Source organism: Cornus florida, unplaced genomic scaffold (genome assembly GCF_030987335.1).
Source record: "Cornus florida cultivar Cherokee Brave unplaced genomic scaffold, ASM3098733v1 CherokeeBrave_3.0.0_Hap2_Chr08, whole genome shotgun sequence".
NCBI lineage: Eukaryota > Viridiplantae > Streptophyta > Magnoliopsida > Cornales > Cornaceae > Cornus > Cornus florida.
Window position 1 is genome coordinate 19,801,037 of NW_026775578.1, and position 72,089 is coordinate 19,873,125.

The 72,089-nt window shown below is 35.6% G+C and overlaps 3 protein-coding genes across 3 annotated transcripts; 2 read left to right on the top strand and 1 right to left on the bottom strand.

Annotated features, from left to right (window-relative positions):
* Window positions 1-7,634: 7,634 nt before the first annotated feature.
* On the top strand, window positions 7,635-14,567 carry LOC132270651 (protein ORANGE-GREEN, chloroplastic-like). Its single transcript, XM_059771831.1, has 8 exons — window positions 7,635-8,020; window positions 8,963-9,077; window positions 9,970-10,086; window positions 10,269-10,355; window positions 10,981-11,057; window positions 12,664-12,791; window positions 13,454-13,590; window positions 14,301-14,567. Exons 1-8 carry the CDS (start codon window positions 7,821-7,823, stop codon window positions 14,376-14,378), a joined length of 939 nt encoding a protein of 312 aa, XP_059627814.1. The 5' UTR covers window positions 7,635-7,820; the 3' UTR covers window positions 14,379-14,567.
* Window positions 14,568-32,575: 18,008 nt separating this feature from the next.
* Window positions 32,576-35,445, bottom strand: LOC132268474 (ankyrin repeat-containing protein At5g02620-like). The gene is made up of 2 exons (XM_059769316.1): window positions 34,815-35,445; window positions 32,576-33,861 (listed from the first exon to the last, which is right to left on the bottom strand). Exons 1-2 carry the CDS (start codon window positions 35,394-35,396, stop codon window positions 33,079-33,081), a joined length of 1,365 nt encoding a protein of 454 aa, XP_059625299.1. The 5' UTR covers window positions 35,397-35,445; the 3' UTR covers window positions 32,576-33,078.
* Window positions 35,446-37,780: 2,335 nt separating this feature from the next.
* Window positions 37,781-39,973, top strand: LOC132270652 (ankyrin repeat-containing protein BDA1-like). The gene is made up of 2 exons (XM_059771832.1): window positions 37,781-38,445; window positions 39,113-39,973. The coding sequence occupies exons 1-2, from the start codon at window positions 37,969-37,971 to the stop codon at window positions 39,785-39,787; spliced, it is 1,152 nt and encodes a 383-aa protein (XP_059627815.1). The 5' UTR covers window positions 37,781-37,968; the 3' UTR covers window positions 39,788-39,973.
* Window positions 39,974-72,089: the final 32,116 nt, after the last annotated feature.

Genomic DNA, 72,089 nt, shown 5'->3' on the forward strand with positions numbered 1-72,089 from the left:
GGTATGAGTTGAAATTTTATAAAATAAATCGGATTTTGTGACTCCGGTGCTAATTCGACCTAGAAGGAACACTTGCCGATTTAGGACGTGAAAAGTTGATTACTAGATCCCAAATGGTTGCCGGATTTGGAACTAGAGATAGTTGATCAACCTTGCCTCGATAAAGTCGGTTATTGATTTTTGGTGTGAGTTAGGGTCAGTAGAGACCAAGTTTGGGGACGATTATGCATTGCATTGTAATTTCATGCACATTTATGATATGTTGTATAAATGTCATTGATGAGATTGACATTGTGATGCAAATCTGATAGAACCCTTAATGTATGATCCCAGTTCTCTTTTAACCTTAATGCGTGTTGTGTGGCTCAAGGGAGTTCAAAGTTGGTGCCTTAGACATCTTCTACTGAGCCTCCGTGCTCACCTATTCCCTTAACATTTCAGGTTATTACAAGGACTGGATTGACAACGAACCCTTACAAATATAGTTAGGGTTGACGAGAGCGTCTTTGGATATTTTTGTAATAAATGCATAGTTGATGTAAATTCTTGTAAAGCATTGTAATTTTGGTCTTAAGGACCTCAACCATGTATTTATATTCTTTTGGACCATTTCAAAACCTTTGGAGTATTTTGGGTATGTAAATGATGGTATTTTTAATTATATTCTTTTGGGCATATTATGTATATTTTGGGAATGTAATTAAATTTAATTTTGTTAAATCCCTACACGTGGATATATGTTATGTATTTCACAGCACATGTGAATGGATAAGCCTAAAATTTTATTAACGTGGTTTCGTTTGACTGTACAAGAGGAAGGGATTTATTTGGGGTATTTTAACGTAAGTATACACACACACACACACATGCATCTATAAGAAAATAAAAGTAACTTGGAACAAATTTTCTTAAATTTTTATTTCTAAAAAATAATAAAGGAAAAAAAACCTAAAATGAAAATCACTTTAAGTAAACCTAAACTTTCTTCAATTTATATCAAAGTAATGCCATAATGACGAAAATTTTATTTTATATTAGGGAAAATTTTCATTAATATAATATGATTTAAATTTCATTAAATCTTTAAATCATAAAATTATAGCATCACTTTAATATAAAATTTCATTTTAAATTTAAATCATAGCATCACTTTAATATAAAATGATTTTTATTTTAATTTAATATTAGGGGAAATAACTCAATTTCATTTTAAATGTGCTTTTATTTTCTTATAGATCCATTTAATTTTATCATTTTATTAAATTTGTATTAAGGGGCATTTTAGTCATTATAACACAACTTTGTAACAAATTGTATAGTTAGGAGGTTTTATGCCAACTTTTTTCTTTAAGGAGGTTTTCTTGCAAAAAATTTGAAGTAGATGGGATTTTTTTATTCAATTTGCCCTATATAACATCAATAGGGGCATTATCGTCTAAAAAATATGGGGCATGATTTTCCATCCAATCCCATCCACTCAGTTATCCCCCTAAAAAAGTTGGGGGCGGGGGGGGGGGGGGGGGGGGGGGAGGGGGGGCATTAACCTATCACAATATGAGATTAGAGTCTTTATTATTAGGTTATCCCTTGAGATTTGATAGTTTAAAAATTAAAATGAAATGAATTTGAATTAATTTCTCCAAATTACCATGTTAGTAAAAAGTAAATTAAATTAATAAAGGGATATATATTTATGTTATATAATTAAAATACGATATTATTTATAATATTTTGTGTAATGCTGTTATGTATATTATTTATAATTTATAATTTATTGTGTTTATAACATATATTATACAAATTATATTATTTTCTTATATGTATGATAAGTTATACTTATATTTTTTAATATAATATATTTTGTATATTCTCCAAAATGTTATTTATTTTTAATATAATAGATTATGAAATTTAAATAATAAATTAATTTTATTGCAATAAAGTAAAAAACACTTTATTTAGTATCTATAATTTATATGTAATTATTTTATATAGCATCAATACATATTTATGTAATATTATACCATATCCATATCATATAATATGTACTTAATGTATTATTATTGAATTATAAGTCACATATTAGTCATATGCATGTATCATATAAATGTTTAGATAAAAGTTTTAGGATCTTATGATAAAATAGAATGTTAATTTTTCCTATAAATAGAAGTTATTTTCATCATCCTTACCTTAATTATATTTTGTAATGACCCTATTATTTTCCTTTTTTTCCTTTTTTCTCAAATTTTACGGATGATTTTTTTTTTTTTTTTCGTTGAATTTTCTTTTCTAAGTTCGGTTACTCATCACTTAGTGTCGTCTCAAGTGTTCAGAAATGGTTTCTGAGACTTTTTCTTTTGGATTGACAACTTCCTTTAAGGACCGAGTTGTTTTCACATTTTCACTTTTTGGATACTATTCACTTTTTCGTCTTTTTCCCGTTTGTCACTTTGTTGGCGCAATCTTACTTTTCGTTTTTCAGAGTTGAGTTTTGACTTCACGAGTTTTCATTTCAATTAATTTCCTTGAAATGCATAACTTTACTTTTGGAGAAAAGCTCGCCGGTTGTTCCTTTCTCCCGCAGGGGCGTGGATAAAAGGATTCTTCAGAAACATTGATGCTTATTGGGGTGTTTTTTGTAAATATTTTTTGAAGATATTTATTTCAGGGGTTTTTAGAAAGATATTTTCATTCTGAGCAGTTTTGCAGTTATCCTTTCTTGGAGGGGCCATTGTGCAATTAATGAAAATTATTGCAAAATGCCTCATTTTGAGTCTGGATCCTTGCACGGGATTTATTTTCACATTTCGTCGAGTCGTGAACTCTTAGAATTTCCTTCCGGATGTTTTTCCAGTTTTAGGATTTTCGGCCCCGGTTTGCGCTGAATTTGTTCGGGGCATATCTTCATACACGGGACTCAGTTTTGACTCCGTTTCTTTCGTTATTTATTTTTTCTCGTTTTGGTTCTTTTTCTTTCACGGTGTTTTGCCGTTTGAGTGTGTCTGCGCAAATTTCACTTTTTCAGACCTGGCGAGAGCCGTTCGGGGCACTTTTAGGGTTTTTCTATAAATAGGGGGTGAAATAAGAAAAAGTCAACTTTTTAGCTTCTTCCTCTCTTTCTTGGCTGGCCATCCATGGCAGCTTTAGGCTGCCACCTTGTTTATTCTTTTTTCACCTTCTGCCCTTATGATTTTTGCCGTAGTATCTTAGCGTTTATCGTAGGCTTTGGCGAGGTGATCCTTTCCCTCTTATTAGAAGCCGATTCCAATCATTTTTGAGTTCAGGTGTAGATTTTCATGGTGTCTCAAAGGTTAAAGTTGCTTCCTTCGTAATCCCCGACAAAACCTAGAAGTATCGTCGGATTTGGAGCGGTTTCCTTTCGGTGGGGATTTGAGATTTCATCTCAAAGTGAGGTAGGGGATGTCTTAGGCTTATATAATTGTTGTATTGATTGTTTTATAAGCTTATACAACTTGTATGCATGCCTATGTATTTTATCTAGAATTTAATTTAATTATTTTCTTTGCATAAGATTTAATTCACATGGTTGTATATAACTTGGAATTAAATTATGACATACTATTAAATTAGGCCTTGATATGTTCATTAACATATATTAAATTGGGAGTATTTGAATATGTATTGAAATTTTTATTTAATTATTTTCTTGAATGAAAATTTAATTAAAATGGTTGTAACTAGCATGGAATTAACTTTTAATGTGATATTAAATTAGGTCTTAGTATGTTCCTTAACATATGTGAATTTAAGAATATTTGGAGTTGTTTTAAAATATAGAGAAAATTAATTAAATTGAATTTTTAATTTGATATTATTGATGAGTATGCTATGTTCTTTCATAAATATTAAATTGAGAATATTTGAATAGGTTTTGAAACTTTTATTTAATTATTATCTTGAATGAAAGTTTAATTCTCATTGTTGTATCTTGCATGGAAGTAACTTATAATGTGATGTTAAATTAAGCATTGACATGTTCCTTAATATAGCTTAATTTGAGAGTATTTGGATGAGTTTTAGAATCTAGAAATTAAAATCTATTTAATTGTCCCAATGACCCAATTAAGTTTTTAAGTTGATATATGTAATGATCATGTTATATTGTTTAACATGTGTTAATTACAGATTATTTGGATGAGATTGAAATCTAGGGAAATTAATTAGATTATGTAATTAATTTTCGATTCTATTGCTTTAGCGACTTAATCATGTATTTGACGTTGATTGAATGTTTAAATTATGATTTTAGATGTGTATATTCACAAGATTATGTTTTCGATATTAGAACAATAGTGGTATAGCGTGTAACGAATCGCACATTGAAAATTCGACATTTTAAATGTCATTGTAGACTTGAAACTTTAGGACATGACTTATGTGAATTCATCTCTACTTGTGCGTGGATGGCGGTTTTTATGCATTATTTAATTTTGTATAAGTTTTGAACTTATTTTGGAAACACTTGCGACATCACACAATTTGACATGGCCAGGGCAAGGTCCTAGTACAGGGGATGAGAGTTCCCTCTACAAATATAGTTAGTATGCACTTAGGTTATTCTCGTGGGTTAGTGGCCCGAAATAACTGTTTACGTCTAGTGTGAACTTGGGTTGTTCCCGTGGGTTAGTAACCCGATCAACTGCCACGTCTTGGTTCTATTCTGGGATTTGATGTCCAAGATATTCCGTTATTTGATTTCTCGTTTAATTACAAGTTTGCAACCAATGCTTAATTATGACTTGTGATTTTTGTTTTCAAAGTTCTAAAATTGTTTTAGAGACTTGTGTATTTTAGTATTTCATTTAAACCATTTAAGTAGTTGAGATGATTCCTTAGTTCATTTTGTAACATATATGTTAGGTGGCATGAACCACTTTAGTTGACTTCGTATTTTAGACTTCAAGTTGATGACTTTGAGAATTTATATCTTGTTGCGTTGTATAGTATGCTTTTATATTATTTAATTACATAGGTATTGTGGTTTTATGCTAGAAATGTTTTAAAGTAGCTTAGGATAATCCATAAGTCTCACTTTTGACGTAGACGTTAGGTGGTATGACCTTTTGAATTATTTCATATTAATGTGATAAACTTGTAAAAATTTAGGTCTTTGCATGCTCATTTCCTACGAGTAATATAGTTTACTCACTCCTCGCTGAATGTGACCTATTTCAAGCAAGAAGACGTAGTTTCGGGATGCACAATATCCCATGAATGTTTTTTGTAGACTTGAAGTATTTATTTCATGCAAATGTTAGCATGAAAAGTTATTTTTGATTAAAAATTTCAAAACTTGTATATTTGGTTCTAAATATGTAACGTGTACATAAGTATACATTTTATGATATATTTGACATGTATGAGATGAGGCCATAGGTCACGGACAATTATTTTGTATCCTAAGTACTTTTACTTTCAAGGCTATTTTGTTGAAAAATAGAAAAATGACACGCATTAGCATCACTACATTTGCATAGGTGGTGGGAACTGAATTTTTGCACTTCCACAGGGTCTCTTCAATTATTTTTGAAGTGTGGTCAAGGGTAAAACGGTCTTTTGAACTCATTTTGAAATTTCAAGTTTCATATTTTTTTAAAAGTCCACTTTTAGGCATTTTGAGGTTCGGATAAGTCGTATTTTGCATCGGCCATTTTTGGGAGCCGCGGACCATTCCTGCGCGCTTAAAAACACTAAATACGTTTGCGTACATTATCGTTTTTGCCCAGAAATGCATTTAGGGTCAAATGAGCACTTGGTGCAATTGTATTTTTATTCATTTTTGGCCTAGACTGTTCCATGGGTATTCTGGGCATTTCATAACACATTTTATTTTTTCTTTCGACATAGTCGGGTAAAAAACGTGATTTTAGGGGGGGTTCTTCACAACATTTTTTCAGAAAATGTCGTCTTGGTCTCGAAAACCCGCGTCAAATATGATTTTCTATGTACATATGCATTTTTTGAAAAAGTTTGTTATAAGGGCATTTTAGGGATTTCACGTCAAAAATAAAATTTTCTTTCGATATGGTCAGCTTGGAAAAAATTATTTTAAAGGAGATTTCTTGTTCGTGTTTTTCCAAAAAATGTCGTTTAGTGCCTCAAAACGGCGCACGAATTTCAGCATTTTGCCCAGGTCACTATTTACTGCTGTCAAAACAGTGTTCATTGTTGTTAAAACACTATTCACGACCGTGGTGACGTTAAAACTTTGTTTTGAATTTTCTCTTCCATTCGGACTCCGAATCTAGCAATTTTTGAGTCTAATTTGATTAATTTTTCGTTGTCTTTCCAATGGTGTGCTCGGTAGCACCCAGATCTTGCTAAAAATTATCATTTTGTTCTTGGGGCTAAACTTTTTTTTTAATTCGCTTTCGCTTTGCTTTCTTTCAAGTTCCGTGACTTCATGGGAAGTCACGCTTGTGTTTTAGGGATGATTTACAATTCTAGAGACGTGGTTTCTATGTAAAAATACTATTTTGCCCTTGGGGGCTTGTTCGGTCTTTTTTTGATCTTTCGGTTCCGCATTTGTTCTCGTTGAGATCTATGGCTTCATAGAAAGTCACTTTGGCGTCTTAGAGATGCATTACATCTCCAGAGACTTGTTTTCTGTTTTCGCTTCTGCATTCGGATCCGTTCAAACTTTGGTTCATCACAGGACGCACTGACTTGAAAAATCAGGGCTGTCACATATTTAAATATAGTGTTTGGATGAAAGTGTTGGTTTCTTATGATAAAATTGAATGTTAAATTATTATTCATCTTTTACCTTAATCCCAACTATATGGATAGGTTACAAAAGTTGTCTTACATGACATTTTCACAATTTTAGTAATCTCAGATTCTCGTCCCATGTTATCGTTTGGCCTTTCTCACTTCTATTATCTTCTACTCTGGATTACAATTAATCTTTCTACTATTGGGTCATTAGGTTTTCGATGTAAGTGTCAAAAGTTCAAAACCAAGTCTACTTTTTCTAAATTTCTCACCAATGAATATCACAATGATTTTTTATTTTATTTTTCAGTCATATATAATTTTTCTTTTAACTTATGAGCATCTCCTAAGTTACATAAAACGGGAGCGAGAGCATGATCATAGATAACAAAAACTGATTATTTGAAGTTATTGTTTGATTTTGATTTTAGAAATTGGAATGATTAATGTTCGAATCTTTATTAAATTTACTCTTATAATCGATTATAGTTGGGACTTATTTTTAATACTTTCAATTGTAAAACATTTCTATTTTTATTGCTAAGTTCCCTGTAAAGATATACAAGAGCAGAATATTACTGAAAAACATCATGAACCACAAAATTTCAATTTAAAATTCTTTTATTATTTCATCTAAAATTATTGTCTGCTCTTGTATATCTTTACAGGGAACTTAGCAATAAAAATAGAAATGTTTTAGTTGGTGTCAAGATTCGAACCTATGCACTCCAAGAATGCCAACATGAGGCATCTTACCGGCTAGACTAAAAGCCATTGGCCTAAGACCCATCAGAACAAATTTATTGTATTTTCCGTTGTGCGTTGGCGTCAAAACCAAATTGACCCCACTCAAAATTCCATTACATTAAAATCACCATCACATTTAAAAACACCACCACGCACAACCACCTTCTTCTCCCAACCCTTTTACAGAAAACAACAAAAGTTCGAACTCTCACTGCACCGAAACACGATACCATCTCGTTTTCATATCCTGGCGTTTGTAGTGAGAGAAAGAGCACACCTTTGGTGAGAGGGAGAGCTATGATCTCAGATTAAGAGAGAAGAGAGGGAATTTAGCGATGCTTTGTTCGGGTCGACTTTTGGCAGGTTCGTACCCCGTAACGCCTTTGTTTCGTCACAATTACACACCCTCTAACTCTAGAGTTCTTCAAAAAAAGCTCGAATCGGGCCTGAAATGGCGACCCATGGCGTCGGAGCCCGATGCTTCCTCTTTTGCGTCTTCCATTGATTCTGATTCAACTGATCAAAGTGCTACTGGGTATTCTCTAATCACCAGCTCTATTCATGTATACCCTTTCATATATTAAGCAAAACTCTTAGTGTTTCTTTGCTATTCGTTTCTGTTTTGAATTATCAGCTTGCATATTTTGTGGTTTCTGGTTGTTTGGTTACCACGAATGATCAATTATATTGAATTCATTTCCAAAGACAATCTATGTTTCCTAACTTGTTCGTGGCTAAATTGCGGATTATCAAATTTATAATAGAAGGTTCTTTGTGAATTATGCATTTAATTTTGATCTTTATATACTGAATTTATGACTATAAACATGTAAATCAATCCGGTTATGAGGTATACCTACGTTGATTAAGAAAAATGAGTAATAATTGAATTGGGGGTGCTGAATCTGAATCCTCTGGGATAATGATTTCTCGCAGTTTTGTGCAGTTGGTGAATTTCACTGCTATAATGGTGAAATTTGTGTGTACTAGTGAAATTCACCTTTGAAAGAGGTGAAATTCACCAATCGTGGGGAATTGTTAATGCAGAGGTTTGTGATTCGGCATATCTCATTGAAGGCAGTGCGTAGCATCTTCGTATTTGGATATCATGAATTTAATGAGGAATGTTTGGAACTTTAACTATTTACATTTCTTAATGTGTGTGGTTTTTTTTCCCAGTCAATCTCATGGCTCGTGTGCAATATTTTTAAACCAAAAGTTTGTAATGATTAACTGATTAAGAAGAAAAGGATTAATGGAAATGTTTGCAAGACAATAATGCGGCCAATTTGTATCTGTTACAAACTTGTTTGGGAATCCTGGGAACAAACTAGATTTTTTTGCGCACTTAATGCAAGGTTATAGTGATCCTACTTGTATGATTGTATATGTGATAAACGGCAACTAAACAACCTCACTAATGACTAAAATAAAGAAGATGGTCTAATAAAAGACTGATTCATGCTTTGTGGTGCAGATTCTGTATCATTGAAGGACCTGAAACTGTTCAGGATTTTGCTAAAATGGAACTGCTAGAAATTCAAGATAATGTTCGAAGTCGCCGAAACAAGATCTTTTTGCATATGGAGGAGGTGAGTTTTGAAGGTAATACTTTGTTTAAGATAGTATTTATCCTAGCACCGTTGTCACTTAGATCAAAAACCTTTTATCCTTTATGTGTCTTTGAACAAGTATTAGGTTACTAACCCACAATTTACGAGTAACTGCAAGTACCAATTGAACCAGAGATTATTTGAAAAAAAAAAAAAAAGGTTTCGAACTGACTCTAATGGAAATTCCAAAAGCAAATATAAGACTTGATTGAAAAAAGCTAAACAGTTAATCACCACACATCTACTTTCCATTTATATTTCAGTTGATTCTAGTTGTCCCATGCAGCAAATGATGTTATTGAGGAAATAAGAATATAGCGCAAGGTCAAAAGCAGATTCTCATTCTCATCTATATATATTTTTATCCTCTTTCGCTAAGTCTCATATATCTTTTCCATTAGGAAGTGGAAAGTTTGATGTGGCCATTGAGGCTTGAGCTACCCAAGAAAAAGTCATCGAGAAAAATCAAGATTGCTGTATCCGCATGCCCGCCCTTACCTTCTGGATAACTAGTAAGGAGGGTTAACTGGGAGCTTGACTCCAAATGGAGCTTCATGGTATTTATAGCATCGTTGCTAAAAAGAACTGCTATGGAATGATATAGAATTACATTCCTCAAATTATATGGCTCAAGAACCCTGGGTGCACTTCCCTTGATTTCCCCCCTCTTTCATGATCCTAGATCAAGAAATGCAATTTTTTAGGGCACAGTTTTGATACCTCGGCTTATTAAAATTGTCAATATGACTTATGTAATGTTTAACTCCCACAAGTCATGCTTTCAAATTTCAAAGCAAGTATGAGATGGCATCATTTGCGAATCATTTTACTATATTTGCATCTGATACTTGTATCGTGAAATTTTTTGTAGGTTCGCAGGCTGAGGATACAACAAAGAATCAGAAGTGCTGAACTTGGAATATTGACGGAAGAGCAAGAAAATGAACTTCCTAACTTCCCATCATTTATTCCTTTTTTGCCTCCGCTGGTAAGATTTGTTACAATCTACTAAAATACTCTTACAACAACTTCTTAATCTCATAATCTGTTATTTAATCCAACCATTTTATTTTATTCATCTTTCTCTATAGATTAACTAATCCAGGAATTCTTTTTTCCCCGCTATTGAGAGATTCTATAAGTGGTGACTAAGCAACATGTTTCATGCAGTGTTCTGCTAATCTTAAGCAATATTATGCCACTTGTTTTTCTCTCATTGCTGGGATTATCCTTTTTGGTGGTCTTGTAGCGCCTACTGTAAGTTTTCTTCAACTTGTGAATTGCAATTTGAATCAGGGAAATAGATTTGTGAATAAGTTGAGAACATTTACTTTCTTCTTCTTCTTCTTCTCCTCCATATATTATAGTGTTGATGATCTTTGGTGTTGTAATTGAATGAGACTCACTCGCTACTGCATATAATGAAATATGGTTCTATAGGAAACCCAAAAAGTTGGTGGTGCCTTAGGAAGCATCAGGCCTGAGGTTTGACTCCTCTTGGGTGCAAACAATTCCTTGAAGGGGGGGAATGTATCAACTAGGAAAAAATATGTTTATATAGTATGCTTTATTTGCCAAGTTTAAATTGTTGATTTGCTCATTGATAGTCTTGTTCATGATCAATTTGAAGCAGAATTAGATTGCACCAACTAAAAACTTTCCTGTGATAGCATATAATTTGAATATTTTTATAAACATAGAAAGAAATATTCTATGAACTTCTCATCTGGAAAGAAGTCATGCTGTAAAAGAGAAATTGACTGAGTAGTGCTCTTCATATGTGGCATTCTTTATCTGTTGATCGAATGTATTATTCTTTATGCAGAGACATTAACTTATTTACTTCCTATTACAAATTTTCCCTAATCGTTGTTTATATCAGTTAGAGATTAAGTTGGGACTGGGAGGCACATCGTATGAAGACTTTATCCGTAACATGCATCTGCCATTGCAGTTGATGTATGAACATATGGAGTCTAATTATTTTTTGTACTAAAATTTTAAAGATTTGCTTGTTCTGATCTTGACAATTTCTTGTTCCCATTGATGAATTTGAAATGGCTCTATGGAATCTGCATTGGATTAGACTACCTGGTTGGTTAGGTAACAATTTCTCCAAAAAACTATGAGGAAGATAGTTATCATGTCCTTCGCTGCACTATAAATCATCACATGGTGGTTGTTGTTTTGCTCATTTGGAGCAATATAAAGAGATTCCATAAAAGATCATCTATGACTTATGTCAGTGAAGGCAATGTAATCTAAATTCATCTGTGAATGGGATTCAGATCACAAATTCGCCCTTTAACTAAAAAGTACTTGTGTTTCTAATGCGAATGGAAGTTTATCCATGGTTAGCTTCTTTACCTTATTTAATTTTGAGAAACTTAAGTTTTTTGATGGCATGGTACACTCATATCTTTCTACTTATGTTGAACTGAAGTTCCATCCTTGTTTAACACTATGTTCGGATGGTGGGCGGGAAAGGTGATGAGTAGCAGAGAGGACAAACAGCCTAACCCCTTGCATTGTATTTACACTCTCCTCCCAAAAGTGGGAGTATTTCAGAGGAAGTGATGTGAGAATTAGTGATTAACTGCTTTGCACATTCTTTTATAACAAGTTAATTCCTGCTTTGCCCCTACTGACAAACTAAAACATATCATTTCTACTTTTTCCCCCCTTTCCACTGTTGTCCTAGAACCCTTTCATCCTTACTTATCCAAACACAAAGAAAGGTTCTCTCTCCTTTCCCTCCTACTTATACAAATGCTCAGAGTTATCCTTGTGCATAAATACACACGCACACACACATGTCATTGCAATGATACGCGCATGTCTTCTTTCTAAACAATTTTATTTGAGATATTTTCGTCCCGATGGTTGTGGGAGATAACTTATCTGTGGACGAGCATATCAGACTGCTTGTATGTTGGGGAAAGAAATAGTGATACTTGCTACTTTCTTTGATGAAGATTTAAGAGTTCTCTGTGGAATATATTCTACACGTGTTTCGGTGCCAAATGATATCTTGAAGATGCAGCACCAAAAAACATCGAGTGTTTCCCACTTTACATTTGGTGCGTTTTGACATTTTGTCCAGGGTCTGCCTTGGAATCAAGACTTAATTTCCTGAATGTCCCTTACCTTGTTCTTTTCATTCTCTATGATTTGAGGGACTGGGTAAGGACGTGATAATTATATAGATAAAAAGTCCAGAATCAAAGTTCTATACATTTTGGTTTGTCCTTACGATGATAAACAACAACATGAGTATGGATGAAGTTTTTGGGGCTCAGGAAGTTTCAGACTTATAAACGTGAAATCTCTAATGTAACTTCTATGATATAAATTGTTTATTTCTGTCGGTCCAATGGCTGGGTAACACAATGAGGTGCTAGCTCTGCCACTTATTAGCCATGATCCTTCTAACTTGGATGAAGGCATGATTCAATCGTTGTTTCTAGAGGCTTTACTGTATTGTAGCTAGCATCTTCAATGCAAACCATCTAAATGATGACAAACCTGTTGTTGAATTGCTTGAGTCTTTTATTGAACAATACAGTGAGGTCGATCCTATAGTGGCATCATTTTCTGGAGGAGTGGTTGGGGTGATTTCAGCCTTGATGGTAGTTGAAATAAACAATGTAAAGCTGCAGGAGCATAAAAGATGCAAATATTGTCTTGGGACTGGTATGTATTTTGAAATGCATTCTATTTTCTGATTCCCAGTTTTTCATTTCTCACTGTAGCTTTTAATGCTTCATCTGAAATGGTTGCTTTTGTTTATAATTATTAGTATTGGAAGAAACAAAAAATTTAGATGATTGCTCTGGTTTATTCAATCATTGCGACTACACCAGCTAGATTTCTCAATTCTGTCCCTGCTTGATTGGTCCAGTATCCTTGTAGAAAATTTTGACTATAGCTCCAGTAGAAATCTCTGTTCCACTTTTCCCTGTGAAATTTTTTGAATGGACCTTTATGGTTCATTTCATTGCTGAGAATATGGAGAGGAGATATTTTGTAGTCATAGAATCATTTGGAGTTGGAATGGTTGTTTAAAAGCGTTTCCTACTTTTCTCTCATCTTACTGCCAACTGAATGTTCTCTTAAAATCTACCTTTTGGTTTTCCTGCTGTCCTTTTCTCCTCAAGATAGAGAATGTCCCCCTTTCAAATTTTTCCTGTAATCCAAGTATTAAACATTGCCTAATTATGCTTTTCTGATCATTATGTATTTTTTATTTTATTTTATTTGACCACATATGTAAAAATGATTAATTAATGGTTGACTAGCATAGTTTTGGCCAAGTGGGTTCAGTGGGGTATTTACTTATTAGCTGATTGATGCAGGATATCTTGCTTGTGCTCGCTGTTCAAGCACAGGAGCACTTGTTCTTATTGAACCAGTAGCAACAGTTAATGGTGGAGATCAGCCTCTATCATCACCTAAAACAGAGAGGTGTTCAAACTGCTCCGGATCGGGAAAGGTTAGTAACCAAAAAACTTTGAAATCTATATATAAATTTTGCTTGTCATATCATACTGGAACAATTTTCTACTTCCTGCCATTGACTGCTAGGTATATGTTTCATATATATATGTGGTTAGCCAATGTGGAAGACTTTCTTGGTTAAAAATTATTTGACAAGATGGTGGTTTTGTTAGGAAATTGAACTAATAAAATTGGTTAAGAAGCCCTTGGTGCTGGGTCGGAGTTTGATCAATAAAAGATTCTAATTTGAGGATGTTCTAATTTTGATGGCAAGGAGAGGCCTATTTCTTTTCTTAAGTTCTCTATTATTTCCACTTCTTTTTGTTGGGTTTTTGGTAGAGATTTTAGATCTTTAGAGGAGGATGTTGTTTTCTTAGCCTTTTTGAAGGCTTAAATGCCTGTTTTTGGCCTTGTGTTGTTCTCTTGGGATGCGTTTCCCTTTTGAGTTCTATACATTTCTTACTTATTAAAAAAAAAAAAAAAATGATTGGTATCTAGTATTGTAATGGTAAATAGCACTAGTTCCTCTGAAAGTTCTACAAACAATTGTGCGTGGTAACATTCGATGTCATTTTGTTTTTTATTTTGAATTTTCTAAAAGATCTCTTATAAATATGATGCATGTGAGTTCCCATCTTTTGATCTGGAAATGTTCAGTTTGATGAATTAGTTTCTTGACATGTGAAACACCCTTACATTTTCCAGGTTATGTGCCCTACATGCCTCTGTACAGGGATGGCAATGGCAAGCGAGCACGACCCAAGAATTGACCCCTTCGATTAGAAATTTCATGCTTGTTATTTCATATATCTTAATGACAATAATCAGCATTTTCTGTATACATAATTCAATAATTTATAATTCTGACATTATGGTGGGAACAACCTCTCCCCTCCTAAAGCAGAATGTAGAACGAACTTCCAATTACAAGAGCCTCGACGTTGGTATAACTTGATATTCCCGTTCCAAAAATCTACTCTAGCGCTCCAACTTATTATTTTTGTAAAGCAGTTCCTTCAATGTCATCTTAGTTGTTCCCAAACTATCCATTGCTATGCCCAAACCCACTTAACATATATGCTTGAGTTTTCCGTGGCCAGTGGTACAAATAATTATTAAACTACTTTTTTCTCCCTTTACTTACGAATGGTGGGTGAGTTGTCCTTCATGGGAGACTTTAAAGAAAAGTGGAGGCTCAATGGCACTTGCCGTATTATTTACGTCCCAATTAACGAACTCATGTTTTTAGATCATAATACCCAGACGTCCGAATAGATCTCACCGTGTAATGCAAAACAGTGATGAAATTTTGAAGCTTCAATTCAGATGGAAACTATACAATCAAGAACCCAAAACGACCCACCAGAAATTGGTCTCTTCTAAACGTGTTATTCGGAATCAAAGCTTGTTTTCCCCAAATATAACATAAAAATCTCTGTTTGGAGAGAGAATTTCAGATTGTTCTGCTACGATTTAACTCTGCATTTGGTTCATAGTGATTTCACACCTCTTCATCAGACTCTGTTGCTCTTGTATCTCCTTGAGCAAGAGAGTCTCATGAGGCGGTGGAGAATCAGTTTGTTTCTTCACTTCAGATCTGAAAGTGCTTTCAATTCATGCACCAAAGCCGCGTTCGAGAACTGAATTAATTCGACATGGTATGGATTCTGAGCTGTCTCCGTATGAGCTGCTTTAACAACAAAGACGCTTGCCAACAGCTTAGCAAGAAAAACTTCCATGCAAATTTTTTTCTGTTTAATATATATATATATATATACACATCTATATATTCACACTGGATTGAGCAACTTGCTTGATATGTATTTTATTATATATTGTGAGTTTATGCAGAGGAAGATAATGTGGAAAGTTTAAGTTTTTAAGGAAAAGATTAAAATTTGTGTTTTTTTATTTAATTAGTTTTACTTAATTTAACAATTAATCATATGTACAATAAAAGTAAATAAAACAAATAGAGATTGAGAAATGACACCAGAAATTTTAGCGAGGAAATCCCAATTGGTAGAATAGATCAATTGTTGTGGAAAAAACTTTGTGGACTGTGTAGTCAAAAGTAAACCGATCTACTATGTTTGAAACAAAGTACAATGGATTTTGATTCAGGCTCAAACGACAATCCTCTGGTTTTGCGACGTCCTGTCCAACAGCTCTTGACTTCAGGCTTACTTTTGATCGGATAAATCAAACAATACTCCTCGAATGTTTTGACCATTTCAAAGTGTGATCACTTCACTCCTGTTCTTTAAGATCTGAATTTGATGTAGAAGAAATAGATCTGCTTGTCTGATCGTTGTAAATGTAATATTCAATAAACTTTGAACATGATCAGGATTTGAATAACACCCTAAAATCATTCTTGTGTTTACGTGTGTGTGTGTTCTAGAAATAAAGACAAAAAAATCGATTTGATTTTTTTGCATAATAAATTAGAAGTTGTAATGTAAAAGCCGTACTAACCTAGATGTAAATCAAGGTTTATACAAACTTTCAAAGAATTAGATATGCATAGGAGTTAAATTTCATGCATAAGGCTTTTGGAAAGAAGTATATATCAAATAGGAAGTTTAGAAAGAACATGAAATTAGAATTCTAAACTGTATCAGCAAGTGGAACCGGTAGCCAACTTTGGAACCGGTTCCCAAAGGACAGAAAACTTTCTTCGAAGTTAAGGTTCCTGAGCCGATAGCCAAGTTTAGTACTGGTTCCCAAAGGACAAATTTCTGATGGAAGGTTTGAAACTTGGAAAAATCCCTGTTTTGGTAACTTCGAAAAACATACCATGTATGTATAGTGTAATGTTCCGAATTTTTTTGAATTTTTATTTTATTTATTTTTCGTACCTTATTTTTCGGTTATTTTTCGAGCCAAGAGTTTTAGAAATGTATTTTTAATTATTTTATGTCAATTAGAGTTGACATGATCATTTTTAGAATTTTTCGGAAGTCGGGATGATTACTAGGCTTAGGAACTTTTCTCGGTTTTCTCATTTTAAGTGAGTGGCGTTATTGGCATTACATACACACATGCATATATATGTAAGTATATATTGGGGGAGATATTTAGTAGGACATAGAAGGAGTTATAATGAAAGAGCAAGGGCTAAAGAGTAATCTCACCAAAAAGTGGAATCCACACAAGTGTTGACAAGTGGCTTAATGAGAGCCATTCATAGGTTTGCAAGACAAAACCCATTCCCTTTTCCTCTTTATTCGGCATTTACCCTTTCTCTATTTACCTTTCTCATTCTCTTTCTGTATCAACACTTATATACATATATACATAATGTTTCAAGTTAGAAATTGAGGGGTTTAGAGTGGGATTTAAGAGAAGGCCAAAAAGGAAAAGTTGACGAGTTTGGAGAGAGCTTCCATTTGGCACCATTCATGCATGGGTTTAGAGGACTTTGATTTTGGGCTAGGCTTAAGGGCTTGTTTGGTTGCATGCTTTTGAGGTAAGGGGTGTCTAATGTTTCATACTTTGCCTTTATTTGAGTATTGTTATATGATTTATCTTGAATTTCATTATTGAATGACAAGTATATGATTAAGTTGATAATTATGTGACAAGGTGTTCTAAGCATGCTAGTTGTGATGAAAAAATATTAATTCATGCTACATGAGCTTGTATTGCTACTTATATGTAAAAGTAATTACTATGTGTGAAAATAACATGATTGTGATGATATGAAGTCTATGATAAGTATGCTTGAAGTTGATGTATAAACAATGATATACTTATGTTCATTTTCTAGTAAATGCCATGTTATGATCATGTTGTAGAAAACGCTATGGTTATTCTATTATTGCCGTGTTGATGAAAATGAAGATACATGTTAAAATTGAGGCATGTGTATGACATGGTGGGAAAGGGAGAATAAGGAAAAGGGTTTTGAAAAGATTTTATAAAAAGGAACCGGATTTCGCGAGTCTGATGTTAATTCGACCTAGAGGGAGCGCGTGCCGGTTTAGGACGTGAAAAAGTTGAAACTATGCCCCAAATGGTTGCCAGATTTGGAATCAGGGATAATTGTCAATCTCGCCTCGGTAAAGTTGGTTAACGGTTTTCAAATGTGAGTTGGGATCGGTAGAGACCAAATTTAGGGCCGGTAGAGGCCAAGAAAGGGTCGGTTGAGACCAAGGTTGGAAAATATGGGGCATTGCATTGCATTTTATGCATGTTTGTATTGAACTGCCAAATTGCCGATATTGTGATTGATTTGTAAATTAAATGTTAAGAAATCCCCAAGTATGATCCTGGTTTTATTTTATCCCATTATGTGTCGTTTGGCTCAAGAGAGTCCAAAGTTGTTGCCTTAGGCACCTTCTACTGAGCGGTTGTGCTCACCCTTTTACTTTAAACATTTTCAGCACTCGGAGTGATGAAGAGGATGCCACGCTTACACTAGATTATACGAAATTAGGAAGTTTATGTTTTGTTGTCTCATGTATTCAAAGTCAATGTAAATGAATTTATCTCGATATATAATGATGTAATATGATTTTGCCTTGATGTACAAATGTTATTTTATCAATGTATATATGTTTATGGGTGTTTTGCGACAAGTTTTAACTATATTCAAGGTCACAAGTGAAGCCATTGGGATACCAAGTTGTTTGGGTATTTAAACAGGGTTAAAAAATACATTTCTGGGCCATTTTTGTCACTTCTAGGCTCTGTTAGCCGGCTGGCAAGGCCCACTAGCTGATTGAGCGCTAAAACAAAGAGTTGGCTATGCTGGTGCATCATTTTGGCTGGCTGACCCTCACTGTCGGTTGGCTGATCCTCCCTTTTTTGTTAAATGTAATTTTCAGTCACTACAGTCCTAGCCCAATTTCAAACAACCATATCTCCCTCATTTCTTAACCAAATTGGGTCAAATTTGAGTCTAAACTTAAGGATTTTGAGTCAGCTTTCCAATGATATCAATTTCATTCCAAAATTCCAAATGTAGAGGAAGTTATAACCATTTTAGTGTGAACTACTCCAAGAATCATCTAAACTGGAAAGGGCTAATCACGTGAAAATAGTGTTCTTGCATCTTGAACCATATGAAATGAGTTTATATAGTTGTGCTAAACTAAATGGATATCTTTTGACTCATTCAGAGTCAACACACTCCTCTCAATTATTTTAAAATAACCATTTTACCGGTGTCTCAAAGTTGGAATAGGACCCGGTTAGCGATCCGAACCTCCGGGTTTGGGTCATTACATATAGTGTCCTAAGTGGGAAACAACTTCTTAAAGTGCTGTTCATACATTTTTCGTAGATCTTAGTTTATCAAACTTGAGTAACTTTCCAATTCCGTAGCCGATCTCGATTTTGATTTGGTAACTTGAAAATTACAACTCGATGGACTTATTTTGACACCGAAATTAACCAATTACAAAAAGTATATCTCACAATTTCCCCCTTTGGCAATTTCGTGACAAAACCCTAAAAACAAATATAATCTACCCAAGCAGAAACAATATATTACAATTTGTCAAGGACATGGAATTTTATTTTTTTTATTCTCCGTTTTCTTCGCTTATTGGATAAAATTTTACATGATTTCTTATACATAGATCAAGGAAAACTACTAGTGAAAATTTAATAAAAACAATTTATAAAAACTCCTCTTGAAATAATTATCCATTGTTCTCCCCATTTTTGGAACAAATTGACAAAGTAAGCATTTATAGAGAAGAATAAAGAGAAACAACTATTAAGATGAAACATTTCATTACACAGCAAAAAAATCAATATCAAAATATAATTACAATGTCCACTTAATAAAACATGATGCATGAAAGCATGAGTAGGAGAAAGAAAATAAATCAATTATCATCATCTCCCTCAAATGGAATAGTAGAGGTCGAATCATCTCCAAAATCATCACCACCACCATCACTACCATCATCATCATCTATCTTCTCATCATCATCCTAAGCAACTAAAGACAAATCTAGAGGAGCAGGTCTGTAAACACCTTAGAAGAACCACTTGCCTGCTGACCTCTAAGTAGTCTCACTTCATCCTTGAGATCTCGAATCTTACCTAGCACAGCCTTCTGATTCTGAAGAAGTAGAGAATACATCATATTCACATCGTTTCTCGAAAAATTTCCTTTGGAAGGAAATAACTGTGTAATTTATGGAATCTGAGATTGTGCAGTTTCGGAACCTTTTAGAACCTTTCAGAACCTTCCTTGCAGACTTTAACTTGTTCAAAGCACGGAGATCTAACTCAGACATAATCTCCTGATGATGAGCTCGGGGAGGAAGTAATATATGATTCTTCCTATAGAATCCCATGATAATCATAGGGAAATGAGAGGATTTCCTCCTCGAATTGTTCTTGTAATGAGCAATCATTAGATTCACAATAGAAGGTGCAATGTGAATCTGTGTTCCAATAGCAAGAAGATACAGGACTTAAGCCTGTTCTAATGTAATCTTATTCTTCTTTCCAAAATAGCTAAGGTTAGTTATAGCAAACAAATTCAGGAAATCGGCCTCATTTGTAAGATAACAGGAGAGGATGTGGTCGACATACCTTGGAGATCCCCGAACACACAAAAAGTCATAAATCTCTTACCATTTAGGACCTCGACCAGTAAGAGATAGAACATACCTTGTACTACTCACCCTCTTAGGAACACCTAAGAAGTCACGAATAACATCTTCATCAACACGATAATCAGTCCCAAAGATAGAAACCTTAAAATATCCGTCATCATGAACTTTACGAATATTTGAGTAGAAATAATGTACCATTTCTGGCGAAAAGTTACGGTTCATGTTTGTGAAGAATAGTCACTTATTCTTCTCAATGTACTCAACAAGCTTGTGCCCAACATTATCCAAAATGTTAAAAGTCTTCAATCACAATCATGAGGTTCTTCAACACAATCTTAACCAATCTTAGAAAATTCTTTTCAAATCCCATTCTCCAATATAATCTTCAACTCTCAATTTCAATCTTTAGCTCAATGATTTCACAATCTAATTATGCAATGGAACACAATTCTTAAAGATGGAATAATGATCAAGTAGAATGTGAAGTGATATATATAAGTATATGTATGATGGGAGCAATGTAGAGAGAGAAAGGATGTACTATATATTGAGAGAGAGAATGCAATATGACTCAATAATGCATTAAGAGCCAAGATCCGCTGCTAGGAATCGGTAGCCAAGTTGGGAACCAGTTCCCAAGTGGCATAAAAAATTGTTCAAAGACTTTTAGTCTTGAACCAGTATCCGGATTGGGTACTGGTAGCCAACTCACAGAAGATTGGTTTGCTAACTTCGCATTCATGAACCGGTAGGAGACTTTAGTACCGTTAACAATATAACATACTTGAATTCTTAGAGCTTTCAACTTGATCAAAACTTCTAAAACATTAATCAAAGAATTAACATTCAATTAAATACTTAGGGTTTGATTTCACCACGAACCTCATATTATGGTAAACTGACTCAACTTTGGAATTTCAATATTTATGTATAACTTGGAATTAAAAGGATTAACATTCAATTCAATTCAATTGTTAAGAAGTTAAATCATGAATTTTTGTTAAGAATAACTTATCTTCTGTTGGCACGAATTATTTACCTACATACTTTAAACTAATTTTGCAGAATAATTCATCTTCCCTAAGTATAAACTATCAAAACATTCATTCACAGAAACAGTTTAAGCGCCATTGCATGATCACTATTCTTATTGTCATGAGAAGCCTTTAGCCGCCAATCTCAAACAATAAGAATAGTTTGAATTTGATTAACGAAGAATTATTTCTAAGACAAGAGATTAATTTATCAAAAATCAATTTTATTCCATTAAACACTCAATTGCTTAGTAGATCTAAGATAATTGCTCAAGAATCATGCAATCAATTATACATAAATACATAAAAATCCTAAAGTTAAAAATAATCAAACCACAATAATCGGATTCGGGTTATATCAATGCCCTAAGAGAGGATTTAGCTACTTATGGAGATGAAGAATATCATCTTTGTTGGTGTGGAAAGCATCTCCATGTACTGCAACTCCTCTTTTGGGGATCTTCTTCTTCTTCAAATCTTCAAAGAGAACTCCAAAAACCCTAAAAGCCACCGCTAGATATGAAAAATTGCAAGAGAGATTTTGTAACACTCCGACAATTCCAATAAAATCCTCAATTTATACAAAATCAGATACATCAAAATACACCTAGGATCACAAAAAAAAAAAAAAACTCTCTTTTTATACAAAGTCAGATTTCTCAAAAATACAAAAAAATTCTCCAAATAATAAAAACAAAACTCGTAACGCCAACTCTTCATCCTAAGCCCGTATCTACGATCCCCGTCCATCTTCGGTACCTGAAACTAGAGGGTGGTGAGACCGAAAGTCCCAGTAGGAAAAACCATAACAAGAATTTCATGGAGGTTTAATAAAACAGTTTCAGAAAATATACATCATCATATGAGTATATAAACAAAATAAATATGCATTTAATCAAAACATTTAATAAAACATTTTATCAAAACCTCCCCATGCCATTCAAGGTATAGAGAACCCTACACTGAAAAAGAATTTCTTCACTGGATCATCAACCTTCAAGGTTCCGCTGCGCCCTCTGCAACTCTCGACTCACTCACTGTCTCCCTCTCAACTCACTCTTTATCTCTCTTTTGTGTGTGTCTCGGCTCACTCTATCTTTTAATACCCATCAGCACGCAAGACACCTATTTAAATAAGGAATTTCACCGACCCAACTCACGTGAACCACTATACTTTTCTTTCTTACATTATCACACTCCATCAGAATCCACGTGAAACCCAATCTTTTGGCTAAATAAAAATCAATTCAATCATTACAAATGGGCCCGCCACCTGCTCTCTTTTCCTACTCCATCAGAACCTACGTGAAGGCAAAACAATTTTGCTCAAAAAGTCAAAAAGTTCCCAAAAACTTTCAAATGGGTCCCGCCCACCATCTTTCCAATTTTTTTCTTTCTTTTTCTCGGCTGACACCTATGCTTCTCTCTTCAGCAAACAAGAATATAACTACATATATAATATATAAACCAAACCCGTTATTTCCTTTTCAGTGGGACCCGCAAATCAACCATTTTTCTTTCTTCTTTCATTTCTCATCTCGGCTGCTTTCAATTTGCTTCCTTTCATCTCTCTAACACACACACACACACACACACACACACACACAAAATGAAACAAAAACAAAAATTAAGAAACAAGTGGGACCCGCAAAAGCCAACTTTTCAATTTTTCTTCTCCTATTTCGCTGCTGCCCACTTCCTTTTTAGATGCAACAAAAAATATATTACATATATATACAAAAGTAACCAAAACAAGACCAAATCAAATGGGACCCGCCAAAATAAGTTTTGCCTTTCTTTTCCCACTTTCCATTTCTCGGCCTATCATATATATGTATATATATATAATATACCTCCATATAACATATATGTATATATATATATAATGTAACAATATGAAACAACAATTGCAAACCAAACCCATTACTCTATTTCGGCTCCTTTCCATACAATACATATATAAATATATATATTATATAACAAAACTAATTTAAATTTCAAAACCCACTAACTTTAATAAATAAATAATTAATTTAGACAATTTAAAAATCATAAAATAATTAAATTAAAATACTAAAAATTCGAGTCATCATAATCTCCAGCATTTAAAAAGAATTTCGTCCTCGAAATTTAGATCCAACAGCCTTCGTATACCCGAAAACACTAATAACCACAAAACCAAAATCCATAAATCCTTAACCCAGGCGATGTGAGATACAGTGATATGTAGGACGTTGTGGTAGTTGCCAGTGCTAGTCACCCGCCCACGCACTCCGTAACCGTTGTGGTAGCTAGTCGATGCGTCACCCGCCCACCCACTAAAAAAATAATAACAAATCTGGGCTACCTGCCCAACACACTAACCAACCATCGCAGTAGCTGCCGGTGAACGCCATCCGCCCACACACACCCGGTTATCAGTGGTAACTCACCAGTGCTACACACTCGCCCACTCACACCCGTCTACATCATCACTACACTCACACTTCTGGCTGGGTATAACTCTGATATCATTTTGTCACGCCCCGACAATTCCAATAAAATCCTCAATTTATACAAAATCAGATACATCAAAATACACACAGGATCACAAAAAAATACCATCTTTTTATACAAAGTCAGATTCCTTAAAAATACAAAAAAATTCTCCAAATAATAAAAACAAAACTCGCAACGCCAACTCTTCATCCTAAGCCCGTATCTACGATCCCCGTCCATCTTCGGTACCTGAAACTAGAGGGTGGTGAGACTGGAAGTCCCAATAGAAAAAACCATAACAAGAATTTCATGGAGGTTTAATAAAACAATTTCAGAAAATATACATCATCATATGAGTATATAAACAAATTAAATATGCATTTAATAAAAACATTTAATAAAAAATTTTATCAAAACCTCCCCATGCCATTCAAGGTATAGAGAACCCTACACTGAAAAAGAATTTCTTCACTGGATCATCAACCTTCAAGGTTCCGCTGCGCCCTCTGCAACTCTCGACTCACTCACTGTCTCCCTCTCAACTCACTCTTTATCTCTCTTTTGTGTGTGTCTCGCTCACTCTATCTTTTAATACCCATCAGCACACAAGACACCTATTTAAATAAGGAATTTCACCGACCCAACTCACGTGAACCACTATACTTTTCTTTCTTACATTATCACACTCCATCAGAATCCACGTGAAACCCATACTTTTGGCTAAACAAAAATCAATTCAATCATCAAAAATGGGCCCGCCACTTGCTCTCTTTTCCTACTCCATCAGAACCCACGTGAAGGCAAAACAAGTTTGCTCAAAAAGTCAAAAAGTTCCCAAAAACTTTCAAGTGGGTCCCGCCCACCATCTTTCTAATTTTTTTCTTTCTTTTTCTCGGTTGACACCTATGCTTCTCTCTTCAGCAACCAAGAATATAACTACATATATAATATATAAACCAAACCCATTATGTCCTTTTCAGTGGGACCCGCAAATCAACCATTTTTCTTTCCTCTTTCATTCCTCATCTCGGCTGCTTCCAATTTGCTTCCTTCCATCTCTCTCTCACTCACACACACACACACACATATATAAAATGAAACAAAAACAAAAATTAAGAAACAAGTGGGACCTGCAAAAGCCAACTTTTCAATCGTTCCTCTCCTATTTCGCTGCTGCCCACTTCCTTTTCAGATGCAACAAAAAATATATTACATATATATACAAAAGTAACCAAAACAAGACCAAATCAAATGGGGCCCGCCAAAATAACTTTTGCCTTTCTTTTCCCACTTTCCATTTCCCGGCCTACCATATATATGTATATATATATATAATATACCTCCATATAACATATATGTATATATATATAATATAACAATATGAAACAACAATTGTAAACCAAACCCATTACTCTGTTTCGGCTCCTTTCCATACAATACATATATCAATATATATATTATATAACAAAACTAATTTAAATTTCAAAACCCACTAACTTTAATAAATAAATAATTAATTTAGACAATTTAAAAATCATAAAATAATTAAATTAAAATCCTAAAAATTCGAGTCTTCACAGATTTTCTGTGGTCTTACACCTTTTTTTATAGAAGCAACTGAATTTTATTCCTTCTAAGATGGGCTTTAGGTCTTCTGGGGTTATCTGATCCCATCTGGGTCTAAAAGGATAGCTTTAAAATTAATCCCGCACTTAAGGAATTTTACTGAAATAAAAATGCTCGAGCACAAAATCTTGTGCTCGAGCTCTGCAGCTTGTGCTCGAGGATTTTGGAAAATACTCGAGTATTAATTTCATACTTAGCCAAATTTTTTCAAATAATTTCTGAAGCGTCTTTTTGCCCAACACTTGGAATATTTCTAACTTTCCTTGAACTTGTGCTCGAGCATTTTGAACTTGTGCTCGAGCATTTTGAGAAATCCTCCAGCTTTGGCACTTGGAATTTTCGATGCTCCTTTTCATCTTCCCAGGGGAATTTGTGAATGTTCGAGCTTTTTATTTTGTGCTCGAGCATTAAATCTAGTGCTCGAGCATTTTTACCTTGGTTAATTTTCTTTCTTCAGTCCACTTTGTGCTCGAGCATTAATGGTTGTGCTCGAGCTCTGGCACTTGAACTTTTTCAAAATTCCCTGATTGACTCCAAACTTGCCTCAGATGGTTTGGTACAACTCTATAAGCTTCGGATACAGTATTTAAGTTCCAGAATCACGATTTTGTCCTATTCTTCGGGAAATCACCTACAAAAGAGAAATATACTAAAATAAGTATAAAACTGGATAGAAGTATAACGTAAGGTCTCAACATACACACGTTTAAGGGCTCGAATCACGATTTAAGTTCCAGAATCACGATTTTGTCCTGTTCTTCGGGAAATTACTTACAAAAGACAAGTAAACTAAAATAAGTATAAAACTGGATAGAAGTATCACTTAAGGTCTCAACATATGCACGTTTAAGGGCTCGAATATGCAATATTCATCGCTTATCACTTCGTAACTCTAGATTTCGAAATCTCCTTTAGCCCTCGCAATATGAGTGTCAAAAGATGGTCCTTTCCAAGCTCTTCCACTTTCCCTTCTATGGCTTCTTCAATTTCTTACTCTAAATCTTTCAAATCAAAGCTTGAAATAATGGAGGACATGGAAATGTATAAGTGTAGAGCTATAGAGAGAGAAAAAGAGAAAGTTTAGAGAGAGAGAGAGGTGTTGGCCAAATGGGGAAGGGGTGTGTGGGTTAGCTTGTCTTGCAAATTGAAGACTTGGCCTACACTGTGCCAAGTGTCACCACATCGTATGGATCCCTAATTTAGGCCTAAGTTATTATCTTGCCTTCTTTCATTCAATGCAATCCCCTCTACATCCCATAAATATCTTCCAACATTAATGGATACACATATATGTATATACACATGAAATGTCTATAATGCCCTATAGTGGAAATAACCAAATCGGGTAGCGTTCTCGAGCCCTGGAATCGTCTTGACTCCTGAAATTTTTTAAAAATGACACCGTCACTTCTAATTGACTTAAAATAATTAAAAATACATTTCTAAAACTATTGGCTCAATAAAATGACTTAAACGGTCCTCGGGGCCTGCGTGACATGCAAAACGATTCACAAAAAATGAATTAAATAAAAATTAAAAAAAAATTTAGAAAAATATGGAGCATTACAAATTTTGTTTCCCATACTTACGTATTTTCTCTCAAAAATTTTCCTACACAACACAGAAAAATAATATTTTCACGTGAAAGGAGTGTTTATTTATTTGACATTCATATTTTACCCATTAACTTAATCTTGCAAAATTTATTTTTTTATTTTTTTTTACTGTGTTTCAAAGAGGCAAATTCTCTACAAAACAACTCTTTTTTATTTTTTCCAATGTTCAATTGGCAACAACAACATACAATCGAATCTCTCTAAAAAATTAGTATTGCCATTAGTTTCTCTTAAACTAATAATTAGTTCTACTTTGATGAGCGCTGAAAAGTGCGTATTTAGATCCCTTAAGTTTAGGCATTTTAGTACCTTTATCTATCTTACTTTACTGTGATACCCCCAGATTTTCGGATACGGGTTGGCCAGGCCCACGCTCGATTACCCGAGGATATCAAACAAATTAGTAATAATCGAACACAGAATATAATTAAGATAAACATGAGTAAATAAAATTCGCTAGAAAGAAACTAAATGAAATCCTTTATTGAAAACTTCAGAATAAATCTTATAAATAAGAACTAGTCTGTTACATCCAACTTTTCCAATTATAATACAACTCGGGAATCCATCTGGTGGACCCCTAATCAAAAGCCAATACTAGAAAGCGAACAACTAAAAAGAAGTCCACTGCTAAACCATGAAGAACCTCCTACATTGTCGGTAGAATGAGTAGTCGTTTCTGCTCAGCACGAACAAGCTCTAAGACCTGGAACCGTCCGTTACCTGAAAAATAATAGTGGGTCAGGCCCACGAATAAGTTCCATCCTAACTACAATCTAAATAGAGACCCGATACGCAGATACATCCTAGACGTCTCAATCATATCTATATAGTCCGTAATAGATAAATATATTTCCATACTACAGGACACTCACTAACTATGCTGAGGGTCTCAACCTGAATAGAAGGTAACATGCAATACGCACCTGAGTGGGCATGACTACCTAAGCCTAACAGGGTATACCTCAACCAACATAGCTAGCTACACATTCTACTTCATATATGCACCCTAACCGTCGACTATGAGACTCAAGCTCAAATCGCGGTACCATAATTTATATATATAAATTCCCATCCAAACCAATGCAGTGCCGCTCAACTGATTCATTGCCATGACACGACATAAAATTATGATTTAAATGTTTTAATTAAATCCCTACTCCAATTATATATATAAGTTCCTTCCAAATACAATGTTATGCCGGTCAATAGTTCATTGCTTAAGACACAACATATAATCAGGATTTAAACGTTTTAGTTAAAACCCTATCCATCCTAACGCAGAAATATAAACAACCATCCAGTATGTCGTTCAACTGTTTTAGTTGACAGGACATGAAACCATGTAGGATTTAACTGTTTTAATTAATCCATTCCGTATATATGAATGGGTAGGAATTAGCGTTGTGACCTAATCGATCCCTCCGTATGCCACCGTCCTATACCGGTGCATATATGCAAATGATTCGTAAATGATGCAACATTATAAGCAGTACATCAAATAAAGTCCACATTATCCGTATAGTTGACAAACACAGAATTTAAATAAGTCATCAACTAAATATCCAGAATCCATCCATGTAATTAAACGAGATAAAGTTTACTAATTCGTCATGTTATAATCCAGCATCCATACAGGTAATTGACAGAAAATATATTTAATTCTTTAATTAATTCCAAGCCAATGTCCAATTGAAGTCCAAACTCTAATCCAAATAATTGCAGTGTAATGCTTAAAATTACCGCAACTAAAGTTCCAAACTTAAATCCATGCATTGCAGAAAAGTATTTAGTATTTCAACAATTAACATCCAGGATATGCATAGATCACATTTGTTAATTAAATGATCCTAGCATGCCACCAGAATAAGATTTTTAAATATAAATATACTCCGTTAAATTACTGAAATTAAACTTGGCAATTAAATTCGTTCCTTCCATTAACAGCCTGCACCGCTGCACTTTCCCTCTTACTGTTAAATCCAATAGTACTAAGGCAATAATTTATTATGTGAGGCTCTAATATAACATGGTAATATTGTTTGGAATCCATGTTCCAACCCTTTTTAATTCCTAGACATAGTTTGCACAATTAAATTCTTCTGGTCCGTTAAGTCCTTAAACAGCCTGCGACTTACTTTAGATTTTCCTACTGTTTAAAACATTAGCATAAAAACAAATTAATGCATCTTAGGGCTTTAATACTCCATGAATTAGTGTTTAAAAATCATCACAGTAGCCCAGACATTGTTCAAAAACCCACGGTTGGACCAAACAAGGCGCAACTGCTTCAGTGTACGCACAAAAAGAAAGAGCTTGCTCCCAAAGCAAGTGGAGCAGGCTCCACTTTGCCTAGAGCAGGCTTTCCCACAAGGGGGAGCCGGCTTTCCTTGCCTAGAGCCGGCTCTCTCCCCTTTGAGAGCCCCAGTTTGTTTATTCGCCGTCTCCGACGATCTGCTCCATCTCCGACGATCTGCTCCATCTCCGACCCTTTCCTACCCCTCTGTTGCTTCTTAAATATGGTCTTAAGAGTCCTAGAAACATCCAACAACAACCCTATGCCTTGTTCACAATAGTTCAATTCAAATACAGTATTTAAAACCTTAACCGATAAAACATGCTTCCACTCCAAACTAGAAACCAGAGGTACAAGAACTAAAACAAATTACTTCCATATATACAGACATCTGATTTAGCATATAACAAGCATGTATAAATTAACTAATGATCAATTAAAACCCTAGAGACAGTCTAAGGATGCACAGAACACAGGCAACGGGAGAGAGAAAGGAAAGAACTTGCCTTAATCGTCTTTGAATTTTCTGATGAAATCTCCGACGACTGTTCCACCTCTGTTGCTCTTGGTTTTACCCACAAGCCAACCTCTGCTCCTCCTCCTCCTTGGTTCAGCCCTAGCCTAAGGCAAAACCCTAGACTTTCTCCCTCTCTGTAATTCCCTCTGTAACTCTCTCCGTTTTACCACCATTATGTTCACGTCTCTAAAACCCTAAACCACTGTAATGCTTATATTTATAAGCTTATTACCGTAACCCTAGTCCATATTCAATTATAGACTAAGCCCTAATTCCAATCCCAGTCGGCCCATAGAAACAAAACCATAGTTGTCATCTATGGCACCTACATACGTGACTTCCAAAAGACTGTAAATAAATAACGTAATAAAAACACTTATTTAACTTAATTACCCAATTATATATAAAAAAATAATAATAAAGAAAAATTATAAAAACACTTAAGGACACACCTTCACACAAGTTAAATCCACTAATGTAATAAATGCAATTAATTCAAATAATGCCAATTAAGTCCTTAAACACTAAGTCCATAAACACAATTAATGTAACTACAGAAAAACAAAATCAAATTTAAATAAATTAATTAATTCAAACAATAAAAAAAATAATTCATTTAAGTTAAACAAAATAAACCACTATTCAATAAACAATTTGACACATAGAAACAAATTTAAATTCCAATCTTATCATTTTGAAAATTAGGGTTATTACATTTACCATTTTAGATTGATTTCGTATTATTTCCATTTTCAGGCACTTATCCCGAAAATAAGCTAACTCAGCCAAATAAGAGCTTAATTGAAGCAATTCTGGGATTAAACAAAGAAATGAACAAAGTGGAGAAAGAAGGAAGCGAATAAGGCCAAAGGTGGGAAGCAGCAAAGTTCGATCGATTCAAGTTCAAGGTTCGATCGATCGAACAATGATCTATCTCAGCACTTCAAGATAGATCCAAGCCTTGACCTAAAAGCATAAAGTTCCAAAAGTTGAATCGATCTAACACCATCCTTCGATCGATCGAACACTTTTGTCCTTATTCAAATGATTGATCCTATCTACAGTTGTACCACCCACTAACCACTTTTGTCTTTTTCCCATAAATATCTCTTCAAAATATCTCGGATTTGTCTTTTCCCAAAAAAGCTCAACCAGTTGGATCGATCCAGCCTAAGTTCGATAGATCTCAGCCAATTCGATCGATCCAAGTCTAAGGTTCGATCGATCGAACTTCCTTCAGTGCGAAAAAGTTAAATTTCAATCTCATTGAAAGTTGTCTTTTATCCAATCATTAGGGAATATTGTGTGTACGGCCCCAGCTCATTTTGGGTGTCATTTTGACCTACCTATATAAGGATAATGATTGCTTTTTACAAAAGGAGCCAACATTGTTTTCATATCATCTCTTAGAGAGGAAGTTTAGAGGAGGAGGAGGCTAGAGACACCATTGGAGTTCTTCATCAATAAGGAACAGATTTCAACCATGGAATTAGCCCTTGAGGGTTGGAGCAACATCACCATGAGTGGCTAGACATCCTCTTGGGGCTAGAGTTAGCCCCAAGCATGCTTTGTATATCTTAATCTTGTGTATTATTGAGGGATTAGTGTTGTAATTGATGTTTTGACACTTAAATATATATAGATTTTGTTTATTCAATGATTTATGTGGTTTAATGCTTCTAATTGATCATTTCATTCTATCCATATGTCTATGTATGCTAGAATAGATGTTTATGTGCTTGTCTCTAGATTTTGTGTTATTGATGCATGTTTATGTGTATTGATGCTATAGATTTGGAGATTGTCAAAACATAGTGCTTAAATGAATGCTTTTGTGATTCTCTTGATGGTTCATGCTTATCTCTTAATGGATTGTGCCTCTCCCCTAGTTTATTTTCATGCTAGTAGTGTAGATGTAGTGTGTTTGTAGTGTATTTTCATGCTATTTTCATGTTTGATGATCCAAGTTTTTGAATGCAATTAGCATATGTCTCTATCCTTGTGTTGTATTTGGATTGTGAGCTTAATGAAAGGATTAATGACTTGTTTTGATTTATTGTGCCTTTCACATGTTGTTTAGACAATATATGCTTCATTGCTTAGATATGTTGTACCTTTCACATGGTGTTTAGACAATACATGCTTAACTAGTCATCCTTACTGGTTGAATCAACCAAACACACACACACCAATATTGCAATACACCATTTGCCTTCATTAATCACTTATCAATGATATAGAAATGCATTGCTTGGTGGTGATCTCTAAACCCCAAGACCTCTCTTTCTCTTACTTACTCTTAATTGCATTCTTTTGCTATCATTTAGTTTAATCTAATTGCTCTTTAATCAATCAACCAACCAATTATTTGATCATTCGACCTACTAGCCCTAATAACAATTCCACGACATTGCTCGATCCTCATAATCCCTTAGAACGATCCATACTCGCCCTAACTATATTTTTAGCGAAGGTAGTAGTGGTTTCTATAAATGTAAATCTCTTAACTCTCACTTTAATGCATACTCTCAAGCTTGACGGTGGTGCGGCATACAAATAAAATAAAATATAAATAATTATATTATAAATTTAATAATCCATCATTTTACTATTTTTTTTGCTAAGAATAGACATCATCAAATACAAATTCATTTATTTTGTAGTATTTGAAATCATAAGGGTAATTTTGGTATGTTCAATCACTTTCTATTTTTATGCTATCCAAAATAACAAACTAATATTTTCTTAAATAAATTTTCATACTAACCAAATGCATGCTAAAAAATAATTTTCTTTTCATTCACTTAACTTCGCTCATTTTTTTTTTTTTTTTTTTCATCTAACGAGCCTAAGGAAAATTTGTTAGAGGGTTTATTAAAGAAAATTTGTAGAAACTATAACAATATGAGAGACATACTCCATTGCCCGTGAAACCCTAAAAGGGCGAGAACACTGCATCAATAGTACTAATATTCTGACTCGATCACTAGAGTAAAATTTTGACTTGGACTTAAAAATGAGCACACCCGGTCAAGAAACTGGGTGCTCTAACTAAAACATGCATCAAGAAAAAAGAAAAAAAGGAAAAACATGCATTATGTGATGAAATGCGTGCTTGTATTTTAACTAAAAAAACATTTATAGGTGGAGAACAAGACATGAACAAACATTTATCGTTCTCTTACACTGATGCAATTATTCAAGCCGAAGGTACCGCATTCAGTTAATAAGGCGGTTCACTGTTATAGACGGACACAATAAAATTCTGATCTTTGCTCACATAAAACTGGCAAAGGTTGTTCAGCAAAATGCTCTTTCTTCCTCATTTTAGCCACCTACACAGAGATTCTTGAATTGGTTTCCGGACGATTTCCACCCATCCTCGGCCTTTTCAAGAGCTTGGAAAAGATATATTGAATCAATTTTCCCATAAGACATACTGTACCTGTAGTGCAAGCTAAAAGTGTTTCATAGAACCACAAGAACCAGAAGCTTGAGATCTTGTAGGAGCCAAAAACTACCCAAAACTTTGGCATGACCTCCTTCGCTAGAAACACATAGGAGACTGTGAATGCCAGAATAGCGAATAAGGAGACTACTTTAATACAAAATGACCACTGGAATGAGCAGATTATAACCACTGCAACAAACAAACTCGCCATAAATGCGGCTGTGTTGAACACCATGAAGGCGAAGTTACCAGGCAGCAGGATGGGTGACATAATCAAATCTTTAGCACTAGTCATTGAGATTCCAGAGAAGTTCTTATCTAATGGTAATAGATAGATGTTGTTTAAATTGGTAAGACTAGAAAATGCAGCCCCTGCAATAGTAATGAACACCGCGACCGCCCCCAATTTCATGCTTTTGCAAGTACTCCTTGTAAACCTGGGCGTCAGTGATTGCGAAGAAGGTGGTTTTTCTTCACAGCTGCAAAATAGCAAATGGCCCTCCTTGGCTCCAGCTTGATGAAGAATGTCACTGATATCCTTGTCATTCCTATCGGAAAAATTTTGGTAATGAAGGTCCAAGGCCGTGAATCCCCCTCTATTTCTGGAGTTTACTTGCACCACAGGACCGGCATTTGTAGACTTGTCCGGGAGCAACATCTTTAGAATCTACATATATGAAAATTAATTAACTGGTGACTTGTGGATTGGGTCAAAAATGGATCATAAACCTTAATTTTAATCTAAATCCAACCTTACATGCATACATTGTACTATGAACAATATATCCTTGCCCCCTTTAGATGTTAGGATGAATCTCCTCCTTGTATGTAATTAACTAGGAGGTGTCGGCGTATTAGTGTGACACCTAAAAACTTTCATTGATGATCATCATATATATTGTGTATCAATCCATATCCCACACAATGATATTAAATCTGAATATATAGACGTACATATAGATTAAAAAAAAAAAAAAAATCAAATATGAAATAAAAGAGTAGAGAAAAAGTGATTTTGAATTTTCTTGCTCTTAATGCCTTTAGCACTGTATATAGGCTGTCCCTCCACAGCCTGCATGTTTGTCCATTCTCTCCATCGGACTTTTTTTTTTTTCTTTCTATAATACGGACTTACCTTACCAAAAAAACAAAAAATGCAACACCTAAACAATATTTTTAGCAAAAAACAGGTGAACGGTATCTGAGTGCATGTTTAGTCGGCTAGAATCTAGATGACTTGACTTTTAGTCGAAGATAGTGAGATACTAGCAAATATTTCTCATTTTTCAACATGCTAAGGATTCAATGAGGTCGACCTAATCTGATCGATCACACCACAAAATGAACACAACCTAGTAGCATATAATGACTCTACATTTTTTTAATAAAAGGAGTATAAATCTGATTATTGATAGTCCACTCTCACATGGATGGTTAAGAAAATGATTTTCTGTTTCTTTTATTATATTTTAGAAGGAAAACTTTTTAATTACATACTTACAAAAGTTTTGTTTGTAAAATTGACGAGGAAAACAAACAAGACATTGGAGTGTATATATATATATATATCGGATTGGCATGAATGAAGGAGAGGGGGGGAGAGAGAGTCTAGTAGATTACCTGGATTTGTTTGCGTAGAGTTGCAATATGTAAAACAGAGTTGCCCTCATCGTCCTGGCGGGTTAGAAGATTCATTAGATCGTGCTTTTGAAGTTCTTCCACCATCACTAGAAACGAACCACAATGGTTATTTTTCAAGGCCAGATGAAGAGCAGACTCTCGCTGAGAAGTCAACTTCTGAATAGACTCGGGACAAAGAGTAACCAATGCCCTCAGAACTTCTTCTCTGCCATTTATCGCGGCAGTATGAAAGGGGGTTCTAGAATGAATGTCTGTAAGATTACAGATCATTTGAATAGGATCACCAGCCTCCACCACTGCCTTCACAATCGCAACATCTGCAGTTCTACAAATGAAATGCATAACAGTACTGGAACCATCTCCGGTTCTCTGCCATGCCAATTCCGGTTTTAACCGGATTATTTCTTTCGCACAGAGTACGCTCCCATACTGAGATACCATGAGTAGAGGATTGTTTTCCCAAAACTTTGCACTATCTTCTTCTGATAAGTAATTTTCAATTAATGTTTTCAAATCAGTGATATCCTCAGTTTCAATTGCTTTAAGGAGTGCCTGAGCCATATTTAATTTTCACTTCACAACCCTTCTCGATCTCTTTCTATCTAGCCAAGTCCTCTTGAGGTAGCTAGCGGAAATGTAAAATGAGATTGGTTAAATAAAGGAAGCCTGGTGGTGGCTTTAAGGGAAGCCTGGATAAATTATTTTTTCCGGTCCACCAGCTACGCTTCTACGCAGTTACTACTATTATTTCCATGATAATAATGGGTGAACAATTGCCATTAATATTAATTAATAAGCGCTTTCACGGTACTATGGTCATTTTGAGGTCACTCAGCGCATATATGTTGGTATATATATTAATCACAAAATAAAGAACAAATTTCTTATTTATTTATTTATTTTCTTAAAAAAGAAAAAAAAAATAGTAGGGACAAATTTTCTCAAGGAGACAATATTCAGAAATCACTATTTGATTGATGCACTTTTTAAAGTAAAATGATATCATTGTCCGGGCTTCATAAATAAAAGAGAGCCAAGGATGAAATGTTTTGATTGTATTTCAAATTCTTATTGTAATTAAGTTTTTATTTTAGAGCGATAGTGTATTAGATAATTTCTTGATCGACAAATATGAGGTAAGAAATTGTAATTTTGCTAATTGAGTTTTGAATTTTGTAAATAGATATTCAGGTTATTGTCAAAAGTTATAAGATTTAGAGAACATGAAGATTGAGTAAAGTGAACACTTTTGACAAGAAAGAGTTGTACTTCTAATTTTGAGTAAATCAGGTTGATCTTATAATTTGTTATATTTATTATTATTATTTTAAACTTTCACGATGATTATGCTACCGTTTTGCCCAACATGTTAACCTCCTAACAACTTTCACAACTCTCTACTAAATTAAGATAGAAATTGTGTACATACATCACATTTTTTATTTCCCTTTCATGGTAAGGTAAGTAAATGTTTCTTGGCCTCAAATTAAAGTGCCCTTTAAAAACTTATAATTTTAGACGGAGTAATATAAATAAAGATTTATATATAAAAACGACGTACAAACAAGCTTCATTGGTAGAGGGAGTTGCAGGGACATTTCACTTCAGGAACGCGTGGAGAAATACAAGCATAATTCACTAGCGTTGTTATTTTATTGCATATATCCACCGAATAGGGACAATTATTCCATCCTTACTTTTCAAACATTGTATGTGATGCTTTGCTAAAGTCGTGGTCGATGCCGTGATTCCTTAAACTTTTGATAAAAAATTCAAAAAAAATATCAATAAAAAATTGAATCCCAACCTTAATATAATTTGGTGAATGTTACGATTACAAGGTCCATCATATACATAATATATTTTGGAACAAAGGATTTATTGAGTAACAGCCTAGATATGATTGCAACCCATGCAGGATGTTCATGTTAGTCTATTAGACCCTTAACAATTGAATGCCAATTTGAAGCATGAACAAATATTATTCATGAATAACTTTCCAAAAAAAAAGTATTATTCGTGAAAAAGGGAAGCTTGTCATGCTTTTAGACAAAAATTGGACCTCGTGAAAGTCATCTGATGGACTCGAGATATGTGGAAATATTAAGTTTGTGTTCTTGACTTCTAGTATAATAAAATTCTCACCCAGTGCTGAATGTTTTGTTCCCTCGCAAGTTTTATAGATAAAAACTTGTGTGATCTAAGTACAAAAACTTTAGTTTAAATATTAAGAACGATTATGTTGTACCACAGGACGTCCTTGCAAATGGTAAGGGGGAGAGCCCAAACCTCTTCAACTTAATTTTATATTCCTGTGACAGAAAAAAATAATATTTCTTGTAGTAACAGTATTCCTTTTATTTTATTGTAATCTATACGTGTTTCTTTTAACTGTTATGCTGTAGTTGTCTATAACAATTTTATAAAATATATACAAGACTTATAGTCGAAATTTGGGGTAACATGTAGGCAGGCTCTATCTGTCCTTATATTCAACATCAAAGGGACATCGATCGTGAAATAATCTAGTCTATTAAAAAAAAATTAACCAAAATATCAACATCGATCCCAAATGGCAAAAGTCACGGACAAGGATGACATAATTCCACAAATTATTCTATCTAATTGAAAAGAAATGTCGACGAAATGGTGCAGAAAAAACACACATAGCCCTGTCAGCCAGCCCCCTTCAACACTCAAAATTCCTTAATTTCCAAACAACAACTAGTAAAAGTCACACTCAACTCAAGGATTAGGATGCCACTTCGACGTCGTTTATTTTGAAATTATGGAATTTTGAGTGTTGACGGGGCTGACTGAGTCAACTCAAGGTTTATTAAGAAATTTCCTACCACGTTAGTAGTCTCCCCCACCAACGCCATGACATGTACTTTATTTATTTATTACTACTTTTATTACAAGTAGTAGTAGTAAAAAAAAATGTAACACAAACATTGTACCGGGTGGGTCTCTTGGTTGAAAAGAATGCATTAAAGTGAGTTGCAAAGAAAATAAAAGATAAATTAATAAACAGTAAAAGTAGAATTTGGAACAGAAAGCAAGCTAATAGTATATAGTTGCTGTTCGTAGTATTGAGTTGCGTTTGCTGTTTTTGAGACACGTTTTTTAAACAATGGGAGAAATGTCTTTCCGGCCGATGTCCAGCTTTGAGGTCATGCTATCTCAGTGGAAACCTCATCTTTCGTTATGTCAAGCCAAAGATAGTGTCATTACGTTGCATGAAGATTTACATGTGGCCTGCCGGGAGGAGCAACCGGAGACTGTGAAAGCTTTAATACATAGTTACGGTACCAAACAGTGTTTTTCCAGGGACAAATTTGGAGGAACACCACTTCACATCGCGGCAATGAGAGGCAGAATAGACGTGATGAAGGAATTGTTGGATGCTTGCCCTGAATCCGTGAAAGAGGTGAATGCAACGGGGAAGACGTGCCTTCATACTGCCGTCATGTATAAGAAGGGGAAGGTCGTCCGCTACCTGCTGAAATGGCTATGGAAAAGAAGTACCGAGTATGCGCATCTAGTTAATGTAAAAGATCAAGGTGGAAATACGGTTTTGCACTTTGCTACTTCAAGAAAACAACTCCAGGCAATTCTTTCTTCTCTACCAATATATGTATATATATATATATATACATATATATATATATATCTTTCCTTCTTCACTTCCACTATGTGTTTTTATTTTCTTCTTCTTCTTATTATTCATTAATTTCAATAGTTAACTAACATACATGGCTCTGTGACTGAAAAAGAAAAAGAAAAAAAAGAAAAAGAAAAAAGAGATCAATGGATCCATTAATCCATACAGGAAAGAGAAATAGCAATTGCAAGAACAAATCATGAAAAAAAATTAAAAAAAATCAAGGGCTAGAACACCAAAACTGTCCTCCAAGATGAGCCACAGCTAGGCCCTCCTCGTGTCTGCTTAATTTCTCTCGATATTTGTGTTGCAAAAGAAGATGCAGTACTGTTTCAAGGGCTGGAAGAGACCAAAAGAAAATACATCTAAAGAAGAGCCTGATGTGGCATTAATCCTTTTTTGATTGACACCAGAACAAACTTCAGACGGTTGGATTTTCCCCTTGTCTAAATTTTGAGATCATTTGATTTCACCGGCTTTTGAAAGCGTTGAAAATTATTAGTATTTTTGGCCCAAGTTCAACTCAACTATGTGCTTATGTTATCTTTCATACTTTTCTTGCTTGTTATTCTCCATTGTTGTTTGCAATTTCTTCAACTTTTCTTTAATGCAGACTCTAAAGGTATTGCTCGCTTATGATCCAAACATTAGCAATTTAGTGGAGGTGAACGCATTGAACTCTAGCGGTTTCACTGCACTGGACATCCTAGATGTTCTGCCAGATGGTGGGAAGCTAGATATGGAAATTGACAAGATCCTTCGGCGAGCTGGAGCTTTGAAAGCCAGAGATGTTGTCATTTGTGGCACCAAGCATGATGCTGTCTACGATTGTAGAGGAAGGTCTCACCAGGCGTGTCATAAGGCAGTGATGACCATCTCCTCCAAATCAAGAAAAGATTATGCACGTACTGTGTTATTAGCGATGGCCACACTGGTCACAACAATAACCTTCCTTGCAGTCCTTTGTCCCCCTTTTGGTACTCTCAAACAGGGTTACCCAGGCACCCTCCAACTGAAGAAACAACATTCAATTATAACCCGGTCATTCATATTGTTCAACACCGTCGGGTTTGTTGCATCACTAGCCATTCTTATATTCCTCCTGTATGAATTCCCACTGAAACCATGGCCGCAAATATCAGTTTCTTCACTGTTTGGATCATATGCGTGTTTGATAATGGCAATATCTGCAGGTGAAGCATTACTTCTGCTCGCGCTAGCAATTCCGGTTTTATTGTTGGCTGCTACAGGGAGATTAAATGGCTTTGCACGACAGAGCTCTTATTGAAGTTATATCTTTGAACCTCTTAAATGTTTAATCATGTACCTCAATTATATTGCATAAAGTAGAATTCATGGAGTCACATAAGATTCAATATCTGTCTTGTTTGTTTGTCCAAATATTTAAAATTGAAACTACTGCAAAATAATAGTGGTAAGGTGTTGTAATAAAAGATGTGGATGTTGTGGTGCACTTGTTTTGACCTTGGTTCTACTTTTTCTTCTTCTTCTTTTAATTAACTTTTTTATTTCCGCTTTTCTTGGTTAATTAAATTGACAAAAAGTATCTTCCGCATCCCTCCCTAAAAATTGATTGAACTGTACCAAATCAGACTGATTTTTTATTACAGTTTAGTTAGATTTGAATTCTAAAAGTACGGAACTATTCATAAATGATTTCGTTACTGGAGTTTTACAAGACCAAATCAAACTAAATCGAACCGTTTTATAAATGGTATATATGTATTTATATATTTTGTATAATATAAATAATAGAATAATAATATTAGCTTTTCAACTATATATCATAATATATGATAAAATGTATATTGTAATAGAAATGCATATTATATATTTTAAGTTTGACAAAATGAGCAAAATAGTCACCTAAAATTAAAAAAACAGGTGAGGAAGTCAGTCATATTAGTTCTGAAAATGAGCACTTTGTTGGGTTTGTGCTTTAAAATTTGTGTGCAGAAAATTAATTTCATTTTTTGTTTTGGAAGGCTAAAATTTGTTGAGAAAATTGTATCCCATTATGTTTCTATTTTAGAGGTGTGATCATTATGGTAACTCGTTGTAAACAACTTGGAGAATACTTTGTCCAACAAGAACAAGAAATTGGGTTTAAAAACTCTATAAATAGAGATGGGTGTGAGGGGTTTTAAGAGAGAGAGAAGATGTAACGTTGGGTAAACCATGTAAAATATTGTATTGTGCGTTGATGTATATGATTGTTATCTTCATATATGCTTGTATTGATATGATGTGATGATACTTCCGTTGTGTGTGATGAATGAGGGATTTAATTCTCAATAACTGTCGACCGTTGAGTGGATTGGAGGGAGTTAATTTTTCTCAACACACTTTGCCCCTATCCAAATGCCAAAATCCTCTTTCTGGTGTATTACCGGTGATATGGTAATACACGTAACTCGAAATTTTTAACTAATTTCAAGATTACCCTCCAATATGATGGATATACTCTCTCCCTATGAGAAGAAAAAAAAAAAACACAAAAAAAAAAAAAACAAAAAAATACAAAAGCTTTTTCACCCATACTCTACATCAAACCCATTTGCAACTACTCCATGGCCATTCATACGTAACTTTCCTCACCAATCTGTGCAACTAGTTGGAAATTTTGGGCCATTAATAGAGAATAAAAGGGGAAAGTATAACATTTAGAAAGACTTAAATTATCTGGATAATTAATTAAGGTGTATAAATAATTGAAGAATATATAGGATAAATAATCTAAAAATTTTAATTGCAAGAAATTAAAAATAGCAAGTGAGAGTCACAACGATATAAAGAAATAATTGGAGAATATATAGGATAAATCATCTCAAATTTTTAATTGGAAGAAATTAAAAATAGTAGGTGAGAGTCACAAGGATATAAAGAACAAATTTTTATTTTTATTTTTATTTTCTATTTTTATTTAGGTATTAGTTATTTGGGACCATATAAAACAAAGATACATAAATAAACTGTATCTAATGCAACCACTTCGCTGAGCTTAATTTTAGACGAGTTTTTATCATTTTTTGGAAACAAAAACAACAACAAACTATAAGATTGATAATTTTATTTTTAATTTTTCTTTTAGTTTTCTTTCCATTTAAGAAAAAAATCAAATTAGCATAACTATTAAGAAAAAATTAAATCAACACAACAGAATATACAATAACCAACAATTAACACAGATTAGTCAATTACATTAGACTAATCAAGGGTACGAACTTAGGAAGAGAAATTAGTCTCTGATGCCATGTTGTAAAGCATAAAACACAAGCGAAGAAATAAATAAAACGAGTAGAACATATTACGTGGTTCAACCACTAGGGCATACATCCACGACCCAAAGAGTTACATCACTTTTATAATACTCTCTCAATTCATATACAAAAGGAGAAATTATGATAATGGTAAGAATTAGTAAATAAAAAATAAAGAGGATTTTTTTTCATTGATTCCTCTAGTAACACCAAATCTTCAATAATAAAAAATAACATCTGAACGATTTTTCACCACTGACTCTTGCATTAAATCTTTAATACTATCCATTGCTATGCCCAATCCCATTAACATTTATGCTTGAGTTTTCCGTGGCCAGTGGTACAAATAATTATTAAACTATTTTTCTTCTTCCTTTAGTTACGAATCGTGGGACCTAGGTGAGTTGTCCTTTATGAGAGACTTGAAGGAAAGTGGAGGCTCAGTGGCACTTGGTGTATTATTTATGTCCCAATTGGCAAACTCATTTTTTCGCTCATTACACCCTTACGAAGCTCCGAATATATCTCACCGTGTAAATGCAAAACAGTGAAGAAATTTTGAAGCTTCGATTCAGATGGAATTATACAATCAAGAACCCAAAACGACCCATCAGAAATCTGTCCCTTCTAAACTTGTTATTCAGAATCAAGCTTATTTACCCCAAATAAAAAATAAAAATATTTGTTTGGAGAGAGAATTTCACATTATTTTGTTACTATTTATTCCAAATTTGATCGAGTTTTCTTTTCTTTGTTTATCAGAGTTGTCTTTCCTCCTTTGCATAGGAGATTTCTCTTTTCTTCAGAGATTCTCTGCTTGTCAGAGTGGTTTTTTTGGTCTCTATCGTGGTCTATTTTTTCTTTCCTTCTTTATCTTTCTTTCTTCTATGGTGGTCTGCTTCGTATTCTCTGGTGGTTTGATTCCATGGAAGCTTCAGCGATGTTGACGGTGCCGGAGTCCATAAAGGTTATGCTAATTGGTCAGCGAAGAGAGATGTTCTATGGCTCTATTGAAGGTCGCTGGCGTTGGATTTGGTTGTACGATCCTTTATGGCGGTTCTCTTTAGGAAGAGATTTACGATGGAGTGTGGATTTCACGTTTCTGAGTACTAGGCTAGCAGTTGTTGTCCCTGGTGTTGGCGTTGTGGTGGTCGGTGGTTTTTTGATGGGTCGGCTTTGGAAGACGGCTCTTGGGTTTTCGGATGGTGCTACTTCGACGTCATGACTGACGTAGGGGACCGATATTTTCAAAGTTTCTTTTTGGAGTTTGGTGGCCAGCTACTTGACTTTGCTAAGATTTTCTATAAGGTGGTGCAGCGGTTTCTTTTCCGAGGTAAGATTTTTTCTTATTTATAGTTCATTTACTTACGTACCTTGGTGTATTCAGTTAGTGGCGGTGCCTACTTGAGAGCAATTCAGGACCTGTTTAACCTGTAGACTTTAAATGGGCCGTGTTGTATTCTGCTTTCTAGTCCCATTTCATTTCTTGGGGAAACTGAGGCCCATTTGGTGTTCATTTTCATTGGTGGTCTGTTGGATATGTCAGGGCATGGGTTGCTGGCTTCCATTGTAGTGGGTTCTTTGGTTCTTTATGTTTGTCGATCGATGAATTTATGTTGGGTTCCTCCAGGTTTCTTGGTGGTGTGTATTGGTCCCAATCTTTACCTCAGACTCATTCCAATCTTTCACTACTAAAATTGCAATGTTAGTTGGTGCTGGACACTCTGCTGCTACAGAAACCGTTTAAGCTTTGGTTCTCATGATGGTGGTCATGTCTTAGCTTAGTGTTGGGTTTCTTTGGAGTTGTCTACTTTTCTTTTTTCTGTGGTTCTTTTATGATCATGTTGTGTACTTGTTTGGATTATTTGTTGATCTTGTAATGGAATATTGGCTTCTTGTTTGCCATAGCGAAAAAAAAAAAAAAAAACACTCTGCATTTGGTTTATAGTGATTTCACACCTCTTCATTAGACTCTGTTGCTTTTATATCTCCTCAAGCATTAGTGTCTCGTGAGACGGTGAAGAATCAATTTGTTTCTTCACTTCAAATTTGAAAGTGCTTTCAATTTATGCACGAAGTACCAAAGCCTTTGAAAACTAAATTAATTCCACATGGTAAGGATTTTGAGCTGTCCGTGGCTCCACACAGGGGCGGAGCCAATGAAGGCCTAGGGGGGGCACGTGCCCCCCCTGAGTTGGCCAGCAACCTATAATATATGTGGTAATTTTTTAAAAAAATTCTATATATATGAAAAAATTTATATAGTACCCCCCTCAAATTTGTAGTTCCTAAAATTATATTCGTATTTTTTCTTTTACTTTTCACATTCCTTAAATTTCTTTAGTAGAAAAAGTCAAATTTCTCTTCCTTTATTGAACTTTTTAACTATTTCCTATTAAAGTTCTTTCATTTTTCTTTCCTTTTATATTTTAATAATTTTCTTCTTCTTTATCTTTTTGAATTTTATGGTTGTTATATATATATATATATATATATATACTCCGTATTGGTTTTTTTTTGACAGTGTGCCCCCCCCCCCCCCACTTGAAATCCTGGCTCCGTCACTAGTTCCACATAAGCTGCTTTAACAACAAAGACGCTTGCCAACATCTTAGCAAGAAGAACTTCCATGAAAACTCTTTTTTGTTTAATATATATACATTCACGCTGGATTGAGCAAGTTGCTTGATACGTACGTATTTGTCTGGTATGCAAATTGAGAGAAACAATGCTGAGAAGAAAATAAAATGAATTGAGCATTACTGCTTCGCTTAATAACAATTGAAAGGGCATTTTTGTCTTTTAATTTATTTATAAAAGGAGTTGAAACACTGCCAATATCAACTCCCTTTTATTATACATCTCATTTTGTATAAGTCATTTAACTCTCATAATAATATGGGACGGGACGGGACGGAATTGAGACTAATATATATGAGAATACATCATCGACTTGATGAGCATTAAATAAAGCTGTTCATCATGTTGGGGAAACGGAAGTTTTAAAAACTTTCAGAGGGATTTTCAAATGATGATCTTGATTCATATGTAGAGTCAAGTTTTATGTATGAAGAATATGATGATCCATTCAAATTAGGGATAAAAAACTTACATCGAGGTTTGAGTAAACCTTAAATTTTTTCTCTAAAGTGAATGTTCTCACTTATTATAGATCTCTTTCCTAGATGCCTCTTCCTTGAATATCCATCTTGTTGGTAATGATCTTGCCTTTAGGAATCACCCATAAGCCTCCATGAATGACCTTGGAAAGTTAAGCTTGTGGGAGTCTTCATCAGATGAGAACACTAACCCTAAAATTCTAGAGAAAGAAAAACTTTTCTTGTCTTCTAAAAAATTATTGCACAAAGGCGTAACCCCAAATATACGTGGACCCCATGTATATATAGGCAAAATAAAAATAATAATTAAAGACAATATATTTTTCTCAATCTCTAAAATTCATGTGATTTCTCAATTCTAATTGGCCTCCAATATCAAATTGGGCTATGAGTGAGAATCCTTTGGGCTTATTATTTTCTTGGCTATAATGAATTAATAATTAATCCGATCCATTTTGTAATGACCCGAACCCGTGGGCCCGAACCATTTACCCGGGTCTTTACCCCAAACTCGAGATCAACAAATGGTATAATTGTCTTTCCCTATACTCACAGGGAATACATAGATCATTTACCAGTCCATAGTATTACCAAAACACAGCTTGAAAGGAAAAGTCAAGGTGCAGGTTAAATGACAAAGTCAGTCGGCTAATAGCCCTTCGTCAGCCAGTTGAAAGTGTAAAATCAGCCTGCTGATCCACAGGGTCGGTCGGCTGAAACAATTCCCAAAAATGTATGCTCTCGGGACTTTTACAAAATGGACTGTCAGCCGGCTGGAGATAGGGTGTCGACCGACTGATGATAGAGTTTCGGTCAACTGATTGTGAAGTTTGGACGGTCGAAACAAGGTTCTCCATCACTCAGCTCTCTGGAATACTACGAGATGGTCTGTCAGTCGGCTGACGAGCCCAGGGATACTGCTATGTGCTACCTATTGGGCTCTTTGTGAGCAAAACTACACCAAACCTGATATTTGACCAAATTTTTGAATTCACGGCAACATTGCACAATGGTCTACATGTAATGACCCGGTCATTTTCTTCATTACCTTTTTCTCAAATTTTCATGGATATTTTTTTTTTTCCGTTGATCTTTTCTTTTCTGAGTTCGGTTTCTCGTCACTTAGTGTCATCTCGAGTGTTCTGGAATGGTTTCCGAGACTTTTTTCCCAGGATTGACAACTTCCTTTGAGGACCGCGTCAATTCCACGTTTTCATTTTTTCGACACTATTCATTTTTCATCATTTTCCCTATTTTGTCTTTTTCCCATTTATCGTTTTTCCTTGCATAACCTCACTTTTTGTGTTCGGATTTGATTCTGGCTTTGCATGCATCATAATATTTGATTTCCGTGACATTTGTATTTTTACTTTTATAGAAAATACATTTTAGTTGCTTACTTTTCCATAAAGGGAATGGATGCACACTTTCTTGTAAACATTCTTAATTTTTGGGGTTTTAGTGTAATTATGAAAAATAATGATTTTTCATCTTAGGGACTTTTTTGCAATTTAATTTGAAAGATATTTTGAAAAAGAACTTTTTTGCAATTCTTGGAAAATGTGACAAGTGTCACATTCTCATGGAGCCACTTGTTGGCATTTGGGTGGGGAGATTCACCCACTTGTTGGCTTAGATGGTTGACAAGTGTAGGCTTGAGATTAAGCCTAGGAAGGAGCCTTTGATTTGTGACAAGTGTAGGCACCAAATTAAGTTTTGCATTAGTGTGTGTGTGTGAGGTAGTGTAAGAACACATAGTGAGTGGAGGAATACTAGATCCTGCACTCACTATTTTCATTTCATCTTTTCATTACACTTGTTCTTCAAAACCCTAACCTAGCCACCATTGGAGAAAAGCTTGGTTAATAGCTTTCTTCTTCATTTTGGCCTCCTTCCACTCACCTTAGACTTAAAACCTTAGGAGACAAAAGTTTTTTCTCACTCTCCTCTTCAAAACCCTTATTTTGTTTTCCATTTTTGAGCTTGGTTGCTTGGGATTATAGAGATTCAATTCTCTATTGAGGTAGGGGATGTTATAGTTTATTTTCCAAGTGTTTTACTTACTTTGGTGTGAAATATAAATTGTGTGCATGTCATTTGTTAAATTGAGAAGTTAATGATATATCATAACTTGTATATAACTCATTTTAGACTTAATATATGGCATGACCATGACTTGATCTTTGTTATATACTAAATTAGAATGATTTAAATGAGTTTTTAAATCTAGAGATTAAATGGATTTAATTTAATTTAAATTCTAGTTAATTGTGTTTTGCTTGTATTCTATTTTAGATTTGATATATGGTATGACCTTGACTTAGTACTTGATATATATTAATTTGAGATCATTTGAACAACTTTTGAAATCGAGAGATTTAATTGATTTAAATTAATTAAATTTTATTTGATAATATCTTTCTTATTTTGCACTTTTGATTTGATGTATGTAATGAGCGTTTAACATATATTAATTAAAGGTTATTTGAATTTGATTTAAAATATAGAGAATTTAATTATTATGTTTAATTAAATTCTATCTAATGGCTCCATGGATCTATTTGTGTTTTAGAAGTTGTTTCAATATTCAAATAATAGATTTAGACTTATTGTGTATTCACTTGGTTGTGTTTTGAGCATTGGATAACATTGTTGTTATATTTATATTCATGAGAACATGTTTTCTTTATGGAATATATTGTTGCCTTGTGTAATGAATTGCATACTTTGTAATTGACATTATATATGCCATTTTAGAATTTAAACTCTAAGGCATGGATTGTGTGGTTTCAACCTATTTGTGTATGGAAGGTGATTTCGTGCATTATATAAATTATGTATAAGTTGCGAACTTATTTGGTTTATTTTGCAGTCTTGGGACATTGTTGTAATAAATGACATGGCTAGAGTTTGGCTCTAGTGCGGGAGGTATGAGTTTTCCCCAATTGAGATAGTGCGCACTAAGGTGGTCTTCCCAGTGGGTTAATACCCGGAATAACCATTGAGGTCTAGGCAGAATTCCGAGCTTAATGTCTAAGTATTTCCACTATTTGATTTCGCATTCAATTCCAAGTTGACAATCATGTTTAATTGTGACTTGTGGTTTTGGTTATTGGCGATTTTGATGTTGTTAAGTACATCTATACTTTATGATTTTAATGAATCATTGTAAAATTTTGATGTTGTTAAGTACATCTATACTAAATGTTCAATGTGGCTTAGGAATGATCCTATAGATTCATTTGGAACATAGACGTTAGGTGGCATGACCCACTTTTGTCATTTTCGTATTTTAGATTTCAAGTTGATGACTTTGAGAATCTATATCTTGTTGCTTTGTATAGCATGAACTTATGTTGTTGAAATAGCATGCATGATGTGATTTATGCTAGAAATGTTCTAAGGTAGCTTAGGATGCTCCTTGAGTCTAACCTTTGACATAGACGTTAGGTGGCATGATCCTTTTGAATTGTTTCATGTTAATGTAAAAATCTATAAGAAATCGAGTCGATGCATGCTCATTCCCTACGAGTAAACTTGTTTACTCACCCCGAAGTTACTGAGGATATTGTTTAGGAACAAGATTCAAGATTTGGAGATTTGTACTTACCTTGAGTGGTTTGGAGATTTGAAGCTTCTTTTAAAGTATTCTTGTTCACATGCAAGTATTCTTTTGGCATGTAAAATCTTGTAAATGAAATGTAATAAGGCCTTGGGCCATTGTAACACACTTCAACACTTAAAGTACACTTGTTGGCATGCTTATATAGCTTAAAATCTTGTTTTTGGACCACATTCATGTTGGGGTTTAAGGCTTGGGTGAAGCTACAACATTCTTGTTCATAGCAGGTCTTATAGCAGTTTTTCGAGGTGTTTTGGTTCATTTTGGTCGACCGATGGCTTTTGGAAAACTCATTGCACAGTAAAATCTCAATTCCAGTAGGCTTTTGCACTGTTTAGGACCATTTCGGTCGACCGATGGCCTATTTTGGTCGACCAATGGCCTATTTCGGCCGACCGAACCAACCTTCACTTAAAAGTATGATTGTAGCAAAGTTCCTGTCCAGTTCGGTCGACCGAAATAGCTTGTTTGCACACAGCCTCTCTGTTATGTTTTAGCACTGAAGTTCCAAATTCAAAAGATCATAACTCCTTCATTTCTAACCCAAATAGGGTGATTCTTAAGCCTTAACTCATGAATTTTGAGTTAGCTTTCCAATGATTCTAATTCCATTCTCAAATTCAAATCATAGTGGGAGTTATTCATATTTTAGTGAAGTAGTGTCAGTTTTCGCTTAAACCAGGAAATGGCGTTTTGTGGGATTCTTGGCCAAAGTTTTTAGAACCTCTTGAAATGTTGTAAAATGATTAGATTAGGTTGTATTCACCTTGTTTGACTTGTTTAGAGTCAATTTTCTTTTTTTAATTGTGAATTGACCATTTTGCCCTTTATTGACGAATTTTGCCCGTTTTGACTCTCGTTCGCTCTTTTGCTCTCTTTAAGTTCCGTGACCCCATGAAATGTGTGATGCCCCTCGGATCCGAGACACGGGTTGATCTGGCCCAGGCTCAAACCCGAGGGAATATCAAACAATTAATATTTTATAATGAACACGGAATACAAAATAAATTAAGAAATGAAATTAAAGCTGGAAGGAACTAAAAATCGAATCCGCAAAATATTATAATTATTAAAATCCATCAAACCCAAACTCCAAAACTCCATCAGTTTACATCTTGGGAATCCATCTCTAGTGGACCCCTATTAAACATCCAAACGGAAGATAGAACAACTGTAATAAACATCCAGAAATAAAACTATAGAGAGAGCCCTACATCGTCGGAAGAGTGAATAAAGACCTCTGCTCAACACGAACACGTCTAAGCCTGGAACTGTCGTGTACCTGAAAAATAGAAGTGGGTCAGGCCCACGCGCAAGTTCTATACTACTATAATCCAAACAGAGGCCCGATACGCATGTACATCCTAAACAATTCAACAATAGCTAATAGTCCGTAAATATATATATATAGTCACACTAAAGGACTCTCACTGGACTACAGGCCGGTCTCAACCTGAATAGAGGTAACATGCTAAAACGCACACGAAGTGGGCATATGTACCTATACCTAAACAGGGTACACCTCCAACTATCGTAGCCAGCTACACATCCCGATGCATATATGCTCCCTAGCCATCGGTCCTGAGGCTCAAGCTCATACCGAGGCACCATAACAGTACATATATAAAATCCATCCAAAATCCCTGGTATTGCCGCTCAACAAGTAGTTGCCATGACAATACAAATCCACGGGACTTAACTTTTAGTTAATCCCATCCTTATTCCAAGTAGGTGGGTAATGGTATTGTTTTAAAAACCAAACCCATCCTTAGTATGCCACCGTCCCATACCGGTGCCTACTTTCCAATCCTCCAGTAGTCAATAATACCAATAAATCAAGTATATATCAACTAAATTCCAACATCCAACATTCAATGTTAGCAGTGATAAAATAAGCATTGATAAACAGGGTCACAATAACAACATATACATGCCCAGTTTAAGTTGTTCCCTTTAGTCTGATATAAAGACAGAATTAATTAAAACTTCCATTTAACATCTTACAAATGATATACAGATATGTAGGGTATGTATCACAAAATCCTAACCTCCACAGTTGATACTAACTGTGATAATGTAAGCATCAAAACAATATTCACAGTATATATGTAGACATGCTCAAATTATAGTGTTCCACAAAACCGATCTAGTGTTAAACTCAAATCCTCCTAGTATTTAAGTTCCAACAGTTGCTATTACAAAAGTTAAGATAGCTATCATCTAGACCCATCATTCCAATAATTTATACTAGCAGTGGTAAGGAAAAACGTGAACCACAGAACCACAATGCATCCACAAACATGCTTAGTCTAGGTTGAACAAGTATACAACACTACTGTAACTACCAGTTTCATAGCAAAACAGATATCATTTTTGTTTGGTTTAATCTTCATTAATCCTAGAATCATTTAAGAGTGCAAAGAGTATGAAGCCTAAGGGAAAGAGTAAGGATCGAGTTCCAAAACCCGGTTACTGTTCATGAGTACAAAATACTATTCCCGAACTCAAAATCTGATCTCCACCGTTCAGATTGTGCGACACTGAGTCATGAACCTATCCTCCAAATTTCAGCTCGATCGGACCACGGACGAAGCAGGATCGGATGTTTGATGAAATCTGGGCAGAATGGAAAAAACCTGTGCGACCCAGTTACTGTTCACGAGTACGAATCACTGTTCCCGAGGTCAAACTTTGATCTTCACCGTTCAGATTGTGCGTCACTGAGTCATGAACCTCTCCTCCAAAATTCAGCTCGATCGGACCACGGGCGAAGCGGGATCGGAGCTTTGATCAAACCTTGGCAGAATATGAAAAACTGCGTTTTTCCTTCTCCACTTCCACAAAACGTGTGCTTTGTTTAAAAAAACCCTACACAGACGTCTACCTTATACTTATAGAGTTTTCCTAAACCCTAGGTTCATTTAAGTCCAACTCACAATCCTAATCGGCCCATCCAATTAACGTAGAAACCTACGACGGCTATAATATAAAACCCTAATTTAAACTGTAATTAAAACCCTAGTTAGATGTATTTACCTAATTACCCTATTCACCATTAAATACTTAACAAATAATCTAATTGAACAAAATAATAATTAGTAAACCCAATTAAACCAAATAAGACACACATAAAATAAGATACACATAGAATAATTAAACTAATTACACTTAAACCATTAATGCCAATTAAATAATTAAAACACCAACAAGTAATTCCAATCAAATAACGAAACCAATTACGCTTAAACCATTAATGCCAATTAAATAATTAAAACACTAACAAGTAATTCCAATCAAATAACTAAAAATAAATATGAATAATTAAACAAATTAAATCACCACAAAAGAAAACAATTAAGCACCTAATAAAAAAATAATGACACATAATTAAATAAAATGCACTTAAATAATAAATTAAATACCATTAAATACCAGGAATATCCTTTTTAAAATTAGGGGTATTACAAAATGTTACATTGGTGTCTTAGGGGTGACTTCTATCTCTAGAGACCTTGGTTTACCTTTTGCTTCCTTATTTCAGACCCGTTACCGGGTCAACTTTCGGGTCATCACTGACGTACCGGGTTTAAAAACTTGGGCCGTCACAAGTGGTATCAGAGCGCCTAGGTTTGAATACCTTAGACGATGGGTTTTGGGTGCATATCATGCTTGTGTTGCCATACTCTATGTGTTTATATGATTCTTGATAACATATTTTGGTTTGATAACATGTTTATATGCTTATATGCTATATGTAGCATGTTATTTGTTTAGAATGACTTTATTCTAATGTAAGGAGCATGACATATGATGTATGCTAGATTAGATTTGTAGATGCATGGCTGTGTTGCAAATTTGGCATGACGCGGGATTGGTCATTAAGGCATGAGCTGAGGTTGATGGTGATTGTAGTCATAGTTTCGTGGTAGTGTAGGTTATTGTCGACCTAGCATTGGTTTTTAGGTAGGTGGTGAGACACCTTTTGTTTAGGCTCTCGTGAGGTGAGTCATTTGGCGTTGCCGTAGTGCTGGATTTGTTGGTTTTGAGCCATGATGAAGTTATGGACCTCTTAGGATCCTTGGTTGATCGGGATGGTTCCTCCGGGATTACAATTTTCGTGGGCGGGTACGTTTGTTGTAATACCCCTAGTTTTGAAGAGGATATAATTGGAATTTTATTATTTATTTTATTGTTTTCAGTATTTATTTTATTATTTTTAGGTGCTTATGTGGCTATGTGTGAAATTTGAATTACGTGATATGTGAATTGACTGGTTGGTTTAATTTAATTATATGTTTAATTTGTATTTAATTGGCTTACTTGTTTATTTGTTTTATTTTGATCTTACTGTTGTAAGGAATTGTTTAATTAGGTAATTAAGTTAAATGAGTTTTTTTTTAAAAATACGTTCAGTACTTAGGGTTCTTTGAGAAGTCACGTATGTTGGCCGACGTAGATTTTAAATAGGGTTTTCTATAGGCCGACTAGGATTTAGTGTAGGGTTTGAATTGAACCTAGGTCTTGTGTAAACCTATAAATATAGGTATTAAGTTCTACCTAGGGTTTTAGAACCCTATTCACGACAGTGGAGGCACGGAAGGAACATATGAGGTTTTCCTAGTTCGCCGGAGAAACTTAGGAAGACGACACTGAGGTTTTGAACTGAAAACTCACAGGGAAGTTATAATCCTAACTCTATCCTGTTGACTTATGTTCTTTGCATGTCTAATTCAACTCCAGGAATAAATAAGAATCAACCTTAAACTGGTGTTCATGTCGTGATGTTTTTAAACTGAATATGGTCGTGGGTTGTGTACTGTTGTTTTACATACTTTCCTATGAAATTCTTAATCTAAGTCATGTAAACTGATATACAGAGAGTTAAACTAGTTTATAACACTCTGAGAAGCCTTAATATTACTCTGGTTTACATAATTGATTTACTTAGAATAGTGCGTGTTCTTGAATTATAAACTGCTCGCTCTAACCTCTCGTTGCATAATTCTTGTTCCGATTGTTGTCGGTGAATGACTAAGGCTGTAATGTTGTGATATATATGTATATATATATATATAATTAATGTTAAAAGAAATAAGGCAAGTGGGCCCCACCCATGTTATAAACACACAAAAGGCCATTACACGAGTCCACCTTTCTCTCTCTCTCTTGCTATAACCAGACTGCTCTCGGCAGTTTCCATTTTTTTTTTTCTTTTTGCAACTTCAAACCTTGATCTTGCTTTTTCCTTTAGGAATTTGGTAGAACATTGTGAAGCAAAGGTGTTGAGCTCTTTGAGGCCGTTAATTTAATAGGAGCCAATCATCATTTGGTGCACTCTAGGGAGTTCAAAATTTTAGGGTTCTTGGGCTCAAATTGGGGATTTTCATCAATTTGAGGTAGGGGTGTTCTAATCTACAATTTCTTGGCCTTTGGTGAATTTTTCCCCTTAAATTTGATTCTAAGCATGCTAAATTTTAATTACTTAGCTTGTTGTTGTTGTAGTTCTTTGTAATTACAATGATAATTGTGCTCCTTATGTTCTTTGAGTTCATATACATGTCTATTTTCATTACGGTAAATGAGCATGCTTAGTGTTTGATGTGTTGTATATTCCATGATTATTTATTTATTTATTGTCTTGAAGAAAAATGGATGCTATGGTTATAAATAAATAAAGGAAATGAATGTTTAGAAATTTTTATTAAATTGTGATGATGATGTAAATGGAAATGTGTGAAAACATATAGTTAAATTAATGATTTGAAGCATGAAGCATTCATGCATCCATTGGGAAAGAGAAAAGGGGAAAAATAATTGTTAGAACAAATAAAATTGTTTTGGTGAAAATATTTTCTAAAAGTGTTGCGAAAACCGGACGCCTAGGAGGCGCCTAGTGGTCCGTGATATTGGTGTAGTCTAGAAGGGAATGTAGTTGAGTTAACTAGGCCGGATGCGACGCCTTGGAGGTGCCTTGTGGTCATGGATAGTTAACCAACCTTCCTTTCGTGACGCCATGGAGGTGCCTTGGGTCGGACTACACTAATGGTTTGGTTGTTGAAACGGAATTGTTTCGGAAATGGGGAGTGACATTTGTATAACATTGCATTTAATGACATCGTGGTAAATTTGTGATTGGTTGATATTTGTTATATACTTGTTATTGTGGTTGAGAATGTGCGTTTCCCGATAGCATGATCCCGTTCACTTTTTATCTATTCATTGCATGGATTCTCGGAGACATAAGAAGTGTGTCTTAGACACTTCCTACTGAGCTTGTGCTCACCCCCTTATTTTTAACATTTTTTCAGGATATGGAAAAGAGGTGGCGGACGACGGTCCACCACAGGTTTAGATGAGCTTGAAGACCCATTATATTTTGTTATCTTTTGTATTAGACTCTAGTATTTTGTAAATGTAATATTAACTAACTTATGACATTTTAGTTTAATTAGTATAATGTTGTAAGCTATAAACTTTTAATTCTAGCTACATTTTATGGACTGTAATTTGATGTAACTTAAGTGGGTTCCATGTTTGGATGAGATGGAGGAACTGGACTTTTATATGTATGTAACCATTTTGGGAATGTAGTATAATATTTGAATTGTGCGTTGGGACATGATAAGTTAGATTTAAGGCCCAGTGAGGCCATTGCATTTATTTTTGTATTTCTACAGGTTGTTGAGGGACATTTTCTGCGGAAGTCATGCCGAAATTTTTATAGATTTTTATTATTATTTTGGTATCTATTCGAGTCGTTACAAATTTGGTATTAGAGCGATGGTTCGAATACCATTAGGACGACGGGTAGAGGCCTACCTAGGATTGCATGGGGAGTTGAGTTATTTGCTTACTTGTTTAATTGCTTACGTGATTGCATGCTTATATGTTTATGTGTTAAGGTGTTTAATTATTTAAAAGGCGTGCTTAATTGTTTAAATGCTTATATCATTACGTGTTAAGTGATTAATGTTGTTGTATATTATTATGATTATGTTTATCCTTAGTTGGGTATTTTGGAAGTATGGAATGTGTTTATGTGTTTCCATTCTTGTCAAGTCATTCACGTAAGGACTCCGTTCTCGTGCGTATTTTAGTGTCATCGTAATTGATCCGTTTCCTTTTCTTATAGCTTTATAGCAACACGAAGGGATCCCGGGGAAAGTTCTAGCTCCAATCCCGTGGAAAGGGATCAGGAGCAAGTTGAGGAAGATATCTTATTGCGTGATTTGGTCTCACCAAGAGAGGAACAAGCGAGGGGGACCGTTGACCCACCTTTTCAGATAAATAGGGAGTGTGGGCGATGCTGAGATTTGGTGAAAGACCGTTTCTCACACCCATAATCTGGATACTATGACATATGCTACATTCAAGAAGTTGTATTATGAGAAGTACTTTCCGGTGCCTAAGCGGAGGGAACTAAAGAAGGAGTTTGATGGGTTGAAGCAAGGAAGCATGACAGTTACAGAGTATGAAAACAAGTTTACATCACTTTTGAGGTTTGCACTGGGAATTGCTAATGATGAAGAAGGAAAGATAGAGAAATTTGTTGATGGCCTTGATCTTACCATTAGGCCAATTGTAGCTGCTTCAGAACCGACAGAGTATGCAAAAGCAGTGCGAAAGGCTTTAGTGGTTGAGGCTGAGAGCAAGGACAACAAGGCTATCAGGGAGTCCTACAAGCACAACAGGGGTATGAGTACTTTCTCCGAGGGTCAATCAAGTAAGAAGCAGAAGCATGAGCAGTCAGGGTTCAGGCGACAGCAGCCAGTCAGATCTGCACCCACAGCTTCAGTGTCTATGGGGTCTTCTAGACCGAATGTTACTTGTTTCAGATGCGGGCAGTTGGGACATTACAAGTCCCAATGCACTCAGACACAGGTAGCTCAGATGATTTGTTTCAAGTGTGGGCAGCCAGGGCATCACAAGTCCCAATGTACTCAGATTCAGGTGGCGTCTGGTGGATGTTTCGGGTGTGGCCAGCAGGGCCATAGGGTGAAAGATTGTCCACAGCGGGGTAGTGGTTTGGGCAGAGGTGGAGGTTCACAGCAGAGGCAGATGCAGTCTGCCACAGTTCAGTCAGGGTTTCGACCACCACCACCACCTCAGCCGTCTCAGCCAGCTATGTCAACCCAGAGTTCTCGACCTGGTAGGGGAGCTTCTTTGAGTGCACCTACTCAGCAGTCTGGCTATCAGGCAGGCAGTTCTCAGGGGCAGAGGACCCAGGGTCACGTGTTTGCACTCACTCCAGCCGAGTCACCATCCAGTCCTTCAGTTGTTAGGGGTATGTTTCTTGTGTCCCATTTTTGGGCTCGTGTATTGTTTGATTCCGGTGTTTTTTATTCATTTATTGTTTCATCATTTGCACGGGCATTGGGTTTGGAGGTCAGTCTACTAGACAGACCGCTTTGTGTTGACACGCCTATCGGGGGTTTAGTTGCTCTTAGTAGAGTTTGTAGGAGTTGTTCCATCACAATTGTCAGACGTGTTCTTGAGTTCGATCTTGTCCTTCTCGAGATGACGGGATTTGACGTCATTCTTGGGATGAACTGGTTGTCATCCTTCAGAGCTGTCATTGATTGTTTCAGGGGCAGAGTTTCAGTGTGTACCCCGGATGGGGATTGTTTCTGTTTTGTGGGAGATCGGTGTGATCCTCTCACTCATTCATTTTATGGTGTTAGGGGTCGAGATCAGCAGACATTCTTCTTGGCTAGTCTTTTCGCCGATGATGACGTTGAGTTTTATGGGGTTGATTATCCAGCGGTTGTGCGTGATTTTCTTGATGTGTTTTCGGAGGACTTGATTGAGTTGCCTCCATACCGAGAGGTGGAATTTGCTATTGATTTGATGCCTGGTACCGTGCCAATCTCTATGGCACCGTATCATATGGCACTGATTGAATTAAAAGAATTGAAGAAGCAACTTGATAATTTGAGGATGAAAGGCTTTATCTGACCGAGTGTGTCACCGTGGGGTGCATCGGTCTTGTTCGCTAAGAAGAAAGATGGTTCTTTGAGGTTGTGCATTGATTACCGAAAGTTGAATCATGCCACCATCAAGAACAAATATCATTTACCAAGGATAGATGATTTATTTGATCAGTTGAGGGGAGCCAGTTATTTTTCAAAGATTGACTTGAGGTCAGGCTATTATCAGTTACGGGTTAGAGAGGAGGATATTCCAAAGACCGCGTTCTGTACGCGGTATGGACATTACGAGTTTCTTGTTATGCCTTTTGGTTTAACCAATGCACCGGCGGCATTCATGGATTTAATGAACTGTGTCTTCCACGATTACTTGGATCAGTTTGTGGTAGTTTTTGTGGATGATATTCTTGTGTATTCACGGACTCAGGAGGAGCACGAGGTCTATTTGGGTATAGTGTTACAGATTCTAAGGGAGCACCGTTTGTACGCCATGTATGAAAAGTGTGAGTTTTGGCTACAAGAGGTGAAATTTTTCGGACATGTTGTCTCGGAAGGTGGGGTTTTAGTTGATCCTTAAAAAATAGAGACAGTTTTGAGTTGGGAGCAACCCAAGAATGTCTTTGAGATCTGGAGTTTCCTTGGCCTAGCGGGTTATTATCGGAGATTTGTGAAGGATTTTTCCCGTTTGGCAGCTCCTATGACCAGATTGACTAGGAAAGGGATCAAGTTTGCATGGAATGAGGCCTGTGAGTCATCCTTTCAAGAGTTGAAAACAAGGTTGACTACGGCTCTGGTGTTGGTGATACCTGAGCGTGGCTTGGGTTATATGATCTATTGTGACGCCTCACGTGATGGTTTGGGTTGTGTACTGATGCAAGATGATAGAGTAGTGGCTTATGGGTCTCGACAGTTGAAGACTCACGAGCTTAACTACCCTACTCATGACTTAGAGTTAGCGGCATTTGTATTTGCTTTGAAGTGTTGGAGATACTATTTGTATGGTGAGAGATTTGAGGTGTTCTCGGACCACAAGAGTCTCAAGTACTTTTTCTCCCAAAAGGACTTGAATAACAGACAAAGGCGATGGGTTGAATTCTTAGAAGACTATAACTTTGATTTGCAGTATCATCCTGGCAAGGCAAATGTGGTAGCTGATGCTTTAAGCCGAAAATCTCGTGGGACTTTGGCTAGTTTAGCCATTCGGAAATGGAAGATGCTGGAAGATTTGGATGAAATGGGATTGTATTTTTTTGATGAAGATGATGATGGCAGTGAGTCAGCATTCTTGTTTAGTCTCGTGGCTCAACCCACTCTTGTTAGACGGGTGATTGAGTCATAGAGACATGATTCAGATTTGGATGCCATTTACACTTTGATCTCCAGTGGCGAGACCGTGAAGGATTGGACCTTACATATAGATAGAGGTCTACGGTTTAAGGGTTTGTTGGTTGTTCCTATAGTTTGTCATGAGGACGTCTTACGGGAGTTTCATACTTCTCGCTTTGCAGTTCATCCAGGTGGTACCAAAATGTATCACAATCTGAGACGTCAGTATTGGTGGAATGGAATTAAGAAGGATGTTGCACGGTTTGTAGCTAAGTGCCTTACCTGTCAGCAGGTGAAAGCCAAGCACCAGAAACCAGCTGGTTTATTGCAGCTATTGCCGGTAGCGCAGTGGAAATGGGAGGAGATTGCAATGGATTTTGTGACGGGCCTTCCTAGGTCACGGAGGGGAAATGAAGCCGTATGGGTCATTATCGATAGATTAACCAAGACGGCTCACTTCTTGCCTATTAAGGCAACAGATGACGCAGAGACACTCGGTGTACTTTATGTGAAAGAGATTGTGAGATTGCATTGAGTTTCAGTGGCTATTGTGTCGGATAGGGATGCTAAGTTCACCTCGAAGTTTTGGGAAGGACTTCAAGCAGCGTTTGGCTTAGCGTTGCACCTTAGTACTGCATTTCATCCATAGACGGACGGCCAGTCAGAGCGTACCATCCAGATCTTAGAGGATATGTTTCGAGCCTGTGTACTTGACTTGGGTGGTAGTTGGGAGGATCACCTTCCACTTATTGAGTTTGCCTACAACAATAGTTATCAGACGAGTATTCAGATGGCTCCATTTGAGGCGTTGTGTGGTAGACCTTATAGGTCTCCTGTCTGTTGGACTGAGGTGGGCTAGACAGCCGCCTTAGGACCCGACATTGTACTCGAGACTAATGAGAAGATTAAGCTGATCAGAGAGAGATTGCTTATAGCTCAGAGCCGACAGAAGAGTTATGCAGATAGGCGGAGACGACCGCTATCCTTTGAGGTAGGAGACCATGTTTTTCTTCGGGTTTCTCCAAGGAAGGGGTTGATGAGGTTCAGGAAGAGTGGCAAGTTGTCGCCACGATTCATTGGACCTTTTGAGATCTTGGACCGTGTAGGAGAGGTTGCCTATAGATTAGCATTGCCACCGCAGATGGACAGGGTCCACAATGTTTTCCATGTATCGATGCTATGGAAGTATGAGCCGGATCCATCTCACATTTTGAGTTGGGTTGATGTGGACATTGATAAAGATGTTTCCTACGAGGAGGGACCAGTTCAGATTCTTGACACACAACAGAAGGTGTTGAGGAAAAAGACGATATCGTTGGTAAAGGTTCTTTGGAAGCATCATGGAGTTGAGGAGGCTACTTGGGAGCTCGAACAGGAGATTCGCTCCAAGTATCCAGAGTTGTTTTCTCCCTCAGGTATGGCTTGATTTCGGGATCGAAATCTTTTAAAGTTGGGGAGAATGTAATGTTGTGATATATATGTATATATATAATAAATGTTAAAAGAAATAAGGTAAGTAGGCCCCACCCATGTTATAAACACACAAAAGGCCATAAGGCCATTACACGAGTCCACCTTTTTCTCTCTCTCTTGCTGTAACCAGACTGCTCTCGGCAGTTTCCATTTTTTTTTTTTTTCTTTTTGCAACTTCAAACCTTGATCTTGCTTTTTCCTTTGGGAATTTGATAGAACATTGTGAAGCAAAGTTGTTGAGCTCTTCGAGGCCATTAATTTGATAGGAGCCAATCATCATTTGGTGCACTCTAGGGAGTTCAAAATTCTAAGGTTCTTGGGCTCAAATTGGGGGTTTTCATCAATTTGAGGTAGGGGTGTTCTAATCTACAATTTCTTGGCCTTTGGTGAATTTTTTCCCTTAAATTTGATTCTAAGCATGCTAAATTTTAATTACTTAGCTTGTTGTTGTTGTAGTTCTTTGTAATTACAATGATAATTGTGCTCCTTGTGTTATTTGAGTTCATATACATGTCTATTTTCATTACGGTAAATGAGCATGCTTAGTGTTTGATGTGTTGTATGTTCCATGATTATTTATTTATTTATTATCTTGAAGAAAAATGGATGCTATGGTTATAAATAAATAAATAAATAAAGGAAATGAATGTTTAGAAATTTTCATTAAATTGTGATGATGATGTAAATGGAAATGTGTGAAAACATATAGTTAAATTAATGATTTGAAGTATGAAGCATTCATGCATCCATTGGGAAAGAGAAAAGGGGAAAAATAATTGTTAGAACAAATAAAATTGTTTTGGGGAAAATATTTTCTAAAAGTGTTGCGAAAACCGGACGCCTAGGAGGCGCCTAGTGGTCCGTGATGTTGGTGTAGTCTAGAAGGGAATGTGGTTGAGTTAATTAGGCCGGATGCGATGCCTTGGAGGTGCCTTGTGGTCGTGGATAGTTAACCAACCTTCCTTTCGTGACGCCATGGAGGTGCCTTGGGTCGGACTACACTGACGGTTTGGTTGTTGAAACAGAATTGTTTCGGAAATAGGGAGTGACATTTGCATAACATTGTACTTCATGACATCGTAGTAAATTTGTAATTGGTTGATATTTGTTATATACTTGTTATTGTGGTTGAGAATGTGCGTTTACCGATAGCATGATCCCGTTCACTTTTTATCTATTCATTGCATGGATTCACGGGGACATAAGAAGTGTGTCTTAGACACTTCCTACTGAGCTTGTACTCACCCCCTTATTTTTAACATTTTTTCAGGATATGGAAAAGAGGTGGCGGACGACGGTCTACTACAGGTTTAGATGAGCTTGAAGACCCATTATATTTTGTTATCTTTTGTATTAGACTCTAGTATTTTGTAAATGTAATATTAACTACCTTATGACACTTTAGTTTAATTAGTATAATATTGTAAGCTATGTACTTTTAATTCTAGCTACATTTTATGGACTGTAATTTGATATAACTTAAGTGGGTTCCATGTTTGGATGAGATGGAGGAACGAGACTTTTGTATGTATGTAACCATTTTGGGAATGTAGTATAATATTTGAATTGTGCGTTGGGACAGGATAAGTTAGATTTAAGGCCCAGTGAGGTCATTGCATTTATTTTTGTATTTCTACAGGTTGTTGAGGGACATTTTCTGCGGAAGTCATGCCGAAATTTTTATAGATTTTTATTATTATTTTGGTATCTATTCGAGTCATTACAAAGGCATTAAACTATTTTTGGATCATACTGAGACATAACTTAAACTAATAGCAGCTTTAGTAATTTAGGACGGATGAATTGGACGTCGTCAGAGGGGACACAGTTGAAGGAAGCATGCAGAATGGATGAGAGGAGGAAGGAGGCGGCTCCATGAAAACATGGAGTCGGCTTAAAGTGCCTTGGAGGCGGCTCCAAGTGGTTTAGAGCCAGCTCCATCTTGGTTGGAGGCGGCTCCAACTGGTTTGGAGCAGGCTCTCTTCAATCCTTTAGTTTTCTGGGTTTTTGGGCGACTGTTTGGGTTGTGGTGCTTGGATTTTGGGATTTTAAAGTTCTGGTAGAAGCTATATTGAGGTGTTTTGTGATGATCTAACTCCATATTATAACTTCTAAGGGTTGATTAATGTGTATTAAAACACCATTGTTCGAGGTGATATACAAAACATAAGTTGGTATATGAAAATCTGGATACTGTCCTTGGAGATGAAGAGTTTAATTACTTAAAAACTAATTTAGCAGATTACTATGGATGGTTACACCATGTTAATCATGGAACTGTGGTAGGAACAAGTATGCTGAAGTTTTAACTACTGCTAGCTACGAATTAACTGACGTATAGAATTTAATTTGTTTCAGTTAGTGTTGGTTTGGTATAAAAGGAAGCATGTGAATTGGTATATTCTGTTGTGCTATCTTGGAGTTAAATTGATGTTTATATGTGTGACATGTATGATCAATTATTAGAACTTAGTTGCTCTGTTATGCTTAATGGGAACCTAGTTGCTAAATATACAGTATTGTGTCTTATAAACTTACTGAATATCTTGGAATAGTTTAAAGTGAACATGTTAATTCTGATAATGTTATTATTATGCTCATAGTGGATTACAGAATGGATTATACCCATTCTCCGTATTTTAATCTTATTGGAGAATCATGTTACCGGATGGAAAGAACTAAATTGCTTAAATTAATTTAGCAATTGTTTGGACTATAACATGATTATAAAACTTATTTAAATGCATGATAGAGTTGTTGATTTATTAAAACTGATCTATGCATGTTCTGGATGCTGGTTGTTGAACTATTAAACCATTTCTTGTAATTATATGGTTTAGATCTTGGATTTAAATTGCTGAAACTTTAATCACTTTTCTACAATGATATGGATATTTGGTTTTGGACTGTAAATTACTTGCTTATTATTTATATGCTGTAATTAAATGGATATGGAGGATTGTATGCACCGGTATGGGACGGTGACATACTAGGTATGGTTTAGCTCAAAACGCTAATTCCTACCTTATGGATTAATTGGTGAACAGCTTTACCTATTCTATCAATTATATGGATTTTGCGGATTGTATGCATCTGTATGGGACGGTGGCATACTAAGGACAGGCTGATTCAAAATACTCAGTCCTACCTATTTTGGAATAAGGGTACGAATTATAAAAACATAATTATCCTTATATTTAAGTCTGTGCGGTTGAATAAGCTGAATGACTTATTGGATCTCTTATATAAATCTGTGCGGTTGAATAAGCTGAATGATTTATTGGATTTCCTATGGATGGATATGAATGGATTTTAAATATATTTTTATGGTACCACGAGATGAGCTTGAGTCTCAGACTCGTTGGTTAGGGTGCGCATATGCAGTAGGATGCGTAGCTGGATATGAGAGGTTGAGGTGTACCCTGTTAGGTCTAGGTACTCATGCCCACCTATGGGTGCGTTTTCGCATGTTGTCTTCTATTCAGGTTGAGACTCTCTTCATAGTCCAGTGAGAGTCCTGTAGTGTGAATATACATACATACGGACTAATAGCTATTGTTGAATTGGTTAGAATGTATATGCATATCAAGTCTCTGCGTGGATTGTAGTAGGTTCGAACTTGTTCGTGGGCCTGACCCACCTCTATTTTTTCAGGTACTCATCAGTTCCAAACTTAGACTTGATCGTGCTGAGCAGAGAATACTACTCACTCTTCCGACGACTCACTCTTCCAACGACGTAGGACTTTTCTCCATGGTTTACTCTGGATGTTCTTTAAGTAGCTTTCATTTCAGTTTGGATTATTATAAGGGTCCATTAGAGATGGATTCCCGAGATGTATTAGAATTGGAGAAGTTGAGTGTATCAGATTAATTCTTTATTTATAAAATTTTATTCTGAGGTTTTCAGTTTTGGATTATCATTCTAGTTTTGTTCCAGCAGTTTTATTTATTCTTGTTTATCTTAACTGTATTCTGTATTCATTTATTGCTAATTGGTTTGATATCCCTGGGTAATCGGGCGTGGGCCTGGCCAACCCGCATTTGGAAATTCGGGGGTACCACATTTGTGGGCGGGTGTATGGCACTGTCATGCTACCGTACTGGCTAGCTATAAGTGCAGTTCGGATGGAATTAATGTTGGTTTTGTTTTGATAAGCGTTGTCATTTTGATCGATGATGATGATGGTTGTCTTGGGGATCAGTCGAAGTGATTAATTTAGTTGTTGTTGGTGTGGCTATAGTTGCCATTTCTTTTGAGTTCTCCTTGCGTGATGACGCTTTTGGGATCAAGTCGATTGATTGATGTTTCAGGTAGAGTAAGCATTGCATTGTTAATGTCACTTGTAGTGTCACCTTTAGATTCGGAGATAGATTGTTAGAGTCTTACCATTGTGGTAAGGGCTCACATTTGTTTTGAGACAAGTTGTTGTCGCGTTGATTTTTGGAGTCAGTTTATGGCTAGGATTGATCTTTCCTTTCACCTAAACACTCTAGGATACGATGTCCATAAGGTTTATTGTTGTATCATTTTTATCTTCTGCAGTTTCGTTTACTATGATGTTAGTAGTATGATTTATGATACTGTGATGCATGAGTAGGTGGAAGTGTGTCCACATTTACTTTCTTGTTGTGTGGCATTAGAATGCCTTCTTTATATGCTTAGAGATGCCATGTAGTTACTGTACTTTAGTGACATGATTTTGTGCTTACGTGGAGACATGCCGCATATACCTTTGATTTTATCTATGTGAGTAGATTTATTTATTTGGTAGTTGCATTCCTTGTCATATGCATGACTCCCATATTTGGTTTTCCCTTTTGTTTCCTTCGGTCGCACGTTGTTTGTGTGCCGGTTTCCGCAATGGTTTCGTTGTGAAATTCCTTGTAAAGGAATTCTCCTCCTTTTCTTGGTTTGTGTTAGGGATTTCACAAGGAGTGAGTCTCTTCTCTTCATCGCGTTGTGCATAGCTTTGGTTGGCTGGTCCGTGAGGATCACCATTGTTGTCTTGAGTCCTTGGTGAGGATTTAATGGATTTTGGTCGACTTACTCCCATGTAAGGGGCGAAGTCTTTGACCTTGTTGTCTTTCCTTTGGAGACAGAGTCATGGTGTTGTCTTTCTTAGGACTGGTGGTTCCCTTTCTTTAGTGTCTTCCCTTGGGGAGTTTTGCTGTGGTTGTTGACGGGTTGTGGTGCTTAGAGTGAGTGGATTGGTGTGAGATCATTTTTCGGGTACTTGTGTCCATATCATTGAGGATCTGTTTGATTTGTGAGGTGAGCTCGATGCTCTTTTGAGAATGTCTTTTGGAAATTTGTTTCCGTTTTGGAGACTTGGGTGTGGTTGACTCTTAGGAGAAATTTTGGAGGATCGCTATTGGATATGAGTTGTTTGTGGAGTTTTCTCGTCCTAGTTATGACTAAGCATAGTTTTGAGGAATCATAGTTTATAGATGGAAATTGATGAATTTTGATTTACCTTGGTGATGCCAAGCACGGTTTTGAGAGATTCGTTTTGTGCTTTAGTTATCAGGATTTTGATGTGTGTGCCACATAGTGGACATGTATTTCGAGGATTTAGTTATTCATGATAGGGATGTGGATTTGATGTTCGATTACGGTGTGATCTTGTAGTTGATATATTTCAGGGAGATATGTTGGACTTTCGATGAAATGACTTGTAGTGAGGTTCGTTTTGATTCCTAGAGGTTTCAATTTGTTTTTCAGGCTTTGGATTCTTGATTGATGTTGTTAATAGGAGTATTTTGAGACGTTAGAGATATTGGTTTTGCTGTATTAAAGATTTGGGGCCTAAAGCATAATCGTGCCTATGTCATTGTTGTCAGAGTTTGGGATTGGCCGGGATGGTTTAGAACGTCTTTGGACCTTATTCTAACTCTCACAGATGCCTGGTTCCCACATTACCTTTGGCCATGATTGGTTTGCGACATTGATTTCATTTGTATCAAGAGGTTTCATGGCTAGACCTAGTGGGGGGCAGGTTATGAACTAGCACCTTATACTGTCATGCTACCGTACAAAGTTGTGTGTTGTGGGCGAGTGCTAGTTGTCGTCGATGCTACCTTACTAACGAGTAAGTGTGGGCGGGCACTAGGCACTATCATTACTACCACACATTTGAGTACGTCGTAGGCGGGTTCTGGTCGCTATTCGTACTGGCACGTTGTCTTTGTTAAGCATCTTGATTTGATATATGGTTACCTTTGAGTTCTTTTGGTGGTTGTTTTTGGATCCGTATGATGGTTCGTCAGGAATGATGCTTTCGATTATTGTCTTCCATTCCTTTGTCTGACCTTGGGTTCAGAGTGTGAGTTTCGACTTGTCGTGTGGTCACTATTCTTTTGAGAGGTTGTCTTGTCGTGAGCACGTGGGTGCGAATGACATTGGCTTGTACGTTGTCTTTCAGTTTTTGGATTGCTTTCGTAGCACGTTGTGTGGGATACTTGGAGATGTAATAGGTAGTTATCTTAGTTTCGCCTTTTGTTCTATTGGGGTTGGATTTCGGGGACGAAATCCCTTTAAGGTGGGAATGTTGTAATGACCCGGTCATTTTCTTCCATTATTTTTTCTTAAATTTTCACGGATATTTTTTTTCCGTTGATCTTTTCTTTTCTGAGTTCGGCTTCTCATCACTTAGTGTCGTCTCGAGTGCCTTGGAATGGTTTCCGAGACTCTTTTCACAGGATTGACAACTTCCTTTGAGGACTGCGTCAATTCCACGTTTTCATTTTTTCGACGTTATTCACATTTTGTCCTTTTTCTTATTCTGTCTTTTTCCCATTTATCATTTTTTCTTTTATAACCTCACTTTTTTGTGCTCGGATTTGATTCCGGTTTTGTATGCATCATGGTATTTGATTTCCATGACATTTGTATTTTTACTTTTGTAGAAAATACATTCTAGTTACTTACTTTTCCGTAAAAGGCATAGATGCATACTTTCTTATAAACATTCTTAATTTTTGGGGTTTTAGTGTAATTATGAAAAATAATTATTTTTCGTCTTAGGGACCTTTTTGCAATTTAATTTGGAAGATATTTTGAAAAAGGACTTTTTTGCAATTCTTGAAAAATGTGACAAGTGTCACATTCTCATAGAGCCACTTGTTGGCATTTAGGTGGGAAGATTCACCCACTTGTTGGCTTAGATGGTTGACAAGTGTAGGCTTGAGATTAAGCCTAGGAATGAGCCTTTGATTTGTGACAAGTGTAGGCATCAAATTAAGTCTTGCATTAGTGTGTATGTGAGAGGTAGTGTAAGAACACATAGTGAGTGGAGGAATACTAGATCCTCCACTCACCATTTTCATTTCATCTTTTTATTACACTTGTTCTTCAAAACCCTAACCTAGCCACCATTGGAGAAAAGCTTGGTTAATAGTTTTCTTCTTCATTTGGCCTCCTTCCACTCACCTTAGACTTAAAACCTTGGGAGACAAAAGTTTTCTCTCACTCTCCTCTTCAAAACCCTTGTTTTATTTTCCATTTTTGAGCTTGGTTGCTTTGGATTATAGAGATTCAATTATCTATTGAGGTAGGGGGTGTTATAGTTTATTTTCCAAGTGTTTTACTTGTTTTCGTATGAAATATAAATTGTATGCATGTCTTTTGTTAAATTAAGAAGTTAATGATGTATCATAACTTGCATATAACTCATTTTAGACTTAATATATGGCATGACCATGACATGATCTTTGTTATATATATATATTAATTTGAGATCATTTGAACAACTTTTGAAATCGAGAGATTTAATTGATTTAAATTAATTAAATTTTATTTGATGATATCTTTCTCATTTTGCACTTTTGATTTGATATATGTAATGAGCATGCTATGTAGTTTAAAATATATTAATTAGAGGTTATTTGAATTTGATTTAAAATCTAGAGAATTTAATTATTATATTTAATTAAATTCTATCTAATGGTTCCATGGATCTATTTGTGTTTTAGAAGTTGTTTCAATATTCAAATCATACATTTGGACTTATTGTGTATTCACTTGGTTGTGTTTTGAGTATGGGATAACATTGTTGTTATATTTATATTCATGAGAATATGTTTTCTTTATGGAATGTATTGTTGCCTTGTGTAATGAATTGCACACTTTGTAATTGACATTATATATGCCATTTTAGAATTTAAACTCTAAGGCATGGATTGTGTGGTTTCAACCTACTTGTGCATGGAAGGTGATTTCGTGAATTATATAAATTATGTATAAGTCGTGAATTTATTTGGTTTATTTTGAATCTTGGGACATTGTTGTTACAAGTGACATGGCTAAAGTTTGGCTCTAGTGCGGGAGGTATGAGTTCTCCCCAATTGAGATAGTGCGCACTAGGGTGGTCTTCGTAGCGAGTTAATGCCCAGAATAACCATTGAGGTCTGGGCAGAATTCCGAGCTTAATGTCTAAGTATTTCCACTATTTGATTTCGCATTCAATTCTAAGTTGACAATTATGTTTAATTGTGACTTGTGATTTTGGTTATTGGTGATTTTGATGTTGTTAAGTACATCTATGCTTTATGATTTTAATGAATCATTGTAAAATTTTGATGTTGTTAAGTACATCTATGCTAAATGTTCAAATGTAGTTTAGGAATGATCCTATAGATTCATTTGGAACATAGACGTTAGGTGGCATGACCCACTTTTGTCGTTTTCGTATTTTAGATTTCAAGTTGATGACTTTGAGAATCTATATCTTGTTGCTTTATATAGCATGAACTTATGTTGTTAAAATAGCATGCATGATGTGATTTATGCTAGAAATGTTCTAAGGTAGCTTAGGATGCTCCCTGAGTCTAACCTTTGACATAGACGTTAGGTGGCATGATCTTTTTGAATTGTTTCATGTTAATGTAAAAATCTATAAGAAATCGAGTCAATGCATGCTCATTCCCTACGAGTACACTTGTTTACTCACCCCGAAGTTACTGAGGGTATTGTTCAGGCACAGGATTCAATATTCGGAGATTTGTACTTGCCTTGAGTGGTTTGGAGATTTGAAGCTTCTTTTAAAGTATTCTTGGTCACATGCAAGTGTTAACATGTTTAAGTTTTGCTTATAAAGATGTAACACTTAGTTAGGTCCAATGTGTTTTTTTTGCCTTATGATATGTAAAGTTTACTTGGATACACTAATTGGAACCTATTCGATATGTATGACATGAGGCCAATGGCCATGCATGTTTGCTTTTGTACTTGTAATTCATTTGGTATCAAACTCTTGTCTTTTGGATGTAATCTTCCTAACTTTGAGGTTTGGCATGTAAAATCTTGTAAATGAAATGTAATAAGGCCTTGGGCCATTGTAACACACTTCAACACTTAAAGTATACTTGTTGGCATGCTTATATAGCTTAAAATCTTGTTTTTGGACCACATTCATGTTGGGGTTTGAGGCTTGGGTGATGCCTCAACATTCTTGTTCATAGCAGGTCTTATAGCAGTTTTTCGAGGTGTTTTGGTCGACCAAAACTCCATTTCGGTCGACCGATGGCTTTTGGGAAACTCATTGCACAGTAAAATCTTAATTCCAGTAGGCTTTTACACTGTTCAGGTTTCGGTCGACCGATGGCCTATTTCGGCCTACCGAACCAACCTTCACTTAAAAGTAGGATTTCAGCAAAGTTTCTGTCTAGTTCGGTCGACCGAAATAGCTTGTTTGCACACAGCCTCTCTGTTATGTTTTAGCCTGAAGTTCCAAATTCAAAAGATCATAACTCCTTCATTTCTAAACCAATGGGGTGATTCTTGAGCCTAAACTCATGGATTTTGAGTTTTCTTTCCAATGATTCCAATTCCATTGTCAAATTCAAGTCATAGTGGAAGTTATTTATGTTTTAGTGAAGTAGTGTCAGTTTTCGCTTAAACCAGGAAAATGACGTTTTGTGAGATTCTTGGCCAAAGTTCTTAGAACCTCTTGGAATATTGTAAAATGATTAGATTAGGTTGTATTCACCTTTTTTTGACTTGTTTAGAGTCAATTTTCTCTTTTTAATTGTGAATTGACCATTTTGCCCTTTATTGACGAATTTTGCCCGTTTTGACTCTCGTTCGCTCTTTTGCTCTCTTTAAGTTCCATGATCCCATGGAAGGTCACATTGGTGTCTTAGGGATGAATTTTATCTCTAAAGACCTTGGTTTACCTTTTGCTTCCGCAATTCAGACCCGTTACCGAGTCAACTTTCGGGTCATCACTGACGCACCGGGTTTAAAAACTTGGGCCGTCACAAGTGGTATCAGAGCGCCTATGTTTGAATACCTTGGACGAAGGGTTTTGGGTGCATATCATGCTTATGTTGCCATGCTCTATGTGTTTATATGCTTCATGATAACATGTTTTGGTTTGATAACATGTTTATATGCTTATGTGCTATATATAGCATGTCGTTTGTTTAGCATGACTTTATTTTAATGTAAGGAGCATGACATATGATGTATGCTAGATTAGATTTGTATATGCATGGCTGTGTTGTATATTTGGCATGACACAAGATTGGTCATTAAGGCATGAGTTGAAGTTAATGGTGATTGTAGTCATAGTTTCGTGGTAGTGTAGGTTATTGTCGACCTAGCATTGGTTTTTAGGTAGGTGGTGAGACACCTTTTGTTTAGGCTCTCGTGAGGTGAGTCATTTGGCATTGACGTAGTGCTCGATTTGTTGGTTTTGAGCCATGATGAGGTTATGGACCTCTTAGGATCCTTAGTTGATCAGGATGATTCCTCTGGGATTACAATTTTCGTGGGAGGGTACGTTTGTGGGCGAGTGCATGGCACTATCATGCTACCGTACTGGCTTGCTACAAGTGCAGTTCGAATGGAATTAATGTTGGTTTTGTTTTGATAGGCGTTGTCCTTTTGATCGATGATGATGATGGTTGTTTTGGGGATCAGTCGCAGTTATTGATTTAGTTGTTGTTGGTGTGGCTATAGTTTCCATTTCTTTTGAGTTCTCCTTGCGTAATGATGCTTTTGGGATCAAGTCGATTGATTGATGTTTCGGGTAGAGTAAGCATTGCATTATTAGTGTCACTTGTAGTGTCACCTTTAGATTCGGAGATGGATTGTTAGAGTTTTACCATTATGGTAAGGGCTCACATTTAGCTACAGTGGCTCAGTAGGAGGTGCCTAAGACACACCTCTTAAGACCTCGTGAATCCACACAATGAATACAAAATAAAGAAGTGGGATCATGCCATACCGGGGTAAAGGTAACAACAAAATCGATAGTCCCAAGTCATAATTAAATTATGCCGTACAATGGGATGCAATGTCATGAAATGTCTCTCCCCAGTTTAAAAAAAATAATTCTGTTTCCACCGATCCAAACCGTCAATGCAACCCGACCCATAGTATATCTATGGCGTCATGGGGAGAAAGATGGCTAGCAATCCCCAACCACATGGCATCTCCATGGCGTCGTCTGGGCCTAAGTAGCTCAACTTTCCTCTAGATTACATTAACACCACGGACCACTAGGCACCTCCTAGATGTCCGAGTTTTTCGCAAACTTTTCATCAAACTTTTCCCCAAAACCTTTTAATTTTTATTTAGATTAAATTCTCCCATTTCATGCCCAATGATATGCATGGACTCATGCTTTCCAATATTATATCAATAAAGGATTTTATAACCTTCAAATCAACATGCTTCCATATTTCAAAATTTAACAATTTACACATAATAGACATGAAAATTTACCACATAAACATACTTTCTCACACAAATCAACTGATACACATAGGCATATGGTTCATCTACAACAATTAAGCCAACTTAGAGAGAATTAACACAATTATAGCATGTTAGACAA

Excerpts from the sequence above, each read along its gene's own strand:
- LOC132270651 (XM_059771831.1), top strand. The coding sequence starts at position 7,821 with ATGCTTTGTTCGGGTCGACTTTTGGCAGGTTCGTACCCCGTAACGCCT. Across the intron at positions 8,021-8,962 it reads ACTGATCAAAGTGCTACTGG|ATTCTGTATCATTGAAGGAC; the intron begins GTATTCTCTAAT and ends TTTGTGGTGCAG. Across the intron at positions 10,356-10,980 it reads GTGGTCTTGTAGCGCCTACT|TTAGAGATTAAGTTGGGACT; the intron begins GTAAGTTTTCTT and ends TGTTTATATCAG.
- LOC132268474 (XM_059769316.1), bottom strand. The coding sequence starts at position 35,396 with ATGGCTCAGGCACTCCTTAAAGCAATTGAAACTGAGGATATCACTGAT. Across the intron at positions 33,862-34,814 it reads CTCTACGCAAACAAATCCAG|ATTCTAAAGATGTTGCTCCC; the intron begins GTAATCTACTAG and ends TCATATATGTAG.
- LOC132270652 (XM_059771832.1), top strand. The coding sequence starts at position 37,969 with ATGGGAGAAATGTCTTTCCGGCCGATGTCCAGCTTTGAGGTCATGCTA. Across the intron at positions 38,446-39,112 it reads CTTCAAGAAAACAACTCCAG|ACTCTAAAGGTATTGCTCGC; the intron begins GCAATTCTTTCT and ends TCTTTAATGCAG.